Below are 72,089 nucleotides of genomic sequence, written 5' to 3'. Positions count from 1 at the left end.
TAACCCTAACCCTAACCCAAACCCTAACCCTAACCCTAACCCTAACCCTAACCCTAACCCTAACCCTAACCCTAACCCTAACCCTAACCCTAACCCTAACCCTAACCTCCTAACCCTAACCCTAACCCTAACCCTAACCCTAACCCTAACCCTAACCCTAACCCTAACCTAACCTAACCCTAACCCTAACCCTAACCCTAACCCTAACCCTAACCCTAACCCTAACCCTAACCCTAACCCTAACCCTAACCCTAACCCTAACCCTAACCCTAACCCTAACCCTAACCCTAACCCTAACCCTAACCCTAACCCTAACCCTAACCCTAACCCTAACCCTAACCCTAACCCTAACCCTAACCCTAACCCTAACCCTAACCCTAACCCTAACCCTAACCCTAACCCTAACCCTAACCCTAACCCTAACCCTAACCCTAACCCTAACCCTAACCCTAACCCTAACCTAACCCTAACCCTAAACCCTAACCCTAACCCTAACCCTAACCTAACCCTAACCCTAACCCTAACCCTAACCCTAACCCTAACCCTAACCCTAACCCTAACCCTAACCCTAACCCTAACCCTAACCCTAACCCTAACCCTAACCCTAACCCTAACCCTAACCCTAACCCTAACCCTAACCCTAACCCTAACCCTAACCCTAACCCTAACCCTAACCCTAACCCTAACCCTAACCCTAACCCTAACCCTAACCCTAACCCTAACCCTAACCCTAACCCTAACCCTAACCCTAACCCTAACCCTAACCCTAACCCTAACCCTAACCCTAACCCTAACCCTAACCCTAACCCTAACCCTAACCCTAACCTAACCCTAACCCTAACCCTAACCCTAACCCTAACCCTAACCCTAACCCTAACCCTAACCCTAACCCTAACCCTAACCCTAACCCTAACCCTAACCCTAACCCTAACCCTAACCCTAACCCTAACCCTAACCCTAACCCTAACCCTAACCCTAACCCTAACCCTAACCCTAACCCTAACCCTAACCCTAACCCTAACCCTAACCCTAACCCTAACCCTAACCCTAACCCTAACCCTAACCCTAACCCTAACCCTAACCCTAACCCTAACCCTAACCCTAACCCTAACCCTAACCCTAACCCTAACCCTAACCCTAACCCTAACCCTAACCCTAACCCTAACCCTAACCCTAACCCTAACCCTAACCCTAACCCTAACCCTAACCCTAACCCTAACCCTAACCCTAACCCTAACCCTAACCCTAACCCTAACCCTAACCCTAACCCTAACCCTAACCCTAACCCTAACCCTAACCCTAACCCTAACCCTAACCCTAACCCTAACCCTAACCCTAACCCTAACCCTAACCCTAACCCTAACCCTAACCCTAACCCTAACCCTAACCCTAACCCTAACCCTAACCCTAACCCTAACCCTAACCCTAACCCTAACCCTAACCCTAACCCTAACCCTAACCCTAACCCTAACCCTAACCCTAACCCTAACCCTAACCCTAACCCTAACCCTAACCCTAACCCTAACCCTAACCCTAACCCTAACCCTAACCCTAACCCTAACCCTAACCCTAACCCTAACCCTAACCCTAACCCTAACCCTAACCCTAACCCTAACCCTAACCCTAACCCTAACCCTAACCCTAACCCTAACCCTAACCCTAACCCTAACCCTAACCCTAACCCTAACCCTAACCCTAACCCTAACCCTAACCCTAACCCTAACCCTAACCCTAACCCTAACCCTAACCCTAACCCTAACCCTAACCCTAACCCTAACCCTAACCCTAACCCTAACCCTAACCCTAACCCTAACCCTAACCCTAACCCTAACCCTAACCCTAACCCTAACCCTAACCCTAACCCTAACCCTAACCCTAACCCTAACCCTAACCCTAACCCTAACCCTAACCCTAACCCTAACCCTAACCCTAACCCTAACCCTAACCCTAACCCTAACCCTAACCCTAACCCTAACCCTAACCCTAACCCTAACCCTAACCCTAACCCTAACCCTAACCCTAACCCTAACCCTAACCCTAACCCTAACCCTAACCCTAACCCTAACCCTAACCCTAACCCTAACCCTAACCCTAACCCTAACCCTAACCCTAACCCTAACCCTAACCCTAACCCTAACCCTAACCCTAACCCTAACCCTAACCCTAACCCTAACCCTAACCCTAACCCTAACCCTAACCCTAACCCTAACCCTAACCCTAACCCTAACCCTAACCCTAACCCTAACCCTAACCCTAACCCTAACCCTAACCCTAACCCTAACCCTAACCCTAACCCTAACCCTAACCCTAACCCTAACCCTAACCCTAACCCTAACCCTAACCCTAACCCTAACCCTAACCCTAACCCTAACCCTAACCCTAACCCTAACCCTAACCCTAACCCTAACCCTAACCCTAACCCTAACCCTAACCCTAACCCTAACCCTAACCCTAACCCTAACCCTAACCCTAACCCTAACCCTAACCCTAACCCTAACCCTAACCCTAACCCTAACCCTAACCCTAACCCTAACCCTAACCCTAACCCTAACCCTAACCCTAACCCTAACCCTAACCCTAACCCTAACCCTAACCCTAACCCTAACCCTAACCCTAACCCTAACCCTAACCCTAACCCTAACCCTAACCCTAACCCTAACCCTAACCCTAACCCTAACCCTAACCCTAACCCTAACCCTAACCCTAACCCTAACCCTAACCCTAACCCTAACCCTAACCCTAACCCTAACCCTAACCCTAACCCTAACCCTAACCCTAACCCTAACCCTAACCCTAACCCTAACCCTAACCCTAACCCTAACCCTAACCCTAACCCTAACCCTAACCCTAACCCTAACCCTAACCCTAACCCTAACCCTAACCCTAACCCTAACCCTAACCCTAACCCTAACCCTAACCCTAACCCTAACCCTAACCCTAACCCTAACCCTAACCCTAACCCTAACCCTAACCCTAACCCTAACCCTAACCCTAACCCTAACCCTAACCCTAACCCTAACCCTAACCCTAACCCTAACCCTAACCCTAACCCTAACCCTAACCCTAACCCTAACCCTAACCCTAACCCTAACCCTAACCCTAACCCTAACCCTAACCCTAACCCTAACCCTAACCCTAACCCTAACCCTAACCCTAACCCTAACCCTAACCCTAACCCTAACCCTAACCCTAACCCTAACCCTAACCCTAACCCTAACCCTAACCCTAACCCTAACCCTAACCCTAACCCTAACCCTAACCCTAACCCTAACCCTAACCCTAACCCTAACCCTAACCCTAACCCTAACCCTAACCCTAACCCTAACCCTAACCCTAACCCTAACCCTAACCCTAACCCTAACCCTAACCCTAACCCTAACCCTAACCCTAACCCTAACCCTAACCCTAACCCTAACCCTAACCCTAACCCTAACCCTAACCCTAACCCTAACCCTAACCCTAACCCTAACCCTAACCCTAACCCTAACCCTAACCCTAACCCTAACCCTAACCCTAACCCTAACCCTAACCCTAACCCTAACCCTAACCCTAACCCTAACCCTAACCCTAACCCTAACCCTAACCCTAACCCTAACCCTAACCCTAACCCTAACCCTAACCCTAACCCTAACCCTAACCCTAACCCTAACCCTAACCCTAACCCTAACCCTAACCCTAACCCTAACCCTAACCCTAACCCTAACCCTAACCCTAACCCTAACCCTAACCCTAACCCTAACCCTAACCCTAACCCTAACCCTAACCCTAACCCTAACCCTAACCCTAACCCTAACCCTAACCCTAACCCTAACCCTAACCCTAACCCTAACCCTAACCCTAACCCTAACCCTAACCCTAACCCTAACCCTAACCCTAACCCTAACCCTAACCCTAACCCTAACCCTAACCCTAACCCTAACCCTAACCCTAACCCTAACCCTAACCCTAACCCTAACCCTAACCCTAACCCTAACCCTAACCCTAACCCTAACCCTAACCCTAACCCTAACCCTAACCCTAACCCTAACCCTAACCCTAACCCTAACCCTAACCCTAACCCTAACCCTAACCCTAACCCTAACCCTAACCCTAACCCTAACCCTAACCCTAACCCTAACCCTAACCCTAACCCTAACCCTAACCCTAACCCTAACCCTAACCCTAACCCTAACCCTAACCCTAACCCTAACCCTAACCCTAACCCTAACCCTAACCCTAACCCTAACCCTAACCCTAACCCTAACCCTAACCCTAACCCTAACCCTAACCCTAACCCTAACCCTAACCCTAACCCTAACCCTAACCCTAACCCTAACCCTAACCCTAACCCTAACCCTAACCCTAACCCTAACCCTAACCCTAACCCTAACCCTAACCCTAACCCTAACCCTAACCCTAACCCTAACCCTAACCCTAACCCTAACCCTAACCCTAACCCTAACCCTAACCCTAACCCTAACCCTAACCCTAACCCTAACCCTAACCCTAACCCTAACCCTAACCCTAACCCTAACCCTAACCCTAACCCTAACCCTAACCCTAACCCTAACCCTAACCCTAACCCTAACCCTAACCCTAACCCTAACCCTAACCCTAACCCTAACCCTAACCCTAACCCTAACCCTAACCCTAACCCTAACCCTAACCCTAACCCTAACCCTAACCCTAACCCTAACCCTAACCCTAACCCTAACCCTAACCCTAACCCTAACCCTAACCCTAACCCTAACCCTAACCCTAACCCTAACCCTAACCCTAACCCTAACCCTAACCCTAACCCTAACCCTAACCCTAACCCTAACCCTAACCCTAACCCTAACCCTAACCCTAACCCTAACCCTAACCCTAACCCTAACCCTAACCCTAACCCTAACCCTAACCCTAACCCTAACCCTAACCCTAACCCTAACCCTAACCCTAACCCTAACCCTAACCCTAACCCTAACCCTAACCCTAACCCTAACCCTAACCCTAACCCTAACCCTAACCCTAACCCTAACCCTAACCCTAACCCTAACCCTAACCCTAACCCTAACCCTAACCCTAACCCTAACCCTAACCCTAACCCTAACCCTAACCCTAACCCTAACCCTAACCCTAACCCTAACCCTAACCCTAACCCTAACCCTAACCCTAACCCTAACCCTAACCCTAACCCTAACCCTAACCCTAACCCTAACCCTAACCCTAACCCTAACCCTAACCCTAACCCTAACCCTAACCCTAACCCTAACCCTAACCCTAACCCTAACCCTAACCCTAACCCTAACCCTAACCCTAACCCTAACCCTAACCCTAACCCTAACCCTAACCCTAACCCTAACCCTAACCCTAACCCTAACCCTAACCTCTAACCCTAACCCTAACCCTAACCCTAACCCTAACCCTAACCCTAACCCTAACCCTAACCCTAACCCTAACCCTAACCCTAACCCTAACCCTAACCCTAACCCTAACCCTAACCCTAACCCTAACCCTAACCCTAACCCTAACCCTAACCCTAACCCTAACCCTAACCCTAACCCTAACCCTAACCCTAACCCTAACCCTAACCCTAACCCTAACCCTAACCCTAACCCTAACCCTTAACCCTAACCCTAACCCTTAACCCTAACCCTAACCCTAACCCTAACCCTAACCCTAACCCTAACCCTAACCCTAACCCTAACCCTAACCCTAACCCCTAACCCCTAACCCTAACCCTAACCCTAACCCTAACCCTAACCCTAACCCTAACCCTAACCCTAACCCTAACCCTAACCCTAACCCTAACCCTTAACCCTAACCCTAACCCTAACCCTTAACCCTAACCCTAACCCTAACCCTAACCCTAACCCTAACCCTAACCCTAACCCTAACCCTAACCCTAACCCTAACCCTAACCCTAACCCCTAACCCTAACCCTAACCCTAACCCTAACCCTAACCCTAACCCTAACCCCTAACCCTAACCCTAACCCTAACCCTAACCCTAACCCTAACCCTAACCCTAACCCTAACCCTAACCCCTAACCCTAACCCTAACCCTAACCCTAACCCTAACCCTAACCCTAACCATAACCCTAACCCTAACCCTAACCCTAATCAAAGCCTTTTCACGAGCAAACTGTGTTGGCATTTGGACTGGGTTTTTAGAACGAAACCAGGGCTTTCAGGGAATAATCCCATAAGACACATTTGATAGTCAGCAAAAGTAAAAGCACTGCCTCTGCTTCTTGCAAAATCCTTACAGTGCAGCCCTAAAAACAAAGTTGAACCTTCCCCAAAACGCTGAGAAATACGAACACTGACAAGTTACAGACACACACAGATCAGCACTACTTTACCTTCTGTGGGTCAACGGGCTTTGCAAATTCCCTGAAACGTCTGTCAGTGGCAAGTCTGCGAGTAACGTCCCTCAAGAAAATTCTAAGGTCACACAAGGTATCCTCCTCTTCCTCCTCCAGCATCCTTACTTTTGTGGGGATCACTCTTGTGGCTTCTGAGGCTCAGCTGGTGGTGCTACAGGCACGACTTCCAATGTCAACTTCAATTCATCAGGAAAAATTAGCCAATTTACAGTACTCAAATACAAGCATATGACAAATTACTGACAGAAAATGACCACCAAAGCAAAGCCCAACGAGCTAGTAACTTCGATAGGAAAGTTTTAGATGTACTTCTCATATCCTCCTCACCTCTTTTCTTTACAGGAGGCTTAGCCACTTCATTTAGAATTAGGTCCTCAAAAAAAGGCTGCTCTCTCTGCCCTACCAGGAAACTCAATATTGCACACTTCTCCAAATTCCGTATTAAATCATTTTTGCATCTAAAGCAGAAGGAGGAGAGACATTTCAGATTTAAGGCCACAAAAAACTCATCTTCTATTCCAAAAAGACGAGTACCTTTTCAAATTAAGAATAACCTGAAGAACACAAACTGAAAAAAGTTATCTTCCTGGCCTTAAAACGCTACATTTTCAGAGGCTGGCACGGCAGATTCAAATATCACCTTTAAGAATCACCTGTAGAATTAAAGCTCGCTGAAGGGATTGTACGCTACACTGGTAAAGTAATGGCTTTCACCACATCCAACATCGCTTCCTTTGTATTTACTTGCCTTGCTGCAGCCTTTACTTAGAACCTTTATGGCTATCGAGGGAAGAGACAGGCTTCAGCAGACAAGTGAGGGCTTTTTGCTGAGTTTTTATTTCTCTACCAAAAGGTGTCTGAAGTAGCTAGTACCTCTACGTCTTCCTCCATTTTCAAGTTCTAGTATTAAAAGGTAGGTGAGGAATTTCACTACTTATTTTAGAAGGAATTTACAGCCTGTACAAAAACTTCTGTGGGAACTCAAGCACGTAATAAACACGTCTAGGTAAGACCCGTTCTCTTCCCCCAATGACTGAGACCAAATCATCAGAATGACAACAGCGTGGTCCTGTTTTGGGCACCTTCCCTTAATGTAAACTCTCAGAAGTCAATGAAGTTCTGCACGTACTTTTACTACAGTTTATTTAGGATTACAACTAGAATTCGATTCCAAAGTTACTATAGCAGAAATTGGAACTCAGCTTTCCAGCTTGGAAAGCTTTGGCCTATATGAAGAAAGAAAATGATTTATTTATTTATTTTTTAATCAAAGTGTTTCAATTCTCTACTAAATTGCATTATTAGCAGTTTACCCAACATAGCATGGAATGGCAGACAGTCAGAAGAAATCTCTTCAGTAAAAACATCCTCTTGTCATTTCAAGCACTTCATATTCTTGACTTTGTAGCCACCAGAATTATTGTATTAATTTATTATTTGCATGTGTGAGAAGGGGGTGAAAGTCACTTGCTTGACTCAGAAAAAACCTTAAGCAGATGCTTTCACAGTATTCTTTTTCTCTAAGCAAATTTTAAGTGATTTGTTAGGGTGCCTGAGTAATAACAGCATGCATTTAAGAAAGCACAGCATTTTGATGCTGAAAGCATTCATAAATTACAAGACACTGAAGAAATAGTAAGGAAAGTATTGACAAATACCTCTTCTGGCAGATCTGAGTGACGTACATCAGACGGAGCAAGCAGCAAAACTGGCAAAAATGCTGGAATGTTACGTAGTAGAGTTAGAAAAGTAAGTTTCAAGGCAGGTCCAGCGTTGTCCCACCATAAATGGATATCTGGGACATAAATTGTGCTTGGTGCTGTCTTCTGAGCATTTCGGATCAGCTAGTGAAAAGGAAAGCTTGCGTAAGAAAACTAAAACACGTACAAGAACCTCTTAATACATAGCTACATAGCCATCTGACTGCCCCATGAAATGAAACTACGTGAACAGAGTGGCAAGCATCCTTTCACATAAGGAATTTCTCTGTGCACCCTTTCAGATTATCAGTATTCCGAGAACTCTAGTCAGAAGATGGGAAGGATATATTCAGGCAGTGGCTAGACACCGTAGCTGTATGGCCACAGTCACAATCATCGCATAACAAAGAAAGGAAATGTCCCGCTTAAGGGACACATCAGTATTCAGTCGTGTAACATGTCTGTCCTTACTTGTATGGCTCTCAAACGTTTCCACTAAAGGTAAAAATATTTTAAGGTAGTGATGCCAAACAAGACAATGGATTTCCTGCCTAAAAGTAAAAACACCAAATCTGTTCAGTTTTTCTAGTTAAAACCACATCACCGTGCAAATGAAGTGTTTTCTGAATGTTAATGCTTTTATTGCACATACTGCAACAACACAAGTTGTGTATGTCCGTGCGAAAACAAAATAAACAGAAGCCCCAAACCTTGGTTGCCTTACTAATATAATTTAGAAGAAGGCTACAAAAAGTAGCCGACATGCAGTCTGATACAGAGCCATCTACTGGGAGCACACAGTCTTAGGAGGCAATGAGAACTACTTTCTGGATCCCAGTGACATGAACAGCATTTCTTTCCACAAAGAGATGTTCGTTAGCAACACCGCCCAGCTTCCTGAGCTGCTAGCAACAGCCTCACTGTAAAATTGGGTATGGAAAATGTGGACATGTACAACATCCAGATTGTTTGTGGTGCTGTCTAAAAGAAAAGGGCATTTTCAGACAGAAGCAAACATCCCAGCACATTAAGACAAGGCCACCTCCATTACCAATGAATTTTGCTCACCTTACTTGCAACTCGATTGATCCTTTACATACAGTCAGTGAATCCGATGAGAAGAAAAAGAAAAAAGGTACCTGTCCGCAGATTTCTTCTGGCGGTGCAACGTTTGTAAGCAGAACAGAAAGGTCCAGGGTGTGAACGGGAAACTTCTCCAAAGCGTGCAACACCGCAGGTGCCACGTAAGAAACCTGGCCGTACCCTTCTTTTCCTACTATTAGCAGACGGGGCTGGCATGATGTTGGTTCGCAGAAAGCACTCCTAGAACAAGAGTTAAGAAAACAAGCTTATAAATGAGGTGCTGAATAGACACACAGATGTTCCAAGTAATTTTCCTATAGACTTTCTTTTCCCTCCCCAAATAATCCAAATGGCAGCGGTACATTAAATACATGTAAGATTTCCAGTTAAGTTATTCACTCATTCCAATTGTTTCATCTTCTTCCCTTTTGTTTCCTATTCTTTACTAAACCAAGACTGCAAATTAATATCCCTGCAATCTTGCTTTACTTTATTATAAATTTATTATTTATTATATATTTATTATTTACTTTATTTTAAATTTATTTTTATTTAAAAATAAATTGGTGAGGAGCATTTGTTTCCCCACTACAATCAGGCTGTACCTCTGCTGGCTTAAATCAAAGATGCTAGAGACTTAGCCTTGCTCTAAAGCACAGAAAATCTTCTGGACAGCACAGCAATAGAAACGGAGAAAAATAACTGATCCAGCTGTGACAACATGATCTAACTTTCCAACTGTGGGCTTGCATGACTTCCATACTACAATATCACAAGATTAACACAACTTGGTGGCTTAACAAATAAAGACACCATTCAATTTTTTCTCAAGGTGTTTTAACAAGCCCTTTCTCAGTTTTCTTTCTGCTACATAATTCACTACTGGTTTAACAATCCTGGAAAACAGAAGGGCAAAAGGTGGCAACACAAACCCATAAAGTTGGGGTATTTTTAGCTACAAGGACAGACAGCACATTTATGTGGTCTTGAGTCTTTCAAAGAATGCCATGGATTAAGTCAACGTGTTCTGGTAGTCTACGGATCACTTTGGCTTACGAAGAGAAGCCTGGGCTTTTCAATTTGGTCATTCAGAGCAACTTCATTACAACTTTAGTCCCTCCACCCTTTCTTCTTGTGAATACCAAGCACCCCTTCAACACACAAACTTGATGTTGCCCCTTCGTCTACCACCCCTCGCACTTTTAACAGCTGGAACTGTTTACAAAGACTCAGCAGACCTGAGAATTTAAACATAACAGGGATCTATCTTTCTTTACCTGCTGAAACAGAGGCATTTTTTCTCTGGTCCGTCAGCCATTCCATCTTTTAATTCATCTCCAGAAACCAAGGATGCATCGTCATCACTGTCAAACATATCATCTTGTAAAATAGGATTGAAATGCTCTGAAAGGCAAAAGAGGTTTGTTAACTTTCCTGAATAGCCTTTGTCTCTTTCTCTTCCATTAATACAGCTTCTAAATCAGTGCCAAAACCCTTTCTTCATTTGAGAGCACACACTGAAATCTACTTCCTAGAGTTCAGCCCACCACAGATCTAAGGAGATGGCACAAGGCCCTACAAAGCTCTACTAAGTCCCACTGATGTGTATGTATAAGGTACGCTACTCTTGGTGATTTTTTTCTCCCCCTTAGAATAAAGGAGATTACGAACAATTTCTGCAGTTGCTAAATAGCTAAAAAAAACAAACAAACAAACAAGACCATTTCTTTCTGGAGGAGGTTCCCACAATGAAAGCATGGGGATAAACGATGTGATGGCCACAGAATTCCATTCATCTAGTAAATATCAATGGTAATTGATCTCACGTGTATAGTACGATCCACAAACATTTAAATTAGGAGACTGGTTAAAAATGATGATAGCTAAAACAATATTCAGCTTAGACCAGGTATACTTGTATCCTGGTCCTGACATTCTTCAGAAAGGAATTAGAAACATTGACCTAGAAATGCTTCCCCTCCAAAGGTCTGAGTTTTGATTTTTTAAAGAAAAATAGGTGCCTTGTACTTCAAACCTCAAGTCAACCTCTACAAATGCTAATTATCTTAGCTGCCCTCAGAAGCAGGATGCTTCAGTAGAGAACGCATCGTCCTTTACTGTGTATTGAGTCATTCAGAGCTTCCATTTGGCATTTCAGTTTCAAATCCACAATAAAACCTATGTGTTGTATTCCAGACTTGCCCAAAAAAAAAGACATGCACATGCAAATAATAAAATTCTACCACCATTATGTCTGAAACCTATAAGTTGATTGCACAAACCACAAGTTTTTGCTTTAGCAGAATTATAAAGAAGTGGATGCTGTGGTTATACCTTGCTGTCGGTCCTCCTTTAGTGCAAGCTGTGCATGCGGGAAGATCTTCTGCACAACTTGTAAAATATTCTCTACTGATCTTTGAAAAAGTGGCTTGAAAATGGGTGATAGTGCTTGTACGGGTGAAGCCTTGATCCGGTTTGAAGCTGGAACAACCTTCTTCATAGCCATGAAAAAGTCCTTTGCTTTTATTTTAATAGAATTAACGTCTAGTAGCAACTTCTCCCTACTTGCATAAATCTGAGGATAGCATCGGCGTAGAGAGCACAGCGCAGCTTCAGTACAGAGGGATTTGATATCTGCACCACAGTCTCCTAACAAACAAAAATCAAACGTTACATCAGTCAAGGCCCAGGTTTAAAACATGCAACATTTAAAGAATTTGTAATGCCAAAACCAAAAAGCTTAACAGGGAATTCAAAGTGCTACCGCTCTGCAAGGATGTTTCATGTTGCTCACTGCCTGATATCCTGCGCTTATGCAGCTGAAGCAGACTCCTCATCAAAAACTATACTCTTGAGGAAGATGCCCCAGAACCATTTAATGTTCTCAGACAACAAGAGGAATGACAACAAAGAGTAAATAGATGAAAGCATCTCACACAGATTGCTATGAAGGCGTGCCAGCTGCCTCGTTGACTAGTTGTGCAACAAGGCACAAGAGCATGGGTACTGCCTGGTACAAGCTAAGGTTCTTTACAACTTGGTCACAAGCAAGAATCCGTTTCTGTTTCAGTCTTACCAATGCATTTCTCAGCTAGTTCATCAAGCAACATGGCCGGTGGCTGAGGGGTCCAGTCACCAGTATGAATCTTGACAATTTCTTTTCTAGCCTGGAAGCAAAATCATTGCATTTTAGCTTGTCCCAAGTTTTCCTTAAAAATACCAACAAGAAACAAACAAACCAAAAGGCAAACAAACAAACAACAAAAAACAAAACAGTCCTCCCTCAAAACCCCTCATCTACTAATACACTTTTCTTACTTGCTCAACTTTCAAGTATTTTACAGTTATTTAATATACACTCTGCATTGTCAACCAGGAAATTGAATATTTCTTATTTGTTATACTGAACTTTTTCTAGGAACCTACAGTGAAAGAAAAGGCATTTATAGCTTCAATAACAAGTTTCCAAACTACGAGACCTAAGGACCCAGAGGAAAATACTGTAATGAAAAATTTATCCAGAAACATTTCTTTGCTGTCCAAAAAACTTCTCTAAAACTTAGCAAGCTTTCATTGGGACAGTCTCATTACTTCATCACATTTGATTTTCAGTCAGTAAATTCACAGAAAGCACTTCTGGCACAATGCTTCCAATTGCTACAATTACTATAAAGAAGAAAAGAATTATGACTCAAGCTACTACCACTGATCCGGGGCACAATCAAATGCAAACACGTCCCCTATTCATTCATAAGCGAAGGATTGAGACCAAAAACACAACTTCATGATGAAAGCGCCCAAGTGGACTAAATAATTAAGCAAACAGGTACAACTTGGGGAATGAAAGGTTTGATTATAGAACTAACTACTTGGTGGTATCATCCTGACCATATATATCCAGTACCAGATTTGCCCTCCATGGAACAACGCAGTGTCTCCACGTATCACTCTTTTGTTCAAGTTGTCAATTATTTTTTTTTTCCTATAAAGTTGGACTTTGCCATGGTAGCACTAACGTTGAATTTAAGTTCTCACCTCTTTATTTGGCAAGTTGAAGAGGAAGTGTCTGCCAAAGCGTCCTGGTCTTCGTAAAGCAGGATCTATAGAATCCAGTCTGTTAGTAGCTCCGATTACCACGATCTCCCCTCTGTTATCTATGCCGTCCAGAAGGGTCAGAAGAGTTGAAACAATGGAACTAATAGAAAAATATAAGTTTTACTTACTGGTTCAGTAAATTTTGTTACATTCCACATGACTTTCTTGATGCCGGAATAACCTTCTTCCTAGTGGTCATTCAAAACTGGGAAAGAAATAGTCTACCAAGTCGGGGTTTTTTTGATTTGATAATCAATCTGCAGACTCTTAAGCCATCAAGCACTTCAAGACTGTTTGAAATAATCTCTACGTTAATATAAAAGGAGTACCGCACACTTCTGCTCAGGAAGAAAATCACGGAAAATGTCAACTTTGATTTTAGATGTTGAATTTGTTGCAGTGACATCTTCCTCATCGCACGATTCTATTTGGATTTAAACCATATTATCTATGGAGAGACCAAGATTAGGACAAGAACAGCACAGAGTTCAGCATGAAGCCAATCAGGAGCTCAAGTTTGTATTCTTTGTATTCAACTTTACCCTTCTCTTGCTGGAAGGACCTGCTTTTTGACTCTCCTTCTCTTCACTAGGAGCATGTTCCCTCTTGCATTCGTAATGCTCTTTCTCAGTGGTTTTAGTCTTGTCCTTTGTATCTTGGCATCTCTCTGTAAGAGCTGAGGAGGAAAGGTTTTTAGAGCTACATTCAGTGTCAGACTCGAGAGAGGAAGTATGCCGCAATTTCTCACCAGGCTCACAAGACTCTTTGCCGGACAAAACGGTTTCTTTTGAAATGAGGTCACGTTCTTTTGATCTTCTTGCTTTCTCCTTGTCTCCACCGTCATCACATTGGTACTGGGCGAGGTATTCATCGTTCCCAGGAGATTTCGGAGGGTCCACGACACTGCACAAAATAAAATCACATTTCTCACTTCTGCTGAAGGACGTGAATATTAAGAGTAAAACCTTCCAACGTCAAACAAACAAACAAAAACCTCCGGACTACAGGAACCCTCGCAAAGATATGCCATTTTGAAACCTCTCCTGTGATTAGGACAACTTCTTCGGCTCCCAGAGAAAGTGCTTTTTCCCCTCTTGCTTCTGAAGCCATTGCACTAAAAAAGCAAACGCATCTGTCTCCCTCCACATGCTGCTCTGAATAAGAGCCAGAATATTCAAAGCCACTCTATTTGTTCTCCCCACATAGCCGAAAAAACACCAGTTGAAACAGTTTTCTACTTCTCTCCACGAATTTACATTCACATATCCTATGACTGCAAAAATAGAAGGCGGGGCTCAGGAGGAACAGCCAGTGCTGGAAATGAAAAAAAGCAGCTTGTTTCTTCAGAGTCTTAAGCCTATGCTACTAGGAACAAAACAAAACAAAACAAAACAAGAGGAGAGGAGAACAACAGCGGGAAATTTACCTATTCTCCAGGTGTTCAATTGCAAAGCCTCCTCTGGAGGATCAACAGTTGTGAATTCAGTGTGCTTAGGAGAAATCAGATCTACATCTGAACCACAACTATTTCAGTAGTATCACGAACTTCTGTTACTCTGAAGAAGCAGTCAGCACCGTTTCTATGTTAGGAAAGAGCTGAACAGAGTCTGTTATTCACATCAAGTAGTCAGGCAGGTTTCTTTAGGAAGGCAGGGTTTCACTAGAACATTACTAGCCTGTAAGCCTCATGGCATCACCTTCCATCTTGACTGCTGAACCTCCTTGCTCCCTACTATCTTCTTTGCCAAGATACAGCTGTCCACATTTACTTTTCCTACTTGGCTGGACTGAATTTAAGAAGATCTTGCATCTAAGAAAGGGAACAAAAGCTGCTGCCCAGCAGCGTCTGGCTCAGGGAGGAGTGAGAAAGCTCTGTGCAGCCCCCAAGGTCCGTGCAGCAGGAGGCAGGAGGTGCTCCAGGCTCACAGCAGCAGTTCCCCTGCGGCCTGTGCAGGGAGAGGCCCCTGGTGGAGCAGGCTGTGCCCCTGGTGGAGCAGGCTGTCCCCCTGCAGCCCATGGGTCCCCCGTGGAGCAGATCTCCATGCTGCAGCCCCCCTGCCGGTGGAGGAGCCCCCGGTGGAGCAGGTGGCTGTGGCCTGGAGGAGGCCGCGGCCTGTGGAGAGCCCCCTCAGGAGCAGGCCCCGGGCTGGACTGGAACAGGCTGTGCTGAGCCTGCTTTTCCCGTGACGCTCCTTGTGGAGTGATCTCCCTGTCCTTCTGGCAGCCCTTGAGCCCTTGCCAGCCTCTTTTCTCCCCTTGGCGTTGGAGGAGGGGCAGGGAGAGAGCGCTTGTGCTGGAGCTCAGCTGCCCAGCTGAGGAAAACCACCACGGCTCTGTCTTGCCGCTGCTGCAGCACGCTGGTAGCAGCCAGCACCGTCTGTTCTTCGAGCCTCAGCAAGCCCACAGCATCTTCCCAGAAGGGATCCCTTTCCTTCACGCCTGACAGGCGCCGCCTCCAGAGGCTGAGGGCTTGTGCCCTGTTTGCAAGCGCTTTCTCAGTGCCCCCTTCCCCAGAGAAGGATCCCAGCTGCTTGGCTTCCCTGGCCTCTGCTGCCAGGCTCCCGCAGCTGCTATCCCAGCAGCGCAGCAGCCAGCTGACAATGTGCTCGCCTGGAGGACAGCTGCAATCTTGTCCCATGGCTCACAGCTCGCCCAGGGATGGGGATCACCTGCTTCCTGCTGCTTTTCTCTCTGCTCTCCTTTCCAACAGCCTCCTGTGCCCTGGGATGGCCCTACCTTGGGGTAGGCTGCCTCGCCTTCCTCTTGCTCCTTCCCCTTCTTGGGAGGACTTTCTGCCCTTCTGAAACGAGATGACTTCTGCATGCATTCCTTCCCCTTGTGTGTATTGGTGCCTGAGACAGCAACGGGGTCGTCCCCGGAGCCAGCTGTAGGGCCTGTGCCAGGCTTGGAGGGGCTGCAGGGAACATGCCAGGGGCTGGAGTGGCTGGATGTGAAGTACTATCAGTAAAGAATTTCTTCCTAACATATATTAGAAATCTAACTTTTCAGTGTAAAGCTATTAGTCCATGTCCTGTCACTCCAGGCCCTGATAAAGACCCCCTCCCCAGCTTTCCTATAGGTTGCCTTTAAGTACAGGAAGGCTCTCAGCCTGGCACACAGTAAAAGTGATGGCAGATCCTTCACAATATTATTTGAATTTCACGTAAATAGAACAGACTATCAACTTACTTAGGAGAAGTAATACAATTTCAGAACTATTCAAAACCAAAGGCATTCCAAACTAAGTTTAAGTTCAGAGGAAATCCAAAGAAAAAAACTAATTTTGAAACTAATAATCAGAGACCATAATCTTCTTCAAATGATAGATTTTCCTCCTGTACTGGGTAATTTTGATCTGTCTTTAATGCTCATCCAGACATGGCTTTGACACCGAGTATCTTGCTTTGCCTCTGCATTAAGTCTTCTTCTCATGTGAGGTAAATGTCCTGCTCTTATGGGATGGGCCTAGGAGACATACGCGCTGTGTCTCATGATGCTTGGATATCATCTTAATTCTGGGTGAAGATGAAAGGTCTCACTGCTTCCTGAACAGGGAAGTGGATGTCTGCAGTTAAGAACCCTCTGTCTAATCTAGAAACATGAAGGAAGGAGTTTGCTGGATTGCAAGTGACAGTGAAGAAAGCCACAGGTGACATATCAAACTGATTAAAATGTTATTTAGCTCAGGGCATGGCTAATGAAGTGGAGCTGGAATAGTTTGACGACTGTAATTACACTCACTATCATTGTGACTTGTTTATAGGATGGTAATGCCTAAAGGTCCCACTGGAGCCTGAAACAAGGTTGTGCTGGGTGCTGCACGTGCATATCTCAGTAGCGCTTTGATAGCTAGTGATACAAACAGACAAAACAGAGATTGAAAGGAGAAACGGGGGGACAGAGATAAGAAGATCTTCCTGCAGGTCATTTAGGGTATGAGCCAGGAGTTCAGTGCATCCAGCTCTCTAGTGCTCTGCTGGCCCAGTGAGATGAATGGAAAACATTGCAGCCTTGGAAAAATAGTGCTTCTTCTAATTCTTTGGCCAGTTTTGATGATTTAGGACTGCTCTATTTATTTATTTATTTATTTTCCTTTCCCCATTTGTGCTGGAGAAGGTGAACTTTTTAAATACCTATTCTGAATTCAAATATCATTTTCATTGTTATGTTTCTGTTTTGTTGGCACTATTCATAATGACTTCTACCCTTCAGTGGAAGCAAAAGCTTATCATACCATAAAAGTGGAAAGGTCACAGAAAACTTCAGAGCTTTTGAAGAAAGCTGAGGAAAATCCATTCCCTGTTCTAGGCAGAGAGAGTGGCTGATTTCCAGACAGGTAAATGGGCAGGATAAGGCCACTTCATGTCCGCTGATGGCCAGTTGTATGGACCGTGAAGATAATGGACTAGCAGCACAAGAGACAGTGCCAATAATCTAATCCAATACAATCTATTTCAAGTGGTAGAGACCTGATACTCTACGACAATGTGAGGAAGACCAAACTGTCAGGCAAACTTTGAGATGATCATGTTCAGGATCTAAAACTCTTAAGACAAGTGTCAACACAGGAAGGGTGAAATAAAGGCATGAATGCCATACAAGTACTGATAAATCTCAGGAAGTCTGGAAACCAGGGCAGATGGATGGAATAAGATGGTGCTTTGTGTTAGCAAGAAGCAGAGGTTAGGGAAATGTTATGGGTCAGCAATAGAGTGGTTTTGTGCAAATCGCTGCTAAAGAAAGACAGCCTTGCTAGCCTGCTCTTTGCTCTTAGCTCCAGTCTACAGTTATCAGACACATAAACAATAATGGGAATTACGGGAGACTTCAACTTCCCAGCAAAAGACTGAAAGATGATTACCACTTATTCTCATACAGATATACTATGTGATGGATTTCTTCACAAAAGTGAAAAAATATAAGACCATTTTAGACTTGGCTCCTGTACGGGTTTAAATGTAGTAAGATTTGAATAAAGTCTGATCATGAGCTGACTTTTCTCATTTTACATTTCAAGACAGACAACACCAGGCTTAGAACGAAGGTTTTGAGGCTTAGAAATGCAAACTTTGAAATCTAAGGAAATGAATAATTGAGTCTGACTAAGCATCTCTGGGACTGGAGTGCAGAGAAGGCAGAGTTAAAATTCAAAATTCCGATGGGAAAAAAGCAATGAGAAAAGGTACATTTCAGAGGTTAAAAACTGCAAAAATAAAGTACAAATGACCCAAAACCTCCTTCACATAGGAAATTAAACAATAATAGTAAATGATACTTAAGCCACAGAACCCAGGGGGAACAAAGAGAACAAATTAGGACAGTTGCATACTCGAGGCAAAAATAGATCAAAAGTTAATGATGTCTCAAATGCTGCAAATCTTATTTCCTGCATCTAACAGCAACAACAATGTGATATTAAGGGCAGTGACAGGATTCCCATTGCAAATGAGGGTAGGGCACTAGGCACAACATCATCTGAGGTGAAATAAAAATCTACAGTGATTCAAGTGAAAAATGACAAGCTGATATCTACCTAGCCTATTAACAGCATTGGCACACAGAACAACAAGTCAAGTAGGAAAAATACATCACAGTTGTGCCAATCAGGGCTAGTCCCCAGAATGGGAGAGTAACAAATATACTTCTGTCCAGGAGAATGTAAAGAGTGATCCAGACAAGTGCAGGCCTGTTAGTTTGACATCAACGCTGGGCAAAGTTTTGTAGCAAGAAGAGATAAGACTAGGGAAGTAGCGGGTAATGTGGAATTTACAAGATAATTTATTAAAGCTAATTTGTTTCCAGAGAATTTAGTAGCTTGCCTTTGTAGGACCAGTGCTCCCCTACACAGGGGATGAACTACATCTATTTCACTTTCTGTGAGCTTCTGATACATTATCTATGGATTTGGGCTTTGGGGCTGCAAGTGAATCAAGGGAGTTTGCAATTGTTCACACTGTTTGAAGAGGGAATTACCGGCAAAGGAGAGGTTACCTGTAGTGATTCTCAGAGACAGTTCTGAAACTGCAGCTGCTAAGGAGGCAAAGACTCATGGAGAAATGTAGGCTGGAAGGGAGCTCTGAAAACCCAACCTCCTATTCAGAGCAGAGATGACTTCAAATTTAGGTATGTTCAGTATGGACGTGGTGGCCGAAGACTAAAAATTACATATGAGCTTTGAGATTTCCAGGTGACATAAAGTTGGGAAGTCCTACTGAGCCTGACAGAAGGATATCCCTTGTGATTGAAATGGTTCAGGTGAAGTGACATTTGATAATACAAAGTAGAGCCATGCTTAGAGATTCTCAACAAAGGGTGTTGGTTTTTTTTTTTTTTTTTTTTCATCTTTGCTATATGGCAGTCAGGAGTTTAAAACAAACAATAAAACAACAAAACCCCATGTTCATGCACTGTTAACAGAAGAACTGAAAAAGTTAAGTGGTTATATGGTGTGTATGGCTATTCTTTTTTTTTTTTTTCTCCAGTATAAATACACCTGACAGGGCAGCCCTGCCACACATTTAAGACATGAGGCAAAATTCTGCCGCTTGTATTCACATTGAACTTAGGAGGAAGTGTTCAGAAGACAGAAGGAACAAGTTGCCTATTGTGTGGAAGGGAATTAAAGGACATCATTCTGCTCAGCCAAATGCCAGCTGAGAGAAAAATATGATGTCTCTGTGAAAATGCATTTCTTGAGTAAATATCAAGGAGAATTAGGAAATGTGTAAGTTGGGAGATACATCTGAAATGATGATTGCAGTTGGCTTATGAGGAACTTTGGACAGGAAATTGGTAGAAACTTCCCATTTTAAGAATAAAGTGCACCATAGATATGAAGTCAGCATTCACCTAAAGAGTAGAGGCCAACTCAAAGCCCCCACAACAAAGCAGTGGACAAACCAGAACACTAACATGTTGTGGTCTAGAGTCACACAGATATACATAAGTTTACTATACCTAAACATCTGAGGGGTTCCTTTGAGAGGCGGAGGGCTTGTGCCCCATTTCCATTTCCACTCTCAGTGTCCCCTGCCTCAGAGAAGGATCCCAGCTGCTTGGCTTCCCTGGCCTCTGATGCCAGGCTACCAGAGCAGGTATCCCAGCATCGCAGCAAACAGGTGACAATTTGAGTGCCACAGCAGTTCTCATTGCGAGCTGGATGCTCAGGGCACTTGCGGCCACCCACCTTTGTGAGCTCCAAGGCTGACAGTGACTCTCTGCTGAGCTGCCACGGCTCTCGGGTGTCCCGGTGACAGAGCTTTCGGCGCTAAGCTGACTGCCAGGAGAAAAGGCTGCCGTGAAATGGCTGCTCCACAATGCCAGGAGCAAGGTCTGCTGGGCTGGGGGTTCGCAGGGGAGCTCGGCCTTGGGCCTGGCAACTGCGCCTGGAAGCCAGGGACGGCCTTGGTGTGCAGCTGGACACCTGGGCCTGAGAAAGCAAGGTCTCTTTCCAGACACTTGGCACCATCGTCACCCAGTGGCTGTCTCAGGGGGACGAGAGAAATGCACAGCATCTCTTGCTGCCCTGCAGTGCTGCTGTCCTACGCCCTTGGGGGTCTCCAGGATAGAAAAAGGGATGGATTTTGACCCAAAACCCAGCTCCTTTCTATCAAAAGCATCACGTCCTCCTGTCTTTCTTGTATTTGGCTATGACTTTAGGAATTCCTGCAATCCCTGCAGCTGTGTCCCCTGCCAGCTTCTTGTGTGCCCCAAGCATCCTCGCTTGCAGGGCAGTAGAAGATGCAGAAAAGGCCTTGCCTTAGTGGAAGCACTGCCCTGCAGGAGCTCCAACATCCCTCTCAGCAGCACACTGTAGCCCCCAGATGCCCCCGAAAGGGCACATTTCAGCTACTGGGAAGGAAATGAGCTCGCTATAGGTGAGCTACCCGCTCAAGGCCCAGGTGTCTGTGAGGCAGTGTTGGCAAGGAGTCCTGTTGTGTGAGTCCGTTCTTTGTGGGTGCTCCGTCCCCACAAGGCTTGCTTTTCAAGGCCCAGGAGAGTCTTGTGGGCACTGGCCTGGGGTCCCAGGCTGAGCCAGCTGCTGGCTGGCAATCAGGGAGGCTCGCTCGGTGTCTTGGCTTGGGTTTGCGTGGCCAGGCTGTGGGAGCGGGGGGCTGCAGGGGTGTCCTCTGTGAGGAGAATGCAGCAGCTGCCCCATGGGAGCTCAGGGCCGCTGCCAGGAGGCTCCTTCCAGGAGGGACCCACCCGCTGCTGCCCAGAACGCAGAGCAAAAGGATGATGTTTGCGCCTGGGGGAGAACCCATCTAAGAAAGGGAACGAAAGCTGCTGCCCAGCAGCGTCTGGCTCAGGGAGGAGTGAGAAAGCTCTGTGCAGCCCCCAAGGTCCGTGCAGCAGGAGGCAGGAGGTGCTCCAGGCTCACAGCAGCAGTTCCCCTGCGGCCTGTGCAGGGAGAGGCCCCTGGTGGAGCAGGCTGTCCCCCTGCAGCCCATGGGTCCCCCGTGGAGCAGATCTCCACGCTGCAGCCCCCCTGCGGGTGGAGGAGCCCCCGGTGGAGCAGGTGGCTGTGGCCTGGAGGAGGCCGCAGTCTGTGGAGAGCCCCCGCAGGAGCAGGCCCCGGGCTGGACTGGAACAGGCTGTGCTGAGCCTGCTTTGCCCGTGACGCTCCTTGTGGAATGATCTCCCTGTCCTTCTGGCAGCCCTTGAGCCCTTGCCAGCCTCTTTTCTCCCCTTGGCGTTGGAGGAGGGGCAGGGAGAGAGCGCTTGTGCTGGAGCTCAGCTGCCCAGCTGAGGAAAACCACCACGGCTCTGTCTTGCCGCTGCTGCAGCACGCTGGTAGCAGCCAGCACCGTCTGTTCTTCGAGCCTCAGCAAGCCCACAGCATCTTCCCAGAAGGGATCCCTTTCCTTCACGCCTGACAGGCGCCGCCTCCAGAGGCTGAGGGCTTGTGCCCTGTTTGCAAGCTCTTTCTCAGTGCCCCCTTCCCCAGAGAAGGATCCCAGCTGCTTGGCTTCCCTGGCCTCTGCTGCCAGGCTCCCGCAGCTGCTATCCCAGCAGCGCAGCAGCCAGCTGACAATGTGCTCGCCTGGAGGACAGCTGCAATCTTGTCCCATGGCTCGCAGCTCGCCCAGGGATGGGGATCACCTGCTTCCTGCTGCTTTTCTCTCTGCTCTCCTTTCCAACAGCCTCCTGTGCCCTGGGATGGCCCTACCTTGGGGTAGGCTGCCTCGCCTTCCTCTTGCTCCTTCCTCTTCTTGGGAGGACTTTCTGCCCTTCCGAAACGAGATGACTTCTGCATGCATTCCTTCCCCTTGTGTGTATTGGTGCCTGAGACAGCAACGGGGTCGTCCCCGGAGCCAGCTGTAGGGCCTGTGCCAGGCTTGGAGGGGCTGCAGGGAACATGCCAGGGGCTCGAGGGGCTGCAGGGAACATGCCAGGGGCTCGAGGGGCCGCAGGGTGTGTGACAAGGCTTCGAGGGGCCTCAGGTCCTGCCGCAGTGGTTGAAGTCGATGCAGGGAACATCAGAGTTGTTGGAGGGGCTGCAGGTAAAATGCCAGGGCTTGCAGCAGCTGCAGGCTGCGTCACAGCTTTGCATCAGGTCAAGACGCATTTTCCTAGAACCATACATTTCCTCCTGAAGGGGCTGAAGAGCATGGAATGGTCTTCAAAATGCACAGAGCAGACCCCAGCAAACGTAGAGCTGCTGCTAGCAAGTAGGTAACTTTATTGTTCCTGTTGTTAATTTTGTTTCACAACAACAGATGCAAAGATGTATCTTGAATGAGGGCAAAGGTGACCTTGGATCTGAAGCACACAGGCGTTCGCTAGTGTCCCCCCATCCGGAGTGAATCCAGAATGACTTGGAAGGAAAAATAAAGTCCAAACCAGTGCGTTGTGATAAAGAGAGTTTAATAGGGTAGAAAAGGAATAAAACCCAACAAAATAATAAATAATGATACTTACAGTTTATAAGATATTAATATATAAAAATATTTAATACTATTAAATACTTATAATTTTATAATAATAAAACAATGCCATACTGTACAACACAGTCAATAAAGTGGATTTAATTAAATAAGAAAACCAATAAATTAAATGAAAATTAAAAAAATTAAATTTAATACAAATAAAACCCATTTTTCCCATTCCAATGAATTGCTATCCCCATCATCACTTCCCATCCCACTGATCATTTGCTATCCCAAAGACCTCCCAGTTCTTATCCCCTTGGCATGCCAGTGCAAGAAGAATTGCTCTGCAGGCAGAGGCCTTGCTGAGTGACCACCTAAGGAGAGGAATTTAATCCAGAAGGCAGGAAAGAAGAGCAATGCCCCGAAAGAAGAAGCAAGTCTTGTCTCTCAGCCCTTTGGTGTCCCAAGCAGCAGTTGCCATGGCCAAGCTTTCCCAGCCCAGCTGCTGCCAGCATCTCCCCAGCTTGCCATTGCCACCTTCCTGGGTGAGGCGCGCGCGCATTTGCCATTGGCGCTGTTGCCATACCTGAGAGTGGCAAGCCCATCCCCTAGCTCCAGCACGAGAGAGGGGAAAGGGCAAGCGAGAGGGGCAAGGGCTGAGGAGCGTGGCTGAAGCTGGAGCAGGTGCCTGCAGAGGTCTCTGTGCCTGCCTGGGTGCTGCGGGGGCCGTCGAGGAGAAGCCCGAGGTCGGTCATGGGTAGCTGGAGCCTGGCACTGTCGGCGGGGCGCTGGGCATGCTGCTGGGGCTGCTGGAGGTGGGCTGCGGCTGCACACAGGCCAGCTGGCACGCTGGCCCCAGCGCCTTGGCCCTGGCCCCCAGCGGCTGCAAAGTCTCGCTGGGGGTCTTTGTCCCCGGCTGCTGGCGCTGCAGCGTCCTGGCCCCGCTGGCCTGGGGACAGAGCCTGTCCTGGGGCCGCACGGCACGGGGCTCCCCACTCGGAGTCTCCGGCAGCAGCCGCGCTCTGCGGGGAGGTGGCGCCGCTGCTCCTTGCCCCCCTGCAGCCCCCGGGCTTCGCGCTCTCTTGCTGGGTGCCGTGGTGCTGTTGATCGCCAGCTGCTGCCCGCTGCTGCCTGCTTCCCTGCTGCTGCCAGCCACCGTGCTGCTGCCAGCCGTCTTCCCCTGGCACGGTCTCTTGTGGCCTTGGCCAGCCTGTCCCAGCAGCGTCTTCCTCTCCTTGCCGGGGGGGTTCTCTGTCGTCGGCCTCCTGTGCTGGCAGCTCTGCGCTGTCCCGGGGGTGCTGCTGGGCGCAGGGCGCTTGGCCCCCCGCTTGGTGCCGGTGGACGCAGGGGCAGGCGGGGGGCTCTTGAGGGGACCCAGGGGGCGTTTGGGCAGGGGTCTCCTATGGTCAATGCGGCCCTTGGGGTTGGGGCGTTTCTTGGGTGAACTCAGGGGGGATTTGGGCTGGGGTCTACTAAGGGCACTGGGGACCTTGGGGTTGGGGCAGGTCTTGAGGGAACGCTGGGGGGGTTGGGGCAGGGGTCTGCTAAGGGCACTGAGGAGCTGGGTGTCAGGGAGGCTCCTGGGGGGACTCAGGGGTGGACTGGGTAGGGGGCTCCTAAGCGCACTGGGCAGGGGACTGGCTGCAGGGCTGAGCGGGGGGCTCACTGCTGGCACGACGGGGGACTGCAGCGACAGCCCACCCTCAAGCTTCTCGGGGCGCAGCCCAGGGGTTGAGGGGACCTCACCGAGAGCTCCTGTGGCTTCCAGTCCCTGCGTGCTCGGCTCCTCGATGTCCTCGCAGAGGTCGGGCAGCTGCGAGAGGAAGCGGCTGAGGGCAGGACTGCTGGGCAAATCGGGGAAGGCGTCCTGGGGCTCCACGGCATCGAGCCAGCTGAGCAGCTCCTCCATGCCGGGGATGGGGATGTCCAGGTCGGCCAGGAGCTCGTCCTGCATGTGCTGCAGCTGCTGGCTGTCCCCTGCCAGCTCTGGAAAGGCCTCGGCAAAGGCATCAGGGCCCAGCTCGGGCAGCTGCGGGGGCTCCTCAGGCACCTGCGGGGCTGTCGCCGCTGAGGACGAAGCAAGAAAATCCCCCAAGACGGGCGATGTCAGCTTTCCCATGGCCCCTGGGTGTGGGGCGCCCAGCGGCCGGCTGTGCCAGCCCCAAACTCACCGTCAGGCGTCGCCGTCTGGGTGCTGGCGGTCCTTGGAGCCTGGGCAGGCTTGGGGGCAGTGGGGCCGGGCAGCGGGGGCCCCTGGTCCTCGCTGAGCCCCACGGCGTGCAAGCAGGGCTCCGGCAGCTGCCCCCGGCTGCTGCTCAGGGTGCGGGGCGTGGGGAGCGCCTGCCCCCGCAGCGGAGGCCCCGGGACGAGGGGTGGCGGGGGGTTGCGCTGGGCGGGGGCCTGCAACAGGCAGGTGCCTGTGGGGTGCAGGAGCTCCCCGTGGAGCACGGCCCTGGGCCCCAGCCCCAGCGCATGGTGGGGTACCAGTGTCCCCGTCACCATGGGCTGTCCCCACTGATGGACGGGGGCAAAGGGAGGAGCGGTGTGGGGGAGCTGCCCCCCGGCGGGGAGCTGCACCAGCTGCAGCTGGTGCCCCTGGGCTGGGAGGTGCCCCCCAGGTGGCAGCTGCACCCCGGCGGGGAGCTGCAGCACCTGCCCCTGGACCCCCGGCACCACGTGCCAGACGGTGGCCTGGGGCAGCGCGGAGGGGAGGGTGGGTACCTGCGGGGGCTGCAAGGGCAGCGCCGTCGCTCCGGGGAGGGAGGGCAGCAGCCAGGCAGCCACCGTTGGCGGCACGGCTGGGACGACGAAGGGGGAGTTTTGTGTCTGCGCAAGCCGCGGAAGCCGTCTGGGGAAACCCTCTGTGGGAAAAAGGGCGCTGGGCTGAGCTCTGGGGCGCTGGGCTCGCCAGCAGGGCCGCAGCCCCGGGAGGAGCGGGAGCCGGCTGCTGGACCTGCCATGGTGGCTGGAGAGTGGGGCGGTTGCTTGGGGAACCCGGGCAACGTGGGTTCCGTCCCAACGGCTCACCAGCCCCTCGCCGACATCTTGGGGAGGACTGCAGGCTTTGGACCCAAGCAGGCTGCCCAGCGCAAGACTTGGCCATGTTCATTAGAACATTACTAGCCTCTAAGCCTCATGGCATCACCTTCCATCTTGACTGCTAAACCTCCTTGCTCCCTACTATCTTCTTTGCCAAGATACAGCTGTCCACATTTACTTTTCCTACTTGGCTGGACTGAATTTAAGAAGGGAGCTTGCAACTCTTCCTCTTGTTTGCCACTTCATCATCAAACCAAATGAAAACCATTTGCCTCTAACCTCTTTATTTCAGGCCTTCTTTCCTAGTGGCCATTCAAAACTGGGAAAAAATTAGTCTACCAAGTGGGTTTTTTTTTTGATTTGATAATAAATCTGCAGACTGTTAAGTCATCAAGCACTTCAAGACTGTTTGAAATAATCTCGAGATTAATATAAAAGGAATTCCTCACACACGCTGCGGCCCCTTACCTTTAGTATAGTCGTTGGATGCGATGGAGCAGTATTTCTTGCTTTCGCCTGCACTGGAAGTCTTCCCTTCCTTGTAAGGTTGTTTACTGCTCTCACTTCTGCATTATTCACATGAAGAGCCATCTGGAGGATGGGATTCTTCCTTCTTCTCCCGCGTTATCTTCTGGAAACGAGGATCTAAGTGTTCCAAGGAGCCTTTTGCTTTCCTGGTGTTTCTCCTTTTTCTTCTTTTTCTTCTCCTTTTTCTTCTTTTTCTTACGCTTGCGATTGGCATTGTCAAAGCGGAGCGCACAGAAACACAAATCATGAAGTCTGAAAGAAACATGCAAGTTAAAAAGGGAAAAAAAGATGTGGCACTTGTTGCCTATATGAAACCGGATTTATTTTACCACAGGTGATGATTTGCAGCATGTCAGCTATTTTGTGGTGCTTTGTGCACACGCAACTTACTTTAGATGCAGCAAACTTAAGCCGTCAGATTGAAGGACCATAGGTCCTGGTTTGTACACAGATCATTAACAACGGCTAGCTCTGGAATATGTGCAAGCAGAAAAAATCTTTTAACCTGATCTGGAATGGTGTACGGATGTGATTCGAACTATGTGGTCCAAAGCTAGTGCTCTGACACAATTCAGCAAGAGCTTTCCTGTCTTCACTGATCAACCTAACAACATGATCCCCAGCCAGCTGGTGCTATCTAAAGAACTTAGAAACTACCAGAAAAAAAAAAAAAAAAAAAGGAAGACATGAGAAGCACCCAGAAAAGAATTAGGATAAAAAATGCGGAGGATGCTGGAATCCTTGCTTACTTGGAATCCTTCTCTCCATCTTTATCCTTAGACTTCTTTTTCTTCCAGAACTTGTGATATTTTTGCATTTTTTTCACCACCTACAAGCTCCTTTTCTATCTTTCTGTCTTTCCTTTCTATTTCACTTTCACTACCTTCTGCACGGGTATATTTTCTTTTTCTGTTTCCTTCTGTTTCATTTTTCTGGCGACAGTTCTCCAAATGAGCTGACACAGGTGGAAGCACATGTCTTTCACGAGAATGTCTTCTGGAATGTTGCTGAGGTACCGAGCAACGATGCAAGTCTGCTCGGGGTGTGCTAAAGCGACGTACATCTTCCTCTCTCAAGAGGGAACCGTGAGGCCATCTGCTTTTGTAATGATAATGCTTATGTGACCTGCTGTAGTAAGTTGCAGTCGATCTGTCAAAGGCTGAATCGCCGTGAGAGAACTTTCTCTCTCTACTGTCTCCTGTCGCATGAGGTGAATAGTAATCCTTGTAGTAGCCACATCTTTCCCATCTCCGTGCTTCGTCTCGATAGTATCTTTCTCTGCTCCAACTTCTTTCCCCTTTGGATCGGTAGTACCTATTGCTACCTTGTTCTGATCTTCCTCCGCTGCCAGATCTGTACTTTGAATATTTGACTGCTCTTCTGCCATTCTCAGGGCTGTTTCTTTCACGAGGGAAAGATCTGTACCTGCTTCCCTCCCAGTACTCCTGCTTGTGACTCTTTTGCTCAACAAATTCCACGCTCTGAGAACACCTCCTCTTGCTGGAAGGACCTGCTTTTTGACTCTCCTTCTCTTCACTAGGAGCATGTTCCCTCTTGCTTCGGTAATGCTCTTTCTCAGTGGTTTTAGTCTTGTCCTTTGTATCTTGGCGTCTATCTGCAATAGCTAAGGAAGAAAGATTGTTAGAGCTCCATTCAGTGTCAGACTTGAGAGAGGAAGTTTGCCGCAATTTCTCACCAGGCTCACAAGACTCTTTGCCGGACAAAACATTTTCTTTTGAAATGAGGTCACGTTCTTTTGATCTTCTTGGTTTCTCCTTGTCTCCACGGTCATCACATTGGTACTGGGCGAGGTATTCATCATTCCCAGGAGATTTCGGAGGTTCTGCAACACTGCATAAAATAAAAACCCATTTCTCACTTCTGCTGAAGGATGTGAATATTAAGAGTAAAACCTTCCAAAGGCAAACAAACAAACAAAAACCTCCGGACTACAGGAACCCTCGCAAAGATATGCCATTTAGAAACCTCTCCTGTGATTAGGACACCTTCTTCAGCTCCCAGAGAAAGTGCTTTTTCCCCTCTTGCTTCTGAAGCCATTGCACTAAAAAAGCAAACGCATCTGTCTCCTTCCACCTGCTGCTCTGAGAAAAAAGGCATAGGGGCGAGCGGGGAACAGCCAGTGTTTCTCCAGACAGTGGAGAAAAATGGAAAAACATTCTATAAAGGAACACAAGTTCTCCTTGAGGCACCAACCTGCATCAGAGTGATATGCTCAGTGCTGTTCATTAGTTCTGTTCGTGACACTGGACACACAGTATGGAATTGTACTAATTTAAATCCTTCCATTAAATACTATTAGTAGACAGATAAAACTGTAACGAACTTCCATAAAGTCTTGTCTTAATCAGACTGTGCTCATTTTACCTCATTTCCTCTGACAAGCTGTTCAGCTGGCTGGCTCTGAAGGACTCCGTGATGACTTCTCGATTGACTGAAGGCATAGCTCCAGGCATCTGCAATTAAAACGCACAAGTCAGCAGACAAAAAAATACTATTTGTAGTAGTACTGAGGACTAGTCTTGTCAGAATTTCTCCATTAAATGGTAAGCAAGACCGCTGTGAGTTGTATGCATTATCTACACTTCAAAGATAACCCCAACTCACCCCCCAAAATCTACTTTATGAAACTTAGGAATTTTTATCTCAGCTGAGCTTAAGTTGACAAGTTCTAATGTAAGCTCAGGTCTGCAAATTCTAAGGGGATAATACCACAAAGTCTTACGATCACATGTGTGCTGTGTTTTCTCAGTATTTCACCTGAATTAGGAACACAATAAACACTCCCGAATACACCGTAGGTGAGAAATTCTCGATGGAGCAAATCTATGTTTCAAGCGATCCATTTGTTTTAGAAAAGAACATCTCAGAAGGTTTAACAGGTTCAACTCGGCAAGTGGAATCATCAAGTTTCAGTCCGTTTTCTTTAGATTCAGTAACTAACCTAATAGCACCATTTAGTGAATCTGTTTTTGGCAGCTCATGCTGGGATCTTCCTTTGTCAGCATTCTGACAGGAAGAATTGGAATGCTGCAATGTACGGACTACCTTTCCAACCAAAATTCCATTAGAGGACATTGCATTGCATTTCAAATTCCTTTGAAATAAGCCCTTTGACTCCTCCTCAGATTTTCCTGAAGATTCTGCACCATAAGGGACTGTGTTATCAGAGCTGAGTTTAGGATTTTCATTCACTGTTGGCTCCACAAAAATTTCATCAGAAACTTTTTTGTTTGTTTGCATTTGCTTCATTTGCATTACCGAATTTGTAATTGTGGATGAAGGAACAGCCTGGTAGAGATCTTCATCCTCCACAGCACTGCTAAGAAAGTCAGGCTGTGACACAGTCTGACGAGCAGGCAATTTATTGTGAATACTGATGGTGATCTGCTGTTTTCTTGACGTATCAGTCATTGAAGGCCTGGTAATCGCCTGGTTTTGAACACAGGCCATTGGTGGTGCTGAAGATGGCCTTTTTAGGGTGACACCAGTGGTCTTTGTGTCCTCTTTTATGGATCCATTTCCATTTAAACGGCTTGAATTCTGTATTTAAAAAGAAGAAATTGCAAGATGGATTAACGCAAACACTGCATGTAACATTTTGAAACACAAAACTCTCCTACTGAGTGTTTCTACAAATGGTCTTAACACCTAAAAAGAAAAACACACTGCCCTTTAAGGATAAATGCAAGTCCAATAAGCGTATTCAATTCCTGCTTTTGGTTTACTGCAGATTGGTATCAAATTAACATCATCTTTGAAAACCAGCCAAGCAACGTAACATTACCTGCTGCTATTCCCAAATATATGTATTTTCCCCTTTAAACATACCCTGAAAAGCCTGAAGTAATCGTTCTGGTGCTCAGGAATAAGACATTTAGTTTTCCCTGTCTTAGCTAAAGTGACGAGGATAGGAAAAACAAGTCCTCTTTTAAATGATTTGAGGATTAGTACACTCTGCTTAAATTGTCAAAGAGCGTAGCTCTCTGTGCTTTAGAAAGCTGTCTTGGAGGTATAAAGTAATGGAGTCGCATGGCTGCACAATTTAGCAGTAACCACTGTTTGAATGACTCTGGCTGTAGCATGAGGGCTGTGAAGAAAGCTGCAGCGTGGGAAGGAAAACAAAACTAAGATGCCGAAAACCAAACAAAAAAACCCACACCAAACCCACTAGCAGTTTGGTGCCATTATCTGCCCTCCCGCTTCCCTGAATTACCTTAATCATATGAGGAAGAAGTCGTGGTCCCAGAAATCCAGCCTGCTTACTATTAGCCCCCTGCTGACCAGGAGGGAATGAACAGGGATAAGATGGTGCTGGCAAGTAAAACGCACGTTCTCCAAGTGTCAAATCATAGCGCCTTCAGAAAAGAGCAGTGATCGTAGTTTAGTTTTTCTTTCAGCCTACTCTTGGATTAAATCCCATCCTATCATTTTAGAGGAACAGCTCATACGATATGGAAGCCTTCTCTACAGAAGGCTTCGCCAAGACTACAAACTGAAAAGTAGAGAACAGTCTTCCTACTAAGACTATCACTTGCAGAGCAATAATTCATTCTTACACCACAGATGACCTTCATTTCTCTCCTTCTCTAAATTAGCCAGCTACAGATAACACATAGATAGCAATTTACATGAGTGCTGCAGTTTAAGGCCAAGCAACAAAAGATAATAAACGACACAGAGAATTTCAGGTTAGACAGAACTGAATTACACAAATAATAATCTTCTCCCGGGATAGCAAGAAAAACACTTGCAAAACAGAAAAATATCAATAACAGGAAAGTAAATCTCTTCTGAACACATTTTAAGATTTGTTATTACCTGATATAAAAAAGTATGTAAGCTTGCTGACCAAGAACTCTTTTAATGTCAGTACGCACTACTTTAGCATCATTCATCTGATACCAAAGTCCATTACCAGCCTGCAAATAAAGACAACGATTTCTTTAGGTGAATTGCACGTTTTCCAATTGAAATCACGGATAGGAACAAAATACACACATGTCAAATAAAAATATAATGAAATCTTTTTCCCTAGAAACAGTAGCTGCTAGTCATGCTTTAATTGGTTTGCCAGCACAACCTTTACCCTGTTAGAAATGCTGTTGACTTCTACCTTTACATAGCATATATAGTGTCCTGAGTGACAGCTGACACCGTGATGTACCAGCACCGCGTATAAGGCATAGAGCAGTGGTTCTCCCATTGACTGCGACATGTAGGCTCTCAGGTCCAAATACTCCGGATATTTCACCTCCTAAAGAGACATCAAGAAGATAGAAAAATTATCCCAGAGTACTTCGTGGACTAGCCAGAGAAAAACACTTCCAAAAAAGACAGACTAGAATTGATTTCTAGAATATATTTCTAGAATATATTTCTTGATTCACTACAAATAAGTCTTCCCATAAACAACGGTTAAGACTAGAAGTTGCAGAGAACTGTTTCCTGATGAATCAGCCTTCTCAGAGGAAAGCATATGCTTCTTGTCAAGCAGGAACTTTATTGATATTAAGAGAAAGAATAAGCCATAGTCGTTAGTCTACAATTATTGTCTGAAAATATTAACAACTTTCAGCTTTGGGGGATGTCCCATTACGCAATGATATAGTTGCATTACAGTGGTAAATATACCTTGTTGATCTTTCCACCTGTGAAATCTGCAAATCTTTTCAGTGATATTGTGAGAACCTTGGAAGAACGGTGTATGGTAAATCTCTTGGACGCAGGAACCATCTTTTTACACCTTAAAAACAAGCAGAGATAAGTGTTTGAAGGCATCTTCTTTTTTCGCCCCCAAAACAAACTCCTTTTAATGTCTCACGCATGCCTATGCTATTTGAATGATATTTACTTGCATAATAGGTTGGTCTTTTTTCTTTTCATAAACCCATGCACTGCGTGTCAGGTTTGTTAATACACAGAAGAAGGTAAATTTTCCCAACAACTCAGAGCACAGCGGGAACAGGAATCTCTCACAAAAGGGTATGACCAGGTTGGATGGCAAGGTACCATTTCTTGGTCTACAAAAGTGGCTATTTGAACTCCAATCCTGGAAACATTCTTTCAGCTTTCAAGGGAAATACAAATACTGAAAGTGGAATGAGAAAGCCTTGGTCCCCAGGACTAGAAATTGCAAATAATCTCCAACACAGGTCGACTATCAACATCAAAAATACAACAGAAGCACATGGTCATTCCACAGGAGGGAGACATTTAACAGTAGGAAGTCTTCATGTACTGAGCTTGTCTGGAAAGACACTGAAACCATCTGCCATCCTTTGAAACAAAATAGTTCAGTTTGACACATTGCCCGCTCCAAGGTAGGACCTACGGTGTAAGCAGTGAAAATTAGCCACTAGCCCAGAGAACAACGGAAACTGGGCAGTTTACATCAAGAAAAGTACTGTCGAGAGCTAATAAATAGAAAGAACAAAAGTAGCTCTTTTTGAATTCTGATGGCAAAATACAAGCCAGAGAATTGCAAACCCATAGGGAATGCCTATGAACAAGACTTCCCCCCTCCAAGGAAACAAAAATCCAAGTCTTTTATAAACTTCCACAAAACTTGTAAGTAGATCCAAAGTTTAGAGGTAGTCCAACAGAGTCATGCAACATAGAAAACTGACATCTAGGATTAAGACCTAATTCGTCAAAATCTTACTCGCTACATTTATAGCAATTCTCTCCATCCAGCTCTTCAGGTTTCACAAAGAGTTCCAGAGCTCTGCTAACAGACGAAACCGCCTAGAGCAGCGAGAAAGAAGAGCGTAAAGTCACCGTAATTCAAAATTCCAGAGACATACTAGTAGTTTATAAGAGAATCTTACTAACATACTCAAGCGATCTACTAGGAGCACTGTGAAGAAGGAGGCAGAAAGAGCATGCTCAGCATTGACCTCACCTGGAAGGCATTTGACTTTGGAACAAATACTTTTCCAGTAGCCTAGACAGCATCTACAGTGTGCTTTGTCATCAATACTGGGGACAAATTCATCAGTCTAACAATTAGATGTATATTGAGGTAGAACAACAAAGAAGTATGACAGCATTATCATTTTTGCAGAAAGAGAATTCTTTCCCCTTAAACCCAATGCAAATGTGGAGACTATTTACATGGGTTCCACGGAAGGACAAAGTCCAATCCACTTCCTTAGCACCACCAAGCTCTTACGTTTTAACATTATATGTGGTTTGGTTTTTTAAGTTAAACAAGTTTAATTTAGAAAGTTATGCATGTACTTAAGCATCATGAATTATATTTAGAAAACATCTTACCTTTATATCCAAAGTGATATCAAGAAATGCCTCATACGTATCCGAAACTGCTTTGCAATTCAAGCACTTCACTGGAAGCAAAATATAAATGCTTAACATTATGTGAAGGAGACTAACTGTCCAAATTCAAGTTGTTGACAGATACTACTTTAGACAAACTACAGACTGCTTTACTACCGACAAAAGACACAGATCAGTTCTAAGGACAGGAATATTTTTTCAAGTACCTCTCGATCTTAGAAATCCTCCAAATATTTGATGAATGATGGTGGTAGCTTGAGAAGATCTGTCCAATCTGGAAATAAATTATAATCAGACCTCAGAAGATTTAAGGCACAGAATTAACTCTTCAAAGAGTTTGATGAAAACCAAGGATGATGTAGACTTGCGTTGCTGATAGTAAATAAGGCACTAAAAGGTGCTAGAGATCATTTTTGAGAGTAAATAAAGGACTAGAAGGTGCTAGAGAATGTATGAAAGTGAACTTGTTTATGCTTACTCGGTGCTTCCGTTCAAGCATGCTTCCTGCATAGCATCAACAGTATAGCGCAAGAACTCGTGTGCGTCTTCTTGACTGCCAAAACGGAAATGTTGTCCTATTCCTAAATAAGAAGATGATAGTATTGACCTCATTTAAAAATGAAATCATTCTTGTATTTCTAAAATCTCTCTTCATTGGAGTGTTAAAACCACTTAGACACATCAAATAATTATTTGAAGATTACAAGCTATCGAAAAGAAACACATCTGAAGCCACTTACGACTGAGATTACTGATAACATGCGTAGGCTCGATGGCATCAACAGTGCAACGCAGGGCCTGGTTAATGTGAGTCTCCATCGTGCACATCATGCAAAAATCTTGTTCACGACCTGAAGAGTGAAAGAACAAAGCATCCCAGTCCAGCGAAATATCCAGAACTACAAACATCTAAGTACAATTTAAACTATAGATACAATATCCACTCTCCTTGCTACATTCTATTCTCCCAAGATGCCAATGTCCCAACAGTCTTGTAACATTTCATTTCACACAACTTGACAGAAGAAAAATATCCACTAAGCCTGTATTCAAATGCATTTTGTGATGAGAAATCTAAAAGACTACTGCAAAGTCGCAGTTGTAAAGGCTGACAGGAATGTGAACTCCACAGGCTGCAAAATGTATTACTCTCTAAAATTACTACTAAATGCATTACTGTCCAATGCACTTCATTATTCCCATGAAGCAATAAATGATCCTTTAATAAACAAACAAACAAACAAACAAATAACTAACTAAATAAATAAAACGTGGTGCATTAATTGCACTCCATATGCTATTCGGAGCCCACTGCTAATACAGTGCTCAAAGCCAGCTGCTACAGGTAAAATCAGGCAAATAAGCTTATCTCACAGAATCACTGCTGTTCTTTCACCTTCAGAGCTATCCAACAGATTCAAAATACTGTTAGAAAGTACTCACATGACTGGCTGTGCTCAAGAGAAAGCATGTAATTGGCAAGTGGGGGTGTGTAGGTCAAACACTGCAGAGTAGCATTAAGAAAACATGTGTTGCCAAGATTGTACAGGCCAACTCCAACACTTTGTGTTTCTCGCCAATCCATACAAATCTTCTCAGGTGGAAAAAGAATGCTCTGTGGCGGAGCAATTCCATCATTAACGACTGCAAGAAAGTTAAATTTAAAAAGAGATCTTGTTTGTTTGTTTCGAAGAAAGGTATTTAAAAATATACTATTCTGCAGGAGCACCTAGAGGAGCTAGCTACAATCCAAACCAGAAAAACTTATTGCAGACAGCTTTAATACCACCAAATTCAAATTGGCTGGTCAACACAATGTTTTGGGGAAAAAAAAACCAAACAAACAAACAACTTTAGTCAACCATTTTAATTTTTCTAAGGCAAGGCTAACTGCCATTCTGTTTGTAGCACCTAATGCCAAGTTCCTCTCCATCTATAATCTTTAACCTGATTAACTCAACTACTGTTTTTTTCCTTATTATAACTTAAACCACAAACTTAGACTTGAAATTATACGGTAAAAACGTAAAAACTAGGAACTAGGAATGACATAACCCCTACAGATACCAGATCTTTTCCTGAGCAATGTTATCCTTCAAAAAACCTGTGAAAAATGGAAGCTGTGAATAGCAACAATCAAACACTTTTCTCTGCAAAACAGAAAAGACATGGAGGAATCTGTGCATTACAAAAAGCTCCCCATATTTCTCTGTTGACTGTAAATATATCAAAATTAATTTCTGTAACATCAGTCACTTCAGTTGCCTTAGGGGATTCGCTTTTGAAGTCTTTGTTCACAGTAGTCCCCTTCTCTATCAGTGCAACAAGTAAGAACTGCATTTTCTACTTTTGCTTTGAAGACAATGGAGACAGGATAGAACGCACACTTACTTAGATCTCTTGGGGCAAAAGCCTTAGTTTTTTCAGATGATCTACAGTAAATAGCACCTCCACGTCCTTGGGCCACAGAGACTTGGCTTGAATCTTCTGCAGGCACTATCCGGCCCCAGTTGGCGGTGCGTGACATCAGTATTTTAGGACTTGGTTTCTTGGATTTGCCAGACCGCCTTGAAGAGGGCTTTTTAGGCTTTGAAGATTTGGGCTTCTTAGCTACGGTCATTGTTCACATCTGCGACAGAGACAGAAGTTCTGGCTGACGTAAGAATATCAAGAAGCATTCCAAGAAGAAAAGAGTAACAGAAGTCCTGTCACTTAATCTCAAAGAAACAGCCTTAAGAACTAAATCGCTGGTATGAATGATTTAAAAAGAATCCCCAAACTAAACACACAAAGTGAAAATTTCCATCTAAACTCTATCAGTATTACTTTTCGCTTCTGCAGAACTAGTGGCTGATGCCATTTCTTTCCCTTCCGTAGGATTTTAATCCATTACAACTCTGGAGTCTTTTTAATATAAAAATGTAGAAGACATTCTCTGAGGGGAATCAGTTATTTATTGATTTCCGGAGTTGCGCAATTATCTGTTAATTAGTACCTATGATCTAATAGATAATTGTTGCAATTATCTATTGCTGGCATTAGTAACGGAACACTATTACTTCACTGCCTGCCTTTTTCTGTTTCGTCTGCACAAAGGTACCCAGAACTCACTGCTACTTTTCTTCTGTCTTTCCAGGGCTCGCCCTCTACCTCACTGTCTACTGCACCAGTCATGAGGGGTTTGTTGTGATTCTATAATGACCCTAGCTTTTAAATACACCTTTTCTGGGCGTCACTTGGTGATGGCAAGTTAATCTGTGAGGGCTCCTCAGTCTACATCATGCGGTCGCTTTTTCCAGGTGAAAAAGCGGAGCTGTAAGTGGCAGTACACCAAAGCCCTGGCATGTTGAGATCCAAGAGGAGAGATGTTTGGCCCTCCTTTTCACTCCTGGGAACCATATACCTCAAAACCCACAGAGGATGGGCTATATCTCAGAGAAATCTTGGGAAAGGAGAGCATGAAGAGCATGTTTGCAAATTCATTTCTCCCTGGGCTTCTTCTGCTTCTCCAAGAAAGACGAGTTTGAATATAACTTTGGCAGCAGTACTTCTGGTGTTTTACTCCTACCACATTTAAAACTCCTATGAAAAACTGAAAAGTTAGACTAAAAAGCAGCTCTTTCCGTTCTCCTTTCTAAAGTTGCACGCTTTCCTCATGCAAAACAACAGGGGAATGTAAGCTAGAAACGGAAATGCTGAATGTAAAACAAAACAAAACAAACCTCAGCCCTCCAGGACAAAAGCCAATAACTGCTACAAAGTCCTTTTTAAAATGCTGATTAGGTTTCAAGGTGATACCGCTTTAAATAAGCGTAGTTGTCTGTCCATAGGCAGAAGCTGAATAATGACAGGATGAACTTCTATACTTCATGTTTTGTTACTGTCTTACTGTAGCACACAGGGACTTGTTACCTTTAGGGAAACCACTAACCTCATGGAGGGTTTAAAACATAAGCTAGTTTGTTATACCAAAATGACGGAGAGAACAAAGCATAAAGTGCTTTCAGATTTCTAGCATGCCTTGATTGCTATCCATTAAACTTCAGACACATTAAACAAAACACAGTAAATAAGAAAACTCCTAGTCCCACAGCTGGCAAATTGTGTGCAGAGGTTGTAATTAGAACTTTTTTGCCTTGACGTTTTACATTTAAAATTGATTTTAAATCCATTCTATACACACTTTCCATTCCTGAAAAAACAATACGCAAACCTGACAAATGCATTTACATGAGAAATGAAGTCGTCCTTGTCCGATTGGAAGACTAAGGTGACAGCTCCTGGGCTCAGGGATAAGCTCCGATCTTCACCAGTGACAGCTCCTTTTTTAGGATTGAAAGGGAAAATGTTTCAGCAACACATTGGAAACATACTTAAGGGACAAGAAACAAAATCAAGACTGCAGTGAGAAGGAGAACAGAAAAACAATACTGGGGGGAAAGGAAAGGAAAGGAAAGGAAAGGAAAGGAAAGGAAAGGAAAGGAAAGGAAAGGAAAGGAAAGGAAAGGAAAGGAAAGGAAAGGAAAGGAAAGGAAAGGAAAGGAAAGGAAAGGAAAGGAAAGGAAAGGAAAGGAAAGGAAAGGAAAGGAAAGGAAAGGAAAGAAGAAAAAAAGAAAAAAAGGGAAGGGAAGGGAAGGGAAGGGAAGGGAAGGGAAGGGAAGGGAAGGGAAGGGAAGGGAAGGGAAGGGAAGGGAAGGGAAGGGAAGGGAAGGGAAGGGAAGGGAAGGGAAGGGAAGGGAAGGGAAGGGAAGGGAAGGGAAGGGAAGGGAAGGGAAGGGAAGGGAAGGGAAGGGAAGGGAAGGGAAGGGAAGGGAAGGGAAGGGAAGGGAAGGGAAGGGAAGGGAAGGGAAGGGAAGGGAAGGGAAGGGAAGGGAAGACCTTGATCTTTATACTGACCAATGAGATAAGCCTTACACATTTTTAAGTTTATTTTTGACAACTGATTGAGGTGTTACCAGGTATTAAGTACGATTCAAGAGCAAATATTAACACTAGAAAGAAGAAATCCGATCCACCACCACTGTTTCAAAATATATCCATTTCTCATTTGGAGATGACGTCTCTCTGGCAAGATAGTAGAAAAACTGTAAATACCGATAGAGCTTCCTCTCCCGATGTTCCATATACATACCGATGCTGTTCCTACACCTACGCTCTGAGCATAAATTTATGTTGACATGAGTGACAAGAGAGGGTGTTACTCCTCTCTTTGTTTGCCTTGAGAGACACACCTCTTGTCCATTGAAAAGTAAATTCAAGATTCCAGATCAGTTAAGACAGTTGCTATCCCCCCATTCAGAGTTCTGCAGCAGCACTCTTCAGATGTGTTTAGCAGTCTCTTTAGAAAATGTTATCACTTAGGACCTGCTTCTCAGTAGGTCCACGTTTGGCCTCCGCTTAGCAGAGAGTCAATCCCAGCTTAAGCTTTCGTACAAGAGCCCCTTCACGAAACGGAGTTGAACCCTGACATAACTGAGTTGAACCTTTAACCTTGAAGCTTCCTTAAAGAAGAAAGCAGCACCCAGGCCAGGAAATAGAAATTAATCGTCACTTTACCCTGAAACGCAGTGGGCTATTCTGTGCTGGCAGGATTGCTGCCGGGCTGGCCGACGAGGCGGCGGGCAGCTCCCCGGGGCCACAGGGCCTGGCACAGGGAGCCGCCGGGGGTCTCCAAGGTCCGGGAACAGCGGCAACAGCGGCAACAGCAGGGACAGAGGGGACAGCAGCGACAGCAGCAGCCACCTCAGCCGGGGCCGTCTCCACAACCGCCACAACGGCCTCGGAACGCCGCCGAACTCGGAGCTCCAGCGTGACGCCTTTTGAACCTGGCCGCGCTGCTCATGGCTAAAACCAGAGCGTTTCCTCCGGCGTGTGTTTACTGTCGGTGCCGGATCGGCCCTCACCCCGAGCTCTCCCTGCCGGGAGGGCTTTGGGGTTGGGGTTTCCCTCCCGCCGCCGCCGCGGGCAGGCCCCGCGCGCAAGGGGTCCGCGCTGGGGAGCAGCATCTCACCCACGGCGAGAGACAGAGGGCACGACATGAAAAAGCCCCGACACGAAAAAGCCACGACATGCGGCCGAGGCGGCGGGGAGACGGCTCTGAGGGAGCTGCCACTTCGCCCCGCCGTCCTCCCCTCCCGGGCCGCCCCGCCGAGCCCCGTGCACCTCACGTGCTGCGCTGAGGGGGTGGCTGGCTACTGAGACAGCTGCCCAGGGCACCGCTCATGGCACCGAGCCTGACGGAGGTCAACAAGTGTTGAACAATGCTCTCAGACATCGGGTCTCACTTTGGGGTGGTCCTGTGTGGAGCCACGAGTTGGACTTGGTGATTATTGGGAGTCCTTTCCACCTTGGGATGTTCTCTGATTCTAGGTCAGCAATCCAGTAGCTGATGAGAAGTGTGGAGTCATTCAAAGGGAAGAGAGAGCACAACACTTCTCGTTTGCAGAAGCGGCTATTTGGTAACCAAACCGATGATTCCTTTGCTTCTAGAGCAACTAACAGCAGGGATCCGCTTTACAATAGAGGGAAAAGAGTCGTTGGCATGTCATGTGAAGTAAGCTTCAAATCCCAGAGGATGATTTTGTTGGAACTTTATTCAGCTGAAAACACAGAAGCCTTGCTTTTGCTTGTGTTAGTTACAGCTCCAGTTTACTTTGGTTGGGAGGGAAGGCATTCCAGGCTAATGTGCTGTACCTGTTCCTTCAGCTCATTGTCCATAAACGGAGGAGCAAACGAAATCAGTTTAATCTCCATTAAATGCAGCAGACAAAGCGGAGTAGAGGGTGATCTAGCACTTAATTTTTCCTGTAAGCAGGAAACCCAGAACTCAACAACAGTTTTCAAATCTTGTCCTGCAGTAAATGACCAGGTGAGTGAAGCTTGCATTTAGAGGATGTGCTCCTACAGTAGATGGAAATAGCTTTTCCTCTTCACAAGTGCAACTGAGTGGTGGACTGGCAGCTACGTGGTTAACTAGTTGTGCCAAAGGGGTTGTGTTGAATGCACAGAAAAATATGCAGGTCCCAACAGTAAAGGGTTGTCTGTAGGCATGACACTGAGTACAGATGTTGTCCGCAGGTTCGTGCAGAGTGCACCACGCCAATAAGCACCCAGAGTCGGAATGCACATGAAGGTCTTTTAATTATATAATTACTTATAGAACTCTGCAGAGTCAGGTACTTGGCCATCTTTCGCAAAGCAAGCACACCTCTGACTCAAATCGCCGTCATTTATACACAGGAAACTTGTGAAAACTCTCTCTTTGGCTCCTTTGGATTGGTTATTACAGCTCATCTAACTTATCTCCACTGAGCTTGTGCATTACAGAGGAATACCGGGGGGGAGGGGGAACAGGAGAGGGGGGACACACAACGAATCCCACATTAGCATAGATTAGCATTTTGACAGGTGTGATTTTTAATGTGCTAATGACCCTTAATGAGAAAAAGGTTACTATAGGTCAGTCTGGAGCTCGTGTTCTCCTTCCTGTTTTTTCCCTTTTAGCCCTTCTCTTCCTTGCTTCTGCTAGCTCAAGGCTACCTGTCTCTCTCCTTTATTTTCTCAGCTAAAAGACTGCACAAGCTACAGGCCTCCCTATTTGCTTCAACATTTCCTTGTTTTTGTTTTTTTTTTTTTTTTCCCAGCTCTGGGACGACACAGGTGTGGTTTGATATTTGCCAGTATAGCTAAAACTCACGCCAGTCTGCTCACGCACAATAAGTAGTAAGATTTAAGGACTGGTTTCATCGGCTTCTTCCATACTAACATCCTTCTTATGTTTTAGATATGCTGTAGTTAAATCAACACTAAGTTACTACTTGTGGAGTAATCGCCTTAAGCGACTAGGCATCATAAGCACACCTCCATCCCAAAAGCTACCCGCCTCCAAGGTGCAACCACCCCTCACTGAGCACGCCCTTGGAATTTCTCAGAGCCTGTACCTTTAAACGCAAGTGAGATCATTTCTACCAAGCACAACCAAGATATGCATGACTAGAGTCACTCAAGCTCCACCTTAAAGATAGAAAATAATATCAATTGCTTTAAGAGAAAGGGGATGTTAGGGAAGATACTATCAGGAAGGATTCCTTCTGACATCACTCGACAGGCTGAGCCTCTCACTCCCCCACCTCCACTCCACTGGGACGCCGTGGGGTAAGATCTGAACGCTTGCTTATACCAGGCGTCTCTGTGGAATCTTAGAAATCTGTAGAGTTTTGATGCTTTTTAATGTCTTAATACCTAGGCTGTGTGCCTGTGCATTTCATGCATGCTAGCTTGCTTTTGCAGACAGTGAATTTATCACTGACAATCCAAAGAACCTGTGTACCTGTCGCCGTAAGAAATTGCACTTAATTGCATTCTTCCTAGCTGTGAGAGTTCTCCTTGAACGCGACTAGAGCGAGGCCGTACTGCGTTGTTGGTGAGTCCGTGACCGTGATAGTTCAGCACCCTGAATCTGACGGGACCCGTGACGGTCAATCGGCTACACCCCTTAATGCGACACTACTAGAGGAAGAAGATGACAGGGCTTGCATGCACTGCATTAGGCTTTGCATGTGAAAACACCCCGAAATAATTTCACGTGCATTTAACGTTTTTAAAGGGAAAAAAACAGGAAGGTGTAGTCTCTCTGTAAGCTACAGCCCTACATAGTTAAGGCATCAGCATTCATTCCTTTGCTTGATAGCAAAGTATGAACATACAGAAGAGTTAAATATTTTCTTTGCATTCTTAAAGGCGATTTTTCAGACTTGGGCTTCAGTTGTTGGAGTTGAAGAGATCAGTAGACATCCTTACTTTTACGTTAAGACCAAAATCTTTATCTAAGATTGTGTTATCTAACGCAACTAAACTCCCACCCCCATATGTTTTTTTTGTAACTTCGGAACGATCTTGCTGCAGTCCTACTCCGATGGTCTTTCAGTAACATGCAGACTGCCGTGGCAGATTCTGTTACAGTGCTTTTCTATTGACAGTGTGCATAACACTCAAGGTAAAGCCCCTTAAGTGTTTCTTTGGACCCTGCTGCTTCTGTTAGTACTCATTTTTTCACAAACTTGTTGAACCTGAGCCGTGCCTACTGAGCCAACGAATGCTTTGATGACACAGTATTTTTTCAAAGCAGTTTTGCTTCTTGGAGCTACAGAAGCAGCTCTGGCTACGTGATAGGGAATTGTGCTGCATTGGCAAAACCAGACTTAGCTACAGACTTACAACACTTGCTAACTCGATCTATTTCAAATCTCATTTTAACTTTAAAGGACAATCAGTTTTGTGGCTCCTGTCTTACTAATTTGCCTTGTTTTGCATGGAAGGGCAGCCTGTGAATGTTTTGCTTTATTGCATGCTTCAAAAAAAAAGGCTGAGGAAGAGACTGGAGGAACCTTTTCTATTCTATGGACTTTCCCCCGAGAGGGTGGAATTGCAGGCTACTTGGATGAATGTTCGAATATGAGTAAGGGAGCAGACCTCAGCCAAAGGAGGTGGAATCCTTGCTTAATAGTAAGTATCAGTGTGGGGACATCTTTGCTTAACGGGAGCCATTTAAACTCTTCATAGAAACAAAATAAGCTGGACATCTTATGCTTGGAAAGCAGTATGGTTACACAGCTGCTAACATAATGACTTGAGTCTTCTGCTCTGCAACTTCAGGTTTTGTTTTCAAGCAGTGCATACATCAGTTTAAGCTTTGGACAAGGATATTTGCAATGCAAATAGTGATAAACCAGAATCAGTGGCGCTGACGAGTGTAATGGTGAAATGCAGCAAATCAAGTATTCCTGGAGAAATGTGAGATTACAAAACTAGTAAGCCATGAAGCACTTTTGTTGTTGTTGTTGTTGTTGTTTTTTAAATCAATTCTTATATGCTGAAATAGCACCTTCAAGAAAATCTGTTTATCTAGCCAGGTAACGGTGTCTCCCTGTAAACATGAAGGAAATGCCAGGAGCAGCCATAACTCTTTGCTGTCAAAATAAAGAGCAAGTCGAGGCCAACATCATGCCATAGTGCAAAGGCTTGCTAAGAAAGGTCATTCTAAGAGGTCTGCAAGAAAAGATGACTTACTTTGTCATAAGTTTGTCAAATAGAATGGACGAGTTAGTAGTCGAGTACCGACTGTGTCCGACTCTACAGCTGCGGCGCAGCTCCAAGTCCCTGTTTTCTCCGTGGACTCGTCTCACAGTTTTTGCACCAGCTCTACTCCTCAGTGTTCTGGTGACTGATACGCAGAAACAAAGGATTTTGAAACAGTGAAGATGGGATTCTCCTTATTTCACCGTTGCTCTTGTAAAATGGAAACAGACAAACAAAAAAGGCACCCTGAAGTGGATTGAGTTTTCTTTACATTTCAGATCAGAAGTTGTTGTCACAACCACTGCATTCCACTTCTTTATCGCTCTGCACGTTTAAACTGTCTACTTAAAACTGGGACCTGTAGGGAAATTTTTAAAGAGACTGAAAGCTAGCCAGACAAAAACAAACGTGCAACTTTTGTTCCATGCAGGAGGGAAATCTACTCCAGTTATTTCTGTCTTGGAAAAGTGAGAACAATCAACACCTTTCTCTAAGGTGTTTTCACTCCATTCATGTAAAACTGTATCTAACAGTGCTCAAAACAAACACTATGACATTGCAAGCCTCTTCCTAAGAGGTGTATGTTTGATTACTCTGTTTATGCATGCAGCACTTCCATTTCCTGCATTATGATCTAACAGCTCAAGGAGGTAAGAATCGTTTCAAGAGAAACACCCAAACACCACATAACTCAAACTCGTGCTTTTTAGAAAAAAGCCTGCCCATTGTTTACCATACAGCACCCTTTGGCACAGGTTTGTTGCTTGCACTGTCATTAAAAGAGACAAGAGGACAAGGGGAAGGGAAGAGCTACACCACTGTGCTGGTAGGATCACAGCTAAGGTTTACTTTTGTGGTTGCCAGCTATAAAACTAAGTTTGAACTTATCAAGTATCGATTTACTTTGCACAATTAGAACAGTTTGCTTTGTGCCTACCAAGCTGCAATTTACACTGCTCCCTCCCCAAGGAATTCATAAAATCTCCTATTTGCACCTACCTCTCTTCACAGAAAAGTCACTGAGGAGTGAATTCAGATGACTACAGAAGGCTTTGGGGCCAAATGAAAGCGATGGAGTGACCAAGTGCCATCCTCTTCAGTAACCAGCGTAAATAGGTATCCCGGGGACTTACAGCCACTTACCTGTGTTATATTCTTTTTTTCGTTCCAATTTTGGCTTTCTCAACTGCCTACATTAAGAAAGAGGACAGGGCAGAGAAGGGAGAAAAGACTTGTTGTATTAGACCCATCAAGGATGGGAAATTTCACCATGTTTACAAGCCAGTGCTCTATGGTATACAAAGAGAAGCCTGTAGGCCTCACGCAGGATCCAGATCCCAAGTCTGTTGCGTGCCATATACACGCGGTTCTGTATGTACCCACATTTCCTAGCTTGCTCATGTTGAATTCTCAAAATTATGAGCAATAGCATCCAAGTGGAAAAGATACATGTCCTGGTTTCAATTAGGACAGAGTTAGTTCTCCTCCTAGTAGTGAGTAGGTTGCTATGTTTTGGCTTAGAATGTGTGAAAGGATGTTTAGAAGAGTGCTGATACCACCCCGATGTTTCAATTGCTGCAGAGCAGTACTTACAACAAGCCAAGGACCTTTCGGTGTCTCACTGTCCTACTGGCGATCAGAATCGGCGCACAGCAACAGCTGCGAGGGGACAGACTCAGGATGGCTGACCCCAACTGGCCAAAGAATTCTATGCCTTATGGCAACACGCTGCACCATGGATAGGGCGGGGCAGCCGGGCTGCTAGGGGTTACGCTGGGCACTGGTCAGCGGGTAGTGAGCAACTGCATTGTACATCACTTGTTTTGTACACATTACTAGTAGCAGTACTATCATCATCATCATCATTATTATTTTCCTGTCTTAATAAACTGTCTTTATCTCAACTCGTGGGCTTCACTTTCCCATTTCTCTCCCCCATTCCAGAGAGGGAGGTGGGAGGGTTGCAGAAGGGCTGTGTGGTGTTTAGCTGCCGGCCGGGTTAAACCACAAGAACACCTCAAAGGGGTTGGGAAAAAAAAAACAGTTTTTTTTAGAAAAGCGGGAGACTTTCACTGAGAAGAGGGACTCTAGTTTTAAGGTACTGGTACACCATCAGCATGCTCATAGGCCTCTGCTGATTTTAGCCGGAGGTTTATCAGGCCACAACTCACTGCACATGCTTTCTCTCTTGCTTTTCAATCTACAAATCGAACAGAGATTGAACATATAGAAATACAGTACCTTGAAAAGCATCTCCTCTTGACATTTCCCCTCAGTATCGCCATACTTTCTTCAAAGCTGGAGACTGAACACCGCAGGATGCTTTTGCTCATTGATCTTAAACGGTGTCCGTTGAAACATTCAATACTGGGAGAAGAATAATCCTAGGGAAAGAAGGAAACAAGAATATATTTATGTGAACCACGTAGATTCAGATAAAGAAATTCTGCCTCACGCAAGTTTAATTGACCCTCCTGACTTGGTAGTGGGGCAACTAATGGCAGGCAGACACTGAAATGCTGCTGTGCTCAAGAAAAACCTGGAGAGAAAAAAAAAAAAAAAAAAAAAAAAAAAAGCTTTCAAAACTAAAGCTTCCCTCTCCCCACCATTTTCTTGTGGATAACTTAAGCTTAATATCCTTGGCAAAAAGATATTGCAGCAAAACCTTTCACATAAACTTAGTGTTTCGTGAAAAACAACAACAAAAACTTTAAATTCAATTGGAATTTTTTTCAATAAATTCAATTGGAATTTAAATTCAAAACTTTAAATTCAATTGAATTTAAATTAAAAAAACTAAACTAATTAATTTAAATTAAAAAAAATTAAATTCAATTGACTGTTCAGAGGAACAGTCAAGCTTGACATTATACATCCTAGAATTAAAATCTAGTTTGAGTTCTTCTCCCATCTCCAGACCTTGCTAAAGATGCTTATTAGGAGCTCTGTCAAAAAAAGTGTAAGGCTTGTTATATCAAAGCTTTGAACCCTTCTTACTGCCCTTGACCTTCTTCACATTGCTGCTCCTACAAGGGTGAGTACTATCATTTTTAGTATGGGAGGGAAGCTGTGATATTCTTGAGTGGGGGGTCGTTCTGTTTACAAAATGAAGTTCCAGTAAGAGTACATCAAATGAACCAACTTTCTTTGAACTTTAATTCATCGCTATATTGAATGAATGACCTCTGGATTTCTCTCTCCCATTTGGAAGTCAATTTGAAAACAAACTACCTCTGCCATAAAGAGCCAGGCATCAGAGACACCTGTTGCGCCTCAAGAACAGAGAAGGTATTAACGACAAGAGCAGCTGAATAAAATGCAACTTGCCATTAGAAATGGGTGTACTGGCATCTACAGGTGCCGCTGGCATCTCCTCATTTTCATTACTCTCTTCATCTGGTTTCTCGTCTTCAGTAGCAGGGTTCTGCTGTGGTGACTTGGAGCTGTCGCATGGAGCACACGCTGCAGAGGTGCGACCTTGCAAGAAAGAATAGATACGAAAGATCTTCGTCGTGCATTTTCAGTTACAAATGCAGAGACAAGTCTTCAAATCCTTAGCGTTAAACCACGTACCTCTTTTCTCACGAGATTCTTTAATTTGTTCACAAAGTCGTCCAAACTCTGTATCCGTTTCGTTCCTCACCATTGAATATGCAGTGTCTTGCAAAACATAGGCGCTGTGACGATCTGAAATTTTACAGACTTTAACTGAATGTTGTCTACCAACCAATGAAACTGTTTTGATCACAGAAAAAAATTGCTTTCTTCATAGGTTGGTTCCGAAAGGTTCTCTCAGTGAATATTTTCAGCATAACAACATCGAAGTTAATTAAAACAAAAGCACTAGTTCCTTGGGAACACTTATATCACAATTCCATGCCCAAGTAGCAAAATGATAAAATATTTACAGTCTGGACGTCCAAAATCATCTAATCCATCCGAAGTCTATTGTCCGCACACAGCATTTCTCCATCTATACCTTTGACAGATTTTTTAAACTAGGGCTAAAAAGCACATCCTCACCTGTAGATCTTTGATCCGGGTAGTACTCTAAGGCATTGTTACAGATTAGATCGATGTCCTTCAGCTAGTCTCCTGCAGCGAGGTACTGGCACGAGTCAATTTGAGTCAGAACTGTTGAAAGATCCATCGGCTCTTTAATCCTTGTGGCATAGTCAGGTACCTGCAGATCAAATACAAGCATTCAGAGGTTTTCATAACCTTGCACACTGTCTACCAAAATTATTCTGAAAACTTTAAATAAACGACTTCCTAAAAACCCTGAACATTTGCGATGCATCAGAAGTTGCTGAAATTAACCAGTTTGCTTCTCAAAAATGGAAGGGCTCTTTCATTTTTCATTAGAGCGGCTAGGAGAGGACAACAAGAAGTAGGGAGGTCAGAAGCACATGCATGGTAGAGAAGAAACACTGAGGGTGGGAGATTCATTTCACTTTGCTTCAGAAAATCACAACAGTGAAAGCTGAGCAAGCCATCCGGCATTCTCTTCGTTGTCGACATTGAGGAAAAGGTGCATGAATTGCACCTGTGAAGCACCTATTGCAGGCATCTACTTTAGAATGAGATAACTGGGCCCTGAGGTGCTCATTTCTTCCCTCAGACCAGAAGAGGAGACTAATGACCAGTTCAGATGAGGACATATGTATCTGTCTAGATTTTTCACAGCTCAAGAACCTAGGAGAAAAGGGGAAGAAAAGCCAGTGAATGCCCACAAGAAGAGGACTTTGCTGATCCGCAGGTATATTCAAGTTACATCTGTCTTTGAAATATACGCCCCTAGTTTAGGCTTATCTCATAAATTAAGGAGAAAAAGGCATCTAAGCAGCCAATTGGAGGAAAAAGAAAACACACTGCACTTATGGTTGATTCCTATTGAGGAGTTCCAGATGAAACAGAGAACAGGATCTCAAAACTTATTTTTACAAACTGCTGCTCTTATTCCTGTTCCCACAGGAACTGACAGTCCAATAAAGGGCTTCAGACTTCATTAAAGTAGTCCTGTAAATACTGTTTGTAATTATAAGGAAAGATCTCTGTGCTTTTCAGTGCTGTGACACGCCTACATATCAAAGCCTTTTCACGAGCAAACTGTGTTGGCATTTGGACTGGCTTTTTAGAATGAAACCAGGGCTTTCAGCGAATAATCCCATAAGAGACATTTGAGAGTCAGCAGAAGTAAAAGCACTGCCTCTGCTTCTTGCAAAATCCTTACAGTGCAGCCCTAAAAACAAAGTTGAACCTCACCCAAAACGCTGAGAAATACGAACACTGACAAGTTACAGACACACACAGATCAGCACTACTTTACCTTCTGTGGGTCAACGGGCTTTGCAAATTCCCTGAAACGTCTGTCAGTGGCAAGTCTGTGAGTAACGTCCCTCAAGAAAATTCTAAGGTCACGCAAGGTATCCTCCTCTTCCTCCTCCAACATCCCTACTTTTGTGGGGATCATTCTTGTGGCTTCTGAGGCTCAGCTGGTGGTGCTACAGGCACGACTTCCAATGTCCAATCAACTTCAATTAATCAGGAAAAATTAGCCAATTTACAGTACTCAAATACAAGCATATGACAAATTACTGACAGAAAATGACCACCAAAGCAAAGCCCAACGAGCTAGTAACTTCGATAGGAAAGTTTTAGATGTACTTCTCATATCCTCCTCACCTCTTTTCTTTACAGGAGGCTTAGCCACTTCATTTAGAATTAGGTCCTCAAAAAAAGATGCTCTCTCTGCCCTACCAGGCAACTCAATATTGCACACTTCTCCAAATTCCTTATTAAATAATTTTTGGATCTAAAGCAGAAGGACGAGAGACATTTCAGATTTAAGGCCACAAAAAACTCATCTTCTATTCCAAAAAGACGAGTACCTTTTCAAATTAATAATAACCTGAAGAACACAAACTGAAAAAAGTTATCTTCCTGGCCTTAAAACGCTACATTTTCAAAGGCTGGCACAGCAAATTCAAATATCACCTTTAAGAATCACCTATAGAATTAATGCTCGCTGAAGGGATTGTACGCTACACTGATAAAGTAATGGCTTTCACCACATCCAACAGCGCCTCCTTTGTATTTACTTGCCTTGCTGCAGCCTTTACTTAGAACCTTTATGGCTATCGAGGGAAGAGAAAGGCTTCAGCAGACAAGTGAGGGCTTTTTGCTGAGTTTTTATTTCTCTCCCAAAAGGTGTCTGAAGTAGCTAGTACCTCTACGTCTTCCTCCATTTTCAAGTTCTAGTATTAAAAGGTAGGTAAGGAATTTCACTACTTATTTTAGAAGGAATTTACAGCCTGTACAAAAACTTCTGTGGGAACTCAAGCACTTTCAAAGCAGTTGATAATAAACACGTCTAGGTAAGACCCGTTCTCTTCCCCCAATGACTGAGACCAAATCATCAGAATGACAACAGCGTGGTCCTGTTTTGGGCACCTTCCCTTAATGTAAACTCTCAGAAGTCAATGAAGTTCTGCACGTACTTTTACTACAGTTTATTTAGGAATACAACTAGAATTCGATTCCAAAGTTACTTTAGCAGAAATTGGAACTCAGCTTTCCAGCTTGGAAAGCTTTGGCCTATATGAAGAAAGAAACTGATTTATTTATTTATTTTTTTTAATCAAAGTGTTTCAATTCTCTACTAAATCGCATTATTAGCAGTTTACCCAACATAGCATGGAATGGCAGACTGTCAGAAGAAATCTCTTCAGTAAGAACATCCTCTTGTCATTTCAAGCACTTCATATTCTTGACTGAACCACTTTGTAGCCACCAGAATTATTGTATTAATTTATTATTTGCATGTGTGAGAAGGGGGTGAAAGTCACTTGCTTGACTCAGAAAAAACCTGAAGCAGATGCTTTCACAGTATTCTTTTTCTCTAAGCAAATTTTAAGTGATTTGTTAGGGTGCCTGAGTAATAACAGCATGCATTTAAGAAAGCACAGCATTTTGATGCTGAAAGCATATATAAATTACAAGACACTGAAGAAATAGTAAGAAAAGTATTGACAAATACCTCTTCTGGGAGATCTGAGTGACGTACATCAGACGTAGCAAGCAGCAAAACTGGCGAAAATGCTGGAATGTTACGTAGTAGAGTTAGAAAAGTAAGTTTCAAGGCAGGTCCAGCGTTGTCCCACCATAAATGGATATCTGGGACATAAATTGTGCTTGGTGCTGTCTTCTGAGCATTTCGGATCAGCTAGTGAAAAGGAAAGCTTGCGTAAGAAAACTAAAACACGTACAAGAACCTCTTAATACATAGCTACATAGCCATCTGACTGCCCCATGAAATGAAACTGCGTGAACAGAGTGGCAAGCATCCTTTCACATAAGGAATTTCTCTGTGCACCCTTTCAGATTATCAGTACTCGGAGAACTCTAGTCAGAAGATGGGAAGGATATATTCAGGCAGTGGCTAGACACCGTAGCTATATGGCCACAACCACAATCATCGCATAACAAAGAAAGGAAATGTCCCTCTTAAGGGACACATCAGTATTCAGTCGTGTAACATGTCTGTCCTTACTTGTATGGCTCTCAAATGTTTCCACGAAAAGTAAAAATATTTTAAGGTAGTGATGCCAAACAAGAAAATGGATTTCCTGCCTAAAAGTAAAAACACCAAATCTGTTCATTTTTTCTAGTTAAAACCACATCACCGTGCAAATGAAGTGTTTTCTGAATGTTAATGCTTTTATTGCACATACTGCAACAACACAAGTTGTGTACGTCCGTGCGAAAACAAAATAAACAGAAGCCCCAAACCTTGGTTGCCTTACTAATATAATTTAGAAGAAGGCTACAAAAAGTAGCCGACATGCAGTCTGATACAGAGCCATCTACTGGGAGCACACAGTCTTAGGAGGCAATGAGAACTACTTTCTGGATCCCAGTGACATGAGCAGCATTTCTTTCCACAAAGAGATGTTCGTTAGCAACACCGCCCAGCTTCCTGAGCTGCTAGCAACAGCCTCACTGTAAAACTGGGTATGGAAAATGTCGACATGTACAACATCCAGATTGTTTGTGGTGCTGTCTAAAACAAAAGGGGATTTTCAGACAGAAGCAAACATCCCAGCACATTAAAACAAGGCCACCTCCATTACCAATGAATTTTGTTCACCTTACTTGCAACTCCATTGATCCTTTACATACAGTCAGTGAATCCGATGAGAAGAAAAAGAAAAAAGGTACCTGTCCGCAGATTTCTTCTGGCGATGCAACGTTTGTAAGCAGAACAGAAAGGTCCAGGGTGTGAACGGGAAACTTCTCCAAAGCATGCAACACCGCGGGTGCCACGTAAGAAACCTGGCTGTACCCTTCTTTTCCTACTATTAGCAGACGGGGCTGGCATGATGTTGGTTCACAGAAAGCACTCCTAGAACAGGAGTTAAGAAAACAAGTTTATAAATGAGGTGCTGAATAGACACACAGATGTTCCAAGTAATTTTCCTATAGACTTTCTTTTCCCTCCCCAAATAATCCAAATGGCAGCGGTACATTAAATACATGTAAGATTTCCAGTTAAGTTATTCAGTCATTCCAATTGTTTCACCTTCTTCCCTTGTGTTTCCTATTCTTTACTAAACCAAGACTGCAAATTAATATCCCTGCAATCTTGCTTTACTTTATTATAAATTTATTATTTATTATATATTTATTATTTACTTTATTATAAATTTATTTTTATTTAAAAATAAATTGGTGAGGAGCATTTGTTTCCCCACTACAATCAGGCTGTACCTTTGCTGGCTTAAATCAAAGATGCTAGAGACTTAGCCTTGCTCTAAAGCACAGAAAATCTTCTGGACAGCACAGCAATAGAAACTGAGAAAAATAACTGATCCAGCTGTGACAACATGATCTAACTTTCCAACTGTGGGCTTGCATGACTTCCATACTAAAATATCACAAGATTAACACAACTTGGTGGCTTAACAAATAAAGACACCATTCAATTTTTTCTCAAGGTGTTTTAACAAGCCCTTTCTCGGTTTTCTTTCTGCTACATAATTCACTACTGGTTTAACAATCCTGGAAAACAGAAGGGCAAAAGGTGGCAACACAAACCCATAAAGCTGGGGTATTTTTAGCTAAAAGGACAGACAGCACATTTATGTGGTCTTGAGTCTTTCAAAGAATGCCATGGATTAAGTCAACGTGTTCTGGTAGTCTATGGATCACTTTGGCTTACGAAGAGAAGCCTGGGCTTTTCAATTTGGTCATTCAGAGCAACTTCATTACAACTTTAGTCCCTCCACCCTTTCTTCTTGTGAATACCAAGCACCCCTTCAACACACAAACTTGATGTTGCCCCTTCGTCTACCACCCCTCGCACTTTTAACAGCTGGAACTGTTTACAAAGACTCAGCAGACCTGAGAATTTAAACGTAACAGGGATCTATCTTTCTTTACCTGCTGAAACAGAGGCATTTTTTCTCTGGTCCGTTAGGCATTCCATCTTTTAATTCATCTCCAGAAACCAAGGATGCAACGTCATCACTGTCAAACATATCATCTTGTAAAATAGGATTGAAATGCTCTGAAAGGCAAAAGAGGTTTGTTAACTTTCCTGAATAGCCTTGGTCTCTTTCTCTTCCATTAATACAGCTTCTAAATCAGTGCCAAAACCCTTTCTTCATTTGAGAGCACACACTGAAAGCTATTTCCTAGAGTTCAGCCCACCACAGATCTAAGGACATGGCACAAGGCCCTACAAAGCTGTACTAAGTCCCACTGATGTGTACGTGTAAGGTACGCTACTCTTGGTGATTTTTTTCTCCCCCTTAGAATAAAGAAGATTACGAACAATTTCTGCAGTTGCTAAATAGCTAAAATAAAACAAAAACAAACAAGACCATTTCTTTCTGGAGGAGGTTCCCACAATGAAAGCACGGGGATAAAGGATGTGATGGCCACAGAATTCCATTCATCTAGTAAATATCAATGCTAATTGATCTCACGTGTATAGTACGATCCACAAACATTTAAATTAGGAGACTGGTTAAAAATGATGATAGCTAAAACAATATTTAGCTTAGACCAGTTATACTTGTATCCTGGTCCTGACATTCTTCAGAAAGGAATTAGAAACATTGACCTAGAAATGCTTCCCCTCCAAAGATCTGAGTTTTGATTTTTTAAAGAAAAATAGGTGCCTTATACTTCAAACCTCAAGTCAACCTCTACAAATGCTAATTATCTTAGCTGCCGTCAGAAGCAGGATGCTTCAGTAGAGAACGCATCATCCTTTACTGTGTATTGACTCATTCAGAGCTTCCATTTGGCATTTCAGTTTCAAATCCACAATAAAACCTATGCGTTGTATTCCAGACTTGCCCAAAAAAAAGACATGCACATGGAAATAATAAAATTCTACCACCATTATGTCTGAAACCTATAAGTTGATTGCACAAACCGCAAGTTTTTGCTTTAGCAGAATTATAAAGAAGTGGATGCTGTGGTTATACCTTGCTGTCGGTCCTTCTTTAGCGCAAGCTGTGCATGCGGGAAGATCTTCTGCACAACTTGTAAAATATTCTCTACTGATCTTTGAAAAAGTGGCTTGAAAATGGGTGATAGTGCTTATACTGGTGAAGCCTTGATCCGGTTTGAAGCTGGAACAACCTTCTTCATAGCCATGAAAAAGTCCTTTGCTTTTATTTTAATAGAATTAACGTCTAGTAGCAACTTCTCCCTACTTGCATAAATCTGAGGATAGCATCGGCGTAGAGAGCACAGCGCAGCTTCAGTACATAAAGATTTGATATCTGCACCACAGTATCCTAACAAACAAAAATCAAACGTTACATCGGTCAAGGCCCAGGTTTACAACATGCAACATTTAAAGAATTTGTAATGCCAAAACCAAACAGCTTAACAGGGAATTCAAAGTGCTACCGCTCTGCAGGGAAGTTTCATGTTGCTCACTGCCTGATATCCTGCGCTTATGCAGCTGAAGCAGACTCCTCATCAAAAACTATACTCTCGAGGAAGATGCCCCAGAACCATTTAATGTTCTCAGACAACAAGAGGAACGATAACAAAGAGTAAATAGATGAAAGCATCTCACTCAGATTGCTATGAAGGTGTGCCAGCTGCCTCGTTGACTAGTTGTGCAGCAAGGCACAAGAGCATGGGTACTGCCTGGTACAAGCTAAGGTTCTTTACAACTTGGTCACAAGCAAGAATCCGTTTCTGTTTCAGTCTTACCAATGCATTTCTCAGCTAGTTCATCATGCAACATGTCCGGTGGCTGAGGGGTCCAGTCACAAGTATGAATCTTGAAAATTTCTTTTCTAGCCTGGAAGCAAAATCATTGCATTTTAGCTTGTCCCAAGTTTTCCTTAAAAATACCAACAAGAAACAAACAAACCAAAAGGCAAACAAACAGACAAAAAAAAAACAGTCCTCCCTCAAAACCCCTCATCTATTAATACACTTTTCTTACTTGCTCAACTTTCAAGTATTTTACAGTTATTTAATATACACTCTGCATTTTCAACCAGGAAATTGAATATTTCTTATTTGTTATACTGAACTTTTTATAGGAACCTACAATGAAAGAAAAGGCATTTATAGCTTCAATAACAAGTTTCCAAACTACGAGACCTAAGGACCCAGAGGAAAATACTGTAATGAAAAATTTATCCAGAAACATTTCTTTGCTGTCCAAAAAACTTCTCTAAAACTTAGCAAGCTTTCATTGGGACAGTCTCATTACTTCATCACATTTGCTTTCCAGTCAGTAAATTCACAGAAAGCACTTCTGGCACAATGCTTCCAATTGCTACAATTACTATAAAGAAGAAAAGAATTATGACTCAAACTACTACCACTGATCCGGGGCACAATCAAATGCAAACACGTCCCCTGTTCACTCATAAGTGAAGGATTGAGACCAAAAACACAACTTCATGATGAAAGCGCCCAAGTGGACTAAATAATTAAGCAAACAGGTACAACTTTGGGAATGAAAGGTTTGATTATAGAACTAACTACTTGGTGGTATCATCCTGACCATATATATCCAGTACTAGATTTGCCCTCCATGGAACAACGCAGTGTCTCCACGTGTCACTCTTTTGTTCAAGTTGTCAATTATTTTTTTTTTCCTATAAAGTTGGACTTTGCCATGGTAGCACTAACATTGAATTTAAGTTCTCACCTCTTTATTTGGCAAGTTGAAGAGGAAGTGTCTGCCAAAGCGTCCTGGTCTTCGTAAAGCAGGATCTATAGAATCCAGTCTGTTGGTAGCTCCGATTACCACGATCTCCCCTCTGTTATCTATGCCATCCATAAGCGTCTGAAGAGTTGCAACAATGGAACTAATAGAAAAATATAATTTTTACTTACTGGTTCAGTAAATTTTGTTACATTCCACATGACTTTTTTGATGCCGGAATAACCTTCTTCCTAGTGGTCATTCAAAACTGGGAAAAAAATAGTCTACCAAGTCGGGGTTTTTTTGATTTGATAATCAATCTGCAGACTGTTAAGTCATCAAGCACTTCAAGACTGTTTGAAATAATCTCTACGTTAATATAAAAGGAGTACTGCACACTTCTGCTCAGGAAGAAAATCACGGAAAATGTCAACTTTGATTTTAGATGTTGAATTTGTTGCAGTGAGATCTTCCTCATCGCACGATTCTATTTGGATTTAAACCATATTATCTATGGAGAGACCAAGATTAGGACAAGAACAGCACAGAGTTCAGCATGAAGCCAATCAGGAGCTCAAGTTTGTATTCTTTGTATTCAACTTTACCCTTCTCTTGCTGGAAGGACCTGCTTTTTGACTCTCCTTCTCTTCACTAGGAGCATGTTCCCTCTTGCATTCGTAATGCTCTTTCTCAGTGGTTTTAGTCTTGTCCTTTGTATCTTGGCATCTCTCTGTAACAGCTGAGGAGGAAAGGTTTTTAGAGCTACATTCAGTGTCAGACTCGAGAGAGGAAGTATGCCGCAATTTCTCACCAGGCTCACAAGACTCTTTGCCGGACAAAACGGTTTCTTTTGAAATGAGGTCACGTTCTTTTGATCTTCTTGCTTTCTCCTTGTCTCCACGGTCATCACATTGGTACTGGGCGAGGTATTCAACATTCCCAGGAGATTTCGGAGGGTCCACGACACTGCACAAAATAAAATCACATTTCTCACTTCTGCTGAAGGACATGAATATTAAGAGTAAAACCTTCCAACGTCGAACAAACAAACAAAAACCTCTGAACTACAGGAACCCTCGCAAAGATATGCCATTTAGAAACCTCTCCTGTGATTAGGACACCTTCTTCAGCTCCCAGAGAAAGTGCTTTTTCCCCTCTTGCTTCTGAAGCCATTGCACTAAAAAAGCAAACGCATCTGTCTCCCTCCACATGCTGCTCTGAATAAGAGCCAGAATATTCAAAGCCACTCTATTTGTTCTCCCCACATAGCCGAAAAAACACCAGTTGAAAGAGTTTTCTACCTCTCTCCACGAATTTACATCCACATATCCTATGACTGCAAAAATAGAAGGCGGGGCTCAGGAGAAACAGCCAGTGCTGGAAATGAAAAAAAGCAGCTTGTTTCTTCAGAGTCTTAAGCCTATGCTACTAGGAACAAAACAAAACAAAACAAAACAAGAGGAGAGGAGAACAACAGCGGGAAATTTACCAATTCTCCAGGTGTTCAATTGCAAAGCCTCCTCTGGAGGATCAACAGTTGTGAATTCAGTGTGCTTAGGAGAAATCAGATCTACATCTGAACCACAACTATTTCAGTAGTATCACGAACTTCTGTTACTCTGAAGAAGCAGTCAGCACCGTTTCTATGTTAGGAAAGAGCTGAACAGAGTCTGTTATTCACATCAAGTAGTCAGGCAGGTTTCTTTAGGAAGGCTGGGTTTCACTAGAACATTACTAGCCTGTAAGCCTCATGGCATCACCTTCCATCTTGACTGCTGAACCTCCTTGCTCCCTACTATCTTCTTTGCCAAGATACAGCTGTCCACATTTACTTTTCCTACTTGGCTGGACTGAATTTAAGAAGATCTTGCATCTAAGAAAGGGAACAAAAGCTGCTGCCCAGCAGCGTCTGGCTCAGGGAGGAGTGAGAAAGCTCTGTGCAGCCCCCAAGGTCCGTGCAGCAGGAGGCAGGAGGTGCTCCAGGCTCACAGCAGCAGTTCCCCTGCGGCCTGTGCAGGGAGAGGCCCCTGGTGGAGCAGGCTGTCCCCCTGCAGCCCATGGGTCCCCCGTGGAGCAGATCTCCACGCTGCAGCCCCCCTGCGGGTGGAGGAGCCCCCGGTGGAGCAGGTGGCTGTGGCCTGGAGGAGGCCGCGGCCTGTGGAGAGCCCCCGCAGCAGCAGGCCCCGGGCTGGACTGGAACAGGCTGTGCTGAGCCTGCTTTGCCCGTGACGCTCCTTGTGGAGTGATCTCCCTGTCCTTCTGGCAGCCCTTGAGCCCTTGCCAGCCTCTTTTCTCCCCTTGGCGTTGGAGGAGGGGCAGGGAGAGAGCGCTTGTGCTGGAGCTCAGCTGCCCAGCTGAGGAAAACCACCACGGCTCTGTCTTGCCGCTGCTGCAGCACGCTGGTAGCAGCCAGCACCGTCTGTTCTTCGAGCCTCAGCAAGCCCACAGCATCTTCCGTGAAGGGATCCCGTTCCTTCACGCCTGACAGGCGCCGCCTCCAGAGGCTGAGGGCTTGTGCCCCGTTTGCAAGCGCTTTCTCAGTGCCCCCTTCCCCAGAGACGGATCCCAGCTGCTTGGCTTCACTGCCCTCTGCTGCCAGGCTCCCGCAGCTGCTATCCCAGCAGCGCAGCGAACATGCGGATAGAAGGCTGCATCATCGTGAGTATCCGCACGTCCCCATGTTACATCTTTCATTTCCCTCATTCACAATCGTGTTTTTTGGTCAAGAAAAGTTATCACAAGGAAAAAAAGAATTGTACTTCTCTAATAAGTAGTCTTTGTTGTCCGGCCAGGATCAGTAAAAATCCCTGCTCGCCGGTAACTAGAGCCCTTCATAGACCAGCGGGGGGCAGGGGAAAGGCCTCCTGCCCGGCCGGGCTCCCCTCTGCTGCCCTGAGGGGGAGCAGGCCGTGTCGCAGGCCCTGTGGGTCGGGGTGCCCTTAGGGGAGGGGGGGAGGTGAAGGCCGCAGGGCCTGGAGGCAGGGCTGGGGGCTGGGGTGTTCCCTCCCCCTGTATCAGCCCCTTCTGGGCCCTGTGAGACGCGGAGCTGCTGCCCGGGGTTATGCCCAAGGTCTCCTGTCAGGCCCGGGGCCGCCCTTCCCCTCGCCCTGCCCTTCCCTCCCGCTCCTGAGCCCTTCGTCAGGCCTTGCTGGGCCCTCTGTCCGGCTGTCTGTCTGTCCGTCCATCTGACCCTCTGGCCATCTGTCCCACCACCCTGCCCCGTCCCTGCCCTCTCCCTAAGGAAGCAAAGAGTCCCCGGGCTGCCTTCATGGGGGGGGTGGGGGGCAGAGGGGAGGTTCTGCTGAGAAAAAAATGAAAGATTTCCCCCTTAACGGGCACCTTGCGAGTTCTTTCGAGTTCCAACCTTCTGCCTTCCTTCCGTAGCAGTGCCTCTAAGGGGTGCGCTGTAAGGCAGCCCTCATCTGGCGCGTTGCTCCTCCGTTCCCCCAAGGAACTGCCTTCAGGATCTGACTAACTCTGGATGCACCCGGTTGTCGCCTTAATTTCTCCTTTAGCTTGCTGAAAACAAGCCGGTTGGGTGACCTTTTGCGTTTCTCGCTTAAAATTTGGATCGAGGAGGTCTGTGTTTCCTTACGCTGATGTCCACGCTGAAGGTGCAGAAGGGTTCCGTGCTGTTGCTTGGGTCAGCCTTGTTGCCAGGTTCGGAATGTTTAGCCTACCGGTGCTTCAGTGCTGTTGGGCTGCACTCAGAGTGTGAGCTCTGGGCGTTATTTCTCAAATACTGCGTTATTTGAGCATACAGACCCGAGATATTCTGCGGAGAGGTGATTTAAGGCACGTCAGAACCACCGCTGCGGCGTGTGCCAGCGTCGGACGCCCGTTCGAGTGATCGGGCGGAGCAGGTGAGTTGAATTTGGTGCTGGGTGGCGAGGTGGTGTTGGGGGAAGAGCTAGGCTAAGGAGAGCTTCCTCTTGCTCTGCCCCTTCCCATCTCAAATGGCCGCTTCCTGGGGAGATGGGTTCGTTGGGAGGTTAACTACAACGTTACAGTGAGGATGAGGAATCATCTTTAGTCCCGTAGGTATTTGCTGCCAGGCCGCAGCGTTGATTTCAGAAATTGTATTTAAAAAAGGGAAAAGAAAGGAAAGATGTATTCTTTAACATACTCTCTTTTCTCGGAGAGTAGATGGAGGAGCTTCAGCAGTGCCCTTCCTCCGGAAACGATTCCCAGTGTCTGCTCAGACACTGAGGAGGAAAATGGAGGAGAGCCACCCGATAGAAATAAAGGAAAGAAGGGGTCATGGATTAAGGGAAAAGCACTACTTAAAAAATTGGTGCTCTCTAAAAACGGGTTAAGGGTTTGGGACCTGCAGGTGCTGCCTACAGCTGTGTGCGTTGCAGTCGTGCCTGTTGCCACTGAGCAAAACGGGGAGAGCTGCTTTGTCGAACGCGGCGTGTTAAAGCACGTGCCACTGCCTGGAAGAAAAGCACGGACTTCCCTCGTGTGGGCCTTCTTCCCTAGCGATCTGTGGTTTACCTGATGGTTTCCCATAAGCTGAGAATGTTTAAAAGAAAAAAAAAAAAAAACAAAAATCAAAAACCAACACCAACGTTGAGAGTGGTGAAGCAGATCCTCACGTGGGGACTCAGAATCAGCGGTGACATCACCATGCGAAGCATTGTGTGCGCTTCGGGTCGGGGCTGCTGCGAGCCTCGCAGCGGGGAGGGAGAGCGGATCCGGGGTGCCTCTGTGTCAGCCCTCTGCCCTGGTGGCTTCGTGAGCGCTGAGAGTTTGACTCCTGTGTTCCCAGCTTTCGCTTCCGCACCTGCGGTGTGGCAGAGCCAGCGAGCTGCTTGCTCAGCTGGAGGAGGAAGAGGAGTGACCTCAACATTGCCGAGGTAAAGCACAGTTACTGAAAAGATTTGGCAAAGATGTGGGTTGTACCAGCGCGGCTGCTGCAGCTGCAGCAGATCCTGGAGCATTGGAGAAGATAGAGAGGGGTTTCTTCATGAAAAGAATGCTGTTAAAAGTGTTTTCATGCCAGAAATTAGGATAAACGCCTCTGTTGTTTGACATCCTCTATTGAGCTGGCACATTGGCATTACAGCGTACCTGGCACGCTGTTTGTATTAAAAAAAAAAAAAGGTATTTTATTCAGGGCAGGCCAGAAACCTGCCTTGGCACTTGCACATCGCAGCAATGCTTACAGGCCCTGCATCCTGGCCTGGCAGCCAGGATCTAAATCCGATGGTGCTGTTGGTAAACTGAAGCTCAGGAAGCGCTTCTGGGTTTTTCTGTCCTTCCATGTGAATTTTTACCCTGTGAAGATGGTGTATTAAGCTATTTTCGTAACAACAAATAGGTTTAAAAGCAGTTTCAGTTTAACGTCTACATGCTTGGGTGTTATTAACAGAGCTTTGTATACTGAGCTGGTGCTTGGTAGGAGAAAAACCATCAATCTTACCTGGGAAACCTGGACCCCCTCAGCTCCATACTGCTATGAGGAAATTCAGATGTAAGAACACACTTAAATAACACCTCACCAGAGCTGTTGTGCTCCTGACCACCAAAGGCACCTTTTTCCAACACCGTCATACTGGAAGTTGATGCAGCTGGTTCCATCCGTAAAGTGTGACTGTACAGTGCTGTAAAAGAACTATTTTTTCACAGCTTTGGAGAAAGTGAAGCAGAGAAAACCACACATAACCACTGATACCTGGACCCCAAACTGCCACAGACTGACAGTGATGCCCACTGGATATCTCCTGATACCCTGCTGCCTTCTGACTGCTCCAGCAGAAGTCCCGTTTTAATTAGCCAGCAGGTCCCTCTGAGGGAGGGACTTTGCTAAAACTCCTGCTGTAGGAAGTATCCTACGGGAGCCAAGTTGCTAAACTGATGTGTGGTTTTCCCTTAACCCCCTCACCCCTGACTTTCCAGCTCCTGACGACACTGCCAACGTGTGCAGTGTCACCGTGTGCCAACTAGGTGCCAGCTGCCATGGTTTATATATTGTAAAATTAGTGATTTGGGACTCGTGAGCACTGAGAAGAGGTTAGCAATTACTTAAGAGCTTTCCTTGTGTCGCTCTGGGGCAGGGAGATGGGTGAAACATCTTAGGCTTGAAAGTGATTCCCTGCAGAGTGACGTGCTCAGATCTGCACAACAGATCTGTCGTTTGGTCACCTTATTAGATCCCTGCTTGAGAGGTTGCTTGCAAGAATCGATTCCTCTTCACCTTGATGTGTCAAGCTAAAGACAAATCTGTGCCGAAGCACTGTCTGATCAGACGAGTGCCTCAGTTCAGGATTGTTCTTTGACAGCTACAGAAACAGCAGGACGATCAGCGCCTTCAGGAACAGATGAATTTGATCTTGAGGCTGTCATAAAACAGGTCCCTGAAGTTTGAAGACTCTTCAAGTAGTTTGGGCCAGCAAGGAGCAGCTGTACGTGGCGGCTGCGGTAACTCGGGGCTCCGAGTCTCAGAGAGCGTGGTGAAAGGTGACCCCCAGCTGGCTGCTGGAGGAAGCTGAGGCAGCGTTCAGCTCTAACCTTTGCCTTCTTGGCTGGCATCTTTGCACTCCTGCTGTCAGTGGGTGTTGAGTGTCCTTCCCGGCAGCCTCAGAACGTGCCCTCAGATGTAGGCAGCGTTTAGCAGCTAGAATTCCCTCAAATAGAAAGAGTACAAATGATGCGTTTTCTGCTTTTGCTTTGGAACTCTTAGCTTGAGGTTTTCCTGCAGGCCTTGAGGTTTCTTGCAGCAGCAGGGATGAGTTCTGTTAGCAAGAGGCTGTTCTGTGCTTCGACTGTGGGAAGATGAATGGTTACGTGTGCACCGTTAAATATAACTTGACACCTAGCACACCGCACTTGCAGCCTGTGGGGTGCTTTAACAAGCAGGTAAATCAGCAGAGGCTGTTTTGCAGCCGGGGTGATGCTGGGTGATTAAAAAGCAGGGGCAGAACAAGGAGTTTCTAGTGTTTGTTCTTGCTTGTCATCCGACTCTCCACTTCCACTGTTCTTTAAACAAACAAACAAACAAACAAACAAACAAACAAAACCTTGAGGTCTCTTCCAACCTAGAAAATTCTGTGATTCTGTGATTCTGTGATTCTGTGAAGCAAGGGGTAAGCATCTTAATATCTTTATTATAAATGGAAGGCACAAAAGAGGCCAGCAAGAGAGACTGTCCAAGAGAAATGCTTTGTGCTTTATAAACAAACAAGGCAGTACCCTTAGGTGGGTGTGATAATCCTCCTCTAATACGTTTTTGGGGTGCAAAAATAGATTTGTTCCTTTCTTGCTCTTCTCTGCAGGACAAAGGCAGAATGGGCAACTGCAAAGTTCGACCAGGGAGGTCAGTTTGTTCCGTACTGAGAAAGACAAGCTTGTAAAACAAACTAGACAGATTTTCTTTGTACTATTCATCTTCCTTCAGCAAAGGCAAAGCTTATGACACTTGTTGGTGTGTGTATATATATTTATCCGGTGCTCTCACAACAAAATTTTGATTTGAAGAGGGCACACAGATTTGATTTTTTTATTCTTTTCCAGTAAATAGTATAATAAGCACTGGTATATTTGTATAAAATCAGAGAAATACAAAACAAAAGACTGAATATTATGTGGTATGCATGACATTTAAAAAAATGGTGGTTTCAACGCAATATGTACCCTTGGGTGTTTGCCATATACTAGAGTCCAGCTTAAAGTGCACGTGATGTGTATTGCATTTTGATATTAATCTCTATGTACAATGTTTTACATGTAATTTATATGGTTCTTGGGAGAAAAAAAAAAAAAAAAAAAAAAAGAGAAAACCCCCCAAAACCATAGATCCACCCAAAAACAGCCCTAAACCTACCTGATGTTCTCCAAAAAAAAAAAATTTACTCTTTTCCACCACGATGACCACGGAAAACCCAACGAAACCCAATGGAGACCCCAAAACACGTCGAAAACACCCCAAACAAGAATGGCATCACCCCCAAAACTGGAAGAAAATGCCCAAAAAGCACGGATACAATCCGAAAAGCACCCTAAACCTACCTGATGTTCTCCAAATCCCAAAGACCACTCCCAACCACCATAAAATCCATTAGGAACTAAACGAAACACAACGGAAACCCCAAAACACATCAAAAACACCCCAAAAGTGAACTGGATCAGAAGAAAAAACGTGATTTAACCCCCGAAAAACCTTTAAACCTACCTGATGTTCTCCTAAATGTACAATCCACTCCCAACCACCAGAAAACTCAATGGAAACCAAACAAAACACAACGGAGACCCCAAAACACGTCAAAAACACCGCAAAAAAGAACAGGATCACACCAAAAATGAAAGAAAACCACAAACACCATAGATCAACCCCAAAAGTTCCCCTAAACTACCTGATGTTCTCCAAAACCCACAACTGACCATTTTCCAACATGATGACCAACAAGAACCACACTAAAACCCAACGGAGAAGCCAAAACACATCAAAACAACACCAAACAAGAACGGGATCACCCCCAAAAATGAAAGAAAACCCCCAAAACCATAGATCCACCCAAAAACCACCCTAAACCTACCTGATGTTCTCCAAAACCCACAATTTAAACTTCTCCACCTTGACGACCAACGAGAACCCAACAAAACCCAACGGAGACCACAAAACACGTCAAAAATTCCCCAAAAAGGAACAGGATAACCCCCAAAAACGAAAGAAATCCCCCAAAATCATACATCCACCCCAAAACCACCCTAAACCTACCTGGTGTTCTCCAAAATGCACAACTTACTCTTTTCCACCACGATGACCACGGAAAACAAAAGCAACCCAACGGAGACCCCAAAACATGTCAAAAACACCCCAAAAAAGAATGGGATTACCCCCAAAACTGGAAGAAAGTACCCCAAAACCATAGATCCGCCCCAAAACCATCCTAAACCTACCTGATCTTCTCCAAAACCCACAATTTACCCTTTTCCACCATGATTAACACGGAAAACGAAACGAAACACAACGGAGACCCCAAAACACATCAAAAACACCCCAAAAAAGAAAGGGATTAGAAGAAAAAACACCAAAAACTATGAATTTCCCCTCAAAACCACCCTAAACTCACCTGATCTTCTCCAAAACCCACAGTCCACTCCCATTTACCTTAACGACCAACGAGAACCCAACGAAACCCAACGGAGACCCCAAAACAAGTCAAAAACATCCCAAAAAGGAACAGGATCACCCCCAAAAACGAAAGAAAAACCTCAAAAACATAGATCCACCCCAAAACCACCGTAAAGCTACCTAATCTTCTCCAAAACCCACAATTTACACTTTTCCACCACGATGAACACGGAAAACACAACAAAACCCAACGGAGATCCCTAAATATGTCAAAAACACCCCAAAGAAGAACGGGATCACCATCTAAACTGGAAGAAAATCCCCAAAAAGCACGGATCCAAACACCAAAACCACTCTAAACTCACCTGATCTCCTCCAAAACCCACAAACAACTCCCATTTATCTAAACGCCAAACGAGAACAGAATGAAACCCGAAAAAGACTGCAAAACACGTCAAAAACACCCGAAAAAAGAAAGGGATCACCCCAAGAAAAAACAGAAGAAAACCCCAAATACCATAGATCCACCCCAAAACCACCCTAAACCTACCTGATGTTCTCCAAAACCCACAATTTATGCATTTCCACCACGATGACCACGGAAAACCAAACGAAACCCAACGGAGACCCCAAAACACGTCAAAATCACCGCAAACAAGAACGGGATCACCCCCAAAAACGAAAGAAAACCCCCAAAACCATAGATCCACCCCAAAACCACCCTAAACCTACCTGATGCTCTCCAAAATCCACAATTTACACTTTTCCATCTTGACGACCAACGAGAACCCAAGAAAACCCAACGGACACATCTAAACACGTCTAAAACACCCCAAAAAATAACGGGATCAGAAGAAAAAACACCAAAAGCTATGAATTTCACCCCAAAACCATACTAAACTCACATGATCTTCTCCAAAACCCACAATCCAATCCCATTTACCTTAACGTCAAATGAGAACCCAATGAAACCCAACAAAAAACGCAAAACACGTCAAAAACACCCCAAGAAAGAAAGGGATCACCCCCCAAAAACAGAAGAAAACCGCAAATACCAAGAATCCACCCTCAATGTCCCCCCAAACCTACCTGATGTTCTCCAAAACCCGCAACTTACCCTTTTCCACCACGATGACCACGCAAAACCAAAAGCAACCCAACGGAGACCCGAAAACACGTCAAAAACACCCCAAACAAGAACGGGATCACACCAAAAAACAGAAGAAAACCCCAAATACCATAGATCCACCCCAAAACCACCCTAAACCTACCTGATGTTCTCCAAAACACACAATTTACGCTTTTCCACCATGATGACCACGCAAAAGCAAACGAACCCCAACGGAGACCCCAAAACACGTCAAAATCACCGCAAAAAAGAAGGGGATCACCCCCAAAACTGGAAGAAAATCACCCAAAACCATAGATCCACCCCAAAACCACCCTAAACCTACCTGATGTTCTCCAAAACCCACAATTTATGCATTTCCACCACGATGACCACGCAAAACCAAACGAAACCCAACGGAGACCACAAAACACGTAAAAGCACCCCAAAAAAGAACGGGATCACCCCAAAAACTAAAAGAAAAATCCCAAAAAGCACGGATCCAATCCCCAAACCACCCTAAACTCACCTGATCTTCTCCAAAACCCACAATCCACTTCCATTTACGTTAACGACCAACGAGAACCCAGCGAAACCCAAAGGAGACCCCAAAACACGTCAAAAACACCCTAAACAAGAACAGGATCACACCCAAAAACGAAAGAAAAGCCAAAATACCATAGATCCACCCCAAAAACACCGTAAAGCAACCTGATCTTCTCCAAAACCCACAATTGACCCTTTTCCAACATGATGACCACGCAAAACCCAAAGAAACCCAACGGGGACCCCAAAACACGTCGAAAACACCCCAAACAAGAACGGGATCACCCCCAAAACTGGAAGAAAACCCCTCAAGACCATAGATCTAAACAAAACCACCCTAAAGCTACCTGATCTTCTCCAAAACCCACAATTTACACTTTTCCAATATGATGACCACGCAAGACACAACGAAACCCAACGGAGACCCCAAAACACGTCAAAAACACCCCAGAAAGGAACAGGATCACCCCCAAAAACGAAAGAAAACCCCCAAAACCATAGATCCACCCCAAAACAACACTAAACCTACCTGATGTTGTCCAAAACACACAATTGACCCTTTTCCACAACGATGACCACGGAAAGCCAAACGAAACCCAACGGAGACCCCAAAACACGTCAAAAACACCCCAAAGAAGAACGGGATCACCCCAAAAAAGGAAAGAAAAGCAAAAATACCGTAGTTCCACCCCAAAACCACCCTAAACTCACCTGATCTTCTCCAAAACCCACAATTCACCATTTTCCACCATTATGACCACACAAAACCCAACGAAACCCAACGGAGACTCCAAAACACATCAAAAACACCCTAAACAAGAACAGGAAAACACCCAAAAAGAGAAGAAAACCCAAAATACCATAGATCCACCCCAAAATCACCCTAAACCTACCTGATGTTCTCCAAAACCCACAATTGACCCTTTTCCACCACGATGACCACGGAAAACCAAACGAAACCCAACGGAGACCACAAAACACGTCAAAATCACCGCAAACAAGAACGAGATCAACCCCCAAAATGAGAGAAAACCCTAAATACCATTGATCCACGCCAAAACCACCCTAAACCTACCTGATGTTCTCCAAAACACAATTTACGCTTTTCCACCATGATGACCAAGGAAAAACCAACGAAACCCAACGGAGACCCCAAAACACGTCAAAATCACCACAAAAAAACGAACGGGATCACCCCAAAAACTGGTAGAAAATCACCCAAAACCATAGATCTACCCAAAAACCAGCCTAAACCTACCTGATGTTCTCCAAAACCCACAATTTACGCTTTTCCACCAAGATGACCACGGAAAACCAAACAAAACCCAACGGAGACCCCAAAACACATCTAAAACACCCCAAAAAAGAACAAGGTCAGAAGAAAAAACAGCAGAAAACCCCAAATACCAAGAATCAACCCCAAAAGTCCCCCAAACCTACCTGACGTTCTTCAAAACACACAACTTACAATTTTCCACCACGATGACCACGGAAAACCAAACGAAACACAACGGAGACCCCAAAACTCGTCAAAATAACCACAAACAAGAACGGGATCACCCCCAAAAACGAAAGAAAACCCCCAAAACCATAGATCCACCCCAAAACCACCCTAAACCTACCTGATGTTCTCCAAAACCCGCAACTTACCCTTTTCCACCATGATGACCACGCAAAACCAAAAGCAACCCATCGGAGACCCCAAAACACGTCAAAAACACCCCAAACAAGAAAGGGATCACACCAAAAAATAGAAGAAAACCCCAAATACCATAGATCCACCCCAAAACCACCCTAAACCTACCTGATGTTCTCCAAAACACACAATTTATGCTTTTCCACCATGATGGCCACGTAAAACCAAACGAAACCCAACGGAGACCCCAAAACACGTCAAAAACACCCCAAACAAGAACGGGATCACCCCCAAAAACGAAAGAAAACCCCCAAAACCATAGATCCACCCCATAACCACCCTAAACCTACCTGATCTTCTCCAAAACCCACAATTTACCCTTTTCCACCTTGACGACCCACGAGAACCCAACAAAACACAACGGACAAATCTAAACACGTCTAGAACACCCCAAAAAATAAGGGGATCAGAAGAAAAAACACCAAAACCTATGAATTTCACCCCAAAACCACCCTAAACCTACCTGATGTTCTCCAAAACCCACAATCCAATCCCATTTACCTTAACGTCAAATGAGAACCCAATGAAACCCAACAAAAACCGCAAAACACGTCAAAAACACCCCAAGAAAGAAAAGGATCACCCCCAAAAAAACAGAAGAAAACCCCAAATACCAAGAATCCACCCCAAATGTCCCCCAAACCTATCTGAAGTTCTCCAAAACCCGCAACTTACACTTTTCCACCATGATGACCACGCAAAACCCAATCAAACCCAACGGAGACCCCAAAACACGTCAAAAACACCCCAAACAAGAACGGGATCACCCCCAAACACGAAAGAAAACCCCAAATACCATAGATCCACCCCAAAACCACCCTAAACCTACCTGATGTTCTCCAAAACCCACAATTTACCCTTTTCCACCATGACAACTGACAAGAACCCAAGAAAACCCAATGGAGACATCTAAACACGTCTGAAACACCTCAAAAAATAACGGGATCAGAAGAAAAAACACCAAAAGCTATGAATTTCACCCCAAAACCATACTAAACTCACATGATCTTCTCCAAAACCCACAATCCAATCCCATTTACCTTAACGTCAAATGAGAACCCAATGAAACCCAACAAAAACCGCAAAACATGTCAAAAACATCCCAAAAAAAGAAAGGGATCACCCCCCAAGAAAACAGAAGAAAACCCCAAATACCAAGAATCCACCCTCAATGTCCCCCCAAACCTACCAGAGGTTCTCCAAAACCCGCAACTTACCCTTTTCAGCCACGATGACCACGGAAAACCAAAAGCAACCCAATGGAGACCCCAAAACACGTCAAAAACACCCCAAACAAGAACGGGATCACCCCAAAAACGAAAGAAAATCAAAAATACCATAGATCCACCCCAAAACCACCCTAAACCTACCTGATGTTCTCCAAAACCCACAATTTATGCATTTCCACCACGATGACCACGCAAAACCAAACAAAACCCAACGGAGACCCCAAAACACGTCAAAAACACCCCAAAAAAGAACGGGATCACCCCAAAAACGAAAGAAAAGCAAAAATACCATAGATCCACCCCAAAACCACCCTAAACTCACCTGATCTTCTCCAAAACCCACAATTCACCATTTTCCACCATTATGACCACACAAAACCCAACGAAACCCAACGGAGACCCCAAAACATGTCAAAATCACCGCAAACAAGAACGTGATCAACCCCCAAAATGAGAGAATATCCTAAATACCATTGATCCACCCCAAAACCACCCTAAACCTACCTGATGTTCTCCAAAACCCACAATTTACCCTTTTCCACCATGATGACCAAGGAAAAACCAACGAAACCCAACGGAGACCCCAAAACACGTCAAAATCACCGCAAAAAGAGAACGGGATCACCCCAAAAACTGGAAGAAAATCACCCAAAACCATAGATCCACCTCAAAACCACCCTAAACATACCTGATGTTCTCCAAGACCCACAATTTACGCTTTTCCACCAAGATGACCACGGAAAACCAAACAAAACCCAACGGAGACCACAAAACACATCTAAAACACCCCAAAAAAGAACAAGGTCAGAAGAAAAAACAGAAGAAAACCCCAAATACCAAGAATCCACCCCAAAAGTCCCCCAAACCTACCTGAAGATCTCCAAAAGACGCAACTTACAATTTTCCACAACGATAACCACGGAAAACCAAAAAAAAAACAACGGAGACCCCAAAACACGTCAAAAACACCGCAAACAAGAACGGGATCACCCCCAAACACGAAAGAAAACCCCCAAAACCGTAGATCCACCCCAAAACTACCCTAAACCTACCTGATGTTCTCCAAAACACACAATTTACCCTTTTCCACCATGATGACCACGGAAAACCAAACGAAACCCAACGGAGACCACAAAACACGTCAAAATCACCGCAAACAAGAACGGGATCACCATCAAAAACGAAAGAAAACCCCCAAAACCATAGATCCAACCCAAAACCACCCTAAACCTACCTGATGTTCTCCAAAACACACAATTTACCCTTTTCCAACTTGACGACCAACGAGAACCCAACAAACCCAAAAGAGACATCTAAACACGTCAAAAACAACCCAAACAATAACGGGATCACCACCAAAACTAAAGAAAATCCCCCAAAAGCACAGAAACAACGGCAAAACCACTCCAAACTCACCTGATCTTCTCCAAAACCCACAATCCACACCCATTAAAATTAACGACCAATGAGAAGCCAACGAAACACAACAGAGACCCCAAAACACGTCAAAAACACCCTAAAAAAGATCAGGAAAACACCCCAAAACAGAAGAAAACCCCAAATACCATAGATCCACCCCAAAACCACCCTAAACCTACCTGATCTTCTCCAAAACCCACAATTGACACTTTTCCACCACGATGACCACGCAAAACAAAACGAAACCCAACGGAGACCCCAAAACACGTCAAAATCACCGCAAACAAGAACGGGATGACCCCAAAAAAAGAAAGAAAACCCCAAATACAATAGATACACCCCAAAACCACCCTAAACCTACCTGATGATCTCCAAAACACACAATTTACCCTTTTCCAACATGATGACCACGCAAAACCCAACGAAACCCAACGAAGACCCCAAAACATGTCAAAATCACCCCAAACAAGAACGGGATCACACCCAAGACCGGAAGAAAATCCCCTAAAACCATACATCCACCCCAAAACCACTCTAAACTCACCTGATCTTTTGCAAAACCCACAATACACACACATTTAAATTAACGACCAACGAGAAACCAACAGAACACAACAGAGACCCCAAAACACGTCAAAAACACCCCAAACAAGAACGGGATTACCCCCAAAAATGAAAGAAAGCCCCAAAACCATAGATCCAAACCAAAACCACTCTAAACTCACCTGTTTTTCTCCAAAACCCACAATTTACACTTTTCCAACA

The 72,089-nt window shown here is 44.9% G+C and overlaps 2 long non-coding RNA genes and 1 pseudogene across 3 annotated transcripts; all 3 read right to left on the bottom strand.

The window, feature by feature from the left end:
* Positions 1-11,587: 11,587 nt before the first annotated feature.
* On the bottom strand, positions 11,588-46,419 carry LOC311428937 (ubiquitin carboxyl-terminal hydrolase 42-like; annotated as a pseudogene). Its single transcript has 23 exons — positions 46,302-46,419; positions 45,204-45,250; positions 44,052-44,270; positions 38,214-38,305; positions 36,375-36,612; positions 35,427-35,627; positions 34,724-34,834; positions 34,462-34,564; positions 34,190-34,257; positions 33,963-34,033; positions 33,349-33,431; positions 32,319-32,430; positions 31,801-31,941; positions 31,506-31,606; positions 30,901-31,042; positions 29,946-30,227; positions 29,052-29,140; positions 28,470-28,517; positions 27,416-28,067; positions 13,770-13,810; positions 13,168-13,286; positions 12,209-12,299; positions 11,588-11,781 (listed from the first exon to the last, which is right to left on the bottom strand). The product of its transcript is annotated as a ubiquitin carboxyl-terminal hydrolase 42-like (transcript).
* A 1,689-nt stretch (positions 46,420-48,108) lies between these two features.
* On the bottom strand, positions 48,109-51,263 carry LOC311428938. Its single transcript, XR_014687962.1, has 3 exons — positions 51,100-51,263; positions 49,390-49,594; positions 48,109-48,243 (listed from the first exon to the last, which is right to left on the bottom strand). It is a non-coding gene; the product is annotated as an uncharacterized lncRNA (long non-coding RNA).
* A 4,050-nt stretch (positions 51,264-55,313) lies between these two features.
* LOC311428939 lies at positions 55,314-57,205 on the bottom strand. The gene is made up of 3 exons (XR_014687963.1): positions 57,062-57,205; positions 56,254-56,413; positions 55,314-55,389 (listed from the first exon to the last, which is right to left on the bottom strand). It is a non-coding gene; the product is annotated as an uncharacterized lncRNA (long non-coding RNA).
* Positions 57,206-72,089: the final 14,884 nt, after the last annotated feature.

The sequence above is a fragment of the Aythya ferina genome, assembly GCF_964211825.1.
Source record: "Aythya ferina genome assembly, contig: HAP1_SCAFFOLD_200, whole genome shotgun sequence".
Classification (NCBI taxonomy): domain Eukaryota; kingdom Metazoa; phylum Chordata; class Aves; order Anseriformes; family Anatidae; genus Aythya; species Aythya ferina.
The sequence above is the reverse complement of the archived record's forward strand: the minus strand, read 5'-3'. Positions and strand labels throughout refer to the sequence as shown.